At 36.5% G+C, this 72,089-nt stretch overlaps 2 protein-coding genes across 3 annotated transcripts; one reads left to right on the top strand and one right to left on the bottom strand.

Annotated features, from left to right (window-relative positions):
• Positions 1–8,894: 8,894 nt before the first annotated feature.
• On the top strand, positions 8,895–56,695 carry LOC123319331. Its single transcript, XM_044906243.1, has 6 exons — positions 8,895–9,185; positions 34,571–34,788; positions 39,979–40,111; positions 45,467–45,600; positions 50,569–50,767; positions 56,403–56,695. The coding sequence occupies exons 1-6, from the start codon at positions 9,128–9,130 to the stop codon at positions 56,492–56,494; spliced, it is 834 nt and encodes a 277-aa protein (XP_044762178.1). The 5' UTR covers positions 8,895–9,127; the 3' UTR covers positions 56,495–56,695.
• On the bottom strand, positions 25,731–27,303 carry LOC123319330 (isocitrate dehydrogenase [NAD] subunit gamma, mitochondrial-like). Of its 2 annotated transcripts, XM_044906242.1 has the most exons (3): positions 27,188–27,303; positions 26,445–27,128; positions 25,731–26,096 (listed from the first exon to the last, which is right to left on the bottom strand). In XM_044906242.1, the coding sequence occupies exons 2-3, from the start codon at positions 27,103–27,105 to the stop codon at positions 25,783–25,785; spliced, it is 975 nt and encodes a 324-aa protein (XP_044762177.1). In that variant the 5' UTR covers positions 27,106–27,128; positions 27,188–27,303; the 3' UTR covers positions 25,731–25,782. The 2 variants fall into 2 exon arrangements, with proteins under 2 accessions (XP_044762177.1, XP_044762176.1); XM_044906241.1 differs by having other exon boundaries at positions 26,445–27,299.
• Positions 56,696–72,089: the final 15,394 nt, after the last annotated feature.

Raw genomic sequence — 72,089 nt, forward strand, 5'->3', positions numbered from 1 at the left:
AAACAAAACACCAATGGATAGCTTTCCGCGTCTCTTCTCTCTCTCTTCAGAGTTGCTCTGTTTTTGGATCGTAGAAATGTACCCAAGTCTCATCCATAGTAACAATTCGGTCTAGTCTACATTTAATTCAAATCTAGCACAGATCGAACGCGATGCTTCTACCCTTGCACGCTTTTGGTCAACATTCAAACATTTGGGGATCCATTTTGCAGCAATTTTTCTCATGTCCAAATTCACGTGAACTATATGATGAACGCGTTTGTATGAAATATTCAGTGCTTCAGATATCCTCTTTAGCCGAATTAGACCGTTTGATAAAATCATGTCATGAACTGCATCGATATTTTCGGGGAATGACACAGAAACTGGCCTTCTCGATCGGTCATCATCTTCAATGGAAAATTTACCTCTGTTGAAGCTTGCACTCCAATTTTTCACGGTCGCATACGAAGGACATTGACCACCAAGGGTATTAAGCATATCTTCGTAAGTCTGCTTACCTCTTAACCCTTTCAAATGCAGGTACTTGATGATGTTCCGATACTCCAATTTTTCTATTTTCACAATTTCGGTGGACATTTTCTTTCTTTTAGTTTATTGCGTACCTCTGATTTACTTTTTGACCTCAAACTTCACACTGACACTTCTAATGAATAATTTTTCGTTGCCATGGTAACGCAATATTTTTTTATGCATCTGGTCTAGCCTAACTAGATATCAATACATCCTCGTAATTTGATAACATAACTGATGAGGGTTTAAACACAACGTCTACGTACCTGTTTGAAGCCGGCAACTTCAGTGTTGGCAGAGGTAAAAGTAGACAACCTTTATTTTTTCAGTTCTTTGAGGTTTATTGTCTCAACTTCTATTTTGGATCCAAATTGTCTTCGGTAGGCCATTTAGCCCTATGCAACCTATTTGCAATGTATCAATGTAATAATTATCTAGCATTTATTCGTTATTACCATTGAATAACAGTACATATTTCTAATACCGGATCTTAGACCATCAGCGGAGTAGGCGAAGAACAAAACTTCACTTGTGAGGCCTTGATCACAGTGTATTGAAGGCTTCTAACGACGTTTTTATAACAAAACCTTAGATGGTATGTACCAGAGATTAGAGGGAAATCTCCATAAGCAACAGTTATTTTTATTTGGAAGTTTTTTAATGGATTATTCGTCAACCATTCGTGGAGAATATGGAACTACCATTCATAACCCCCTAAACTCCATGTGTGAGTCTATCGATTAACTCAGCCGGAAATCCTTGATACCAAACAGGACTGATTAATATTCGACGATCGTTGAGATTATAATCGTATATCATATTTGGAGTATCTCCCGCTAATATAGGGCTGTTCAAACCCTCGCCACCCACACCCTTGGCGTCGTAAAATAAGGACGTGTCGATTTTCCAACCCTACTCTGTCTACATGCTATCTTGTTTCTGTTTAGCGCCGAACTGAACATTGGTATCGATGTTATGCTCTCGTAGTCGAGGATTATCGTGATCAGTTCACTAGTTCTGGAACTGATTGGGGTGTCAGAGTCACGGGGGTGCTCGCGTTGAGAGTAAATATTGCAGAAATTTGAGCCAATCAGATTGAGGGCGTGTGAAGTTTGCTCGTTTATCCATATCCTATTTTCATTACTCACTGGACCGGTTTATTACGCAGCTTTGATAAAATTCAATATTGTACCTACGTCGAAGAGTTTATTAGTGATTAGTAACAATGTAACGCCAGTCTTTAATCCAGAAATATGGTCATTGTAGTTCCGTGTTATTTTAGTTGTGTGTAATTTCTTGAATCACCACTGATGTACCAGAACTTCGAACGAAAAAAAGGGTAATGCTAACCAAAGCTTATGAATCTTTAGTGAGGCTAGAGGAGGAAGTTTAGCTCTGTGAGCTCATTTGTGTGCCACAATAGTCCGTTTTGGTTCGATTATCTTCAGGGCTTCTAGGAAATATATGATGAAAACTTCGGCAAGTTATTGAGAATTCTGTTTTCTCCCCATCCTTCCACCACAACCAATCGAATCAAAATATCATAACCAGGACACTAAAGATTGCAGATTTGAGATTATAAAATCGATGAAGAAAAAAGTTCAGAGTACAGGATCATGAGTCCATTGCTTGAGATATCTAATCAATCTAATGTAAGATGTTCTCGAACCTTTTCAGGAAAAATCGATAAAAACTCAAGAAGAGTCTGAGATAAAACAAATACTCTTTGATGGCCAAAAGTTGAATATCATAGCCAAAGTTTATATTGATTTCTATAATTTGATAAGTTTGTGTTGAAGCAACCAATCTTTTTTTATATTGAAACAGCTATTTGCATGATCCATATTTCAACTATTGATGTTGTTTGCAGAAAGGAAATGTGTTACTTGTTTGAGGTAGACATAAAAAGGTAGACATAAAAGTGTAGCTGCTCTATATTTGAGCTCTAAATGGTACATTTATGTAATAAAACAAACTTTATACCTATTCTGCAATATGGTTGATTTGGTATGAGTTTCACTACATTTTTGAGTGAGTTTTCCTCTACTATACAAGTTTCGAGATTATACATAAGAGCTCCTTCATATGGGTTAAGGTAATTCTGAAGCAGTATAATTGTGAAGTGAAAGACACTTTATATAAGAAATTGCTGTGGCCAAAACAACCCGAAAAAATGTCACTTATCAATTAATCTAAGAGTGCCTGGAGCGCTAGACATACAACAATTAATTTCAGTAACCCAAAACATGTTGCCTTGGAAGAAAATAAACGACTCGAAAAATGGGGGAGAGTTTCCACTCATTGTGTTATTTCAACTGAAGATCCCCTACCTCAGTTGATGGCAGAGGAGAAAGATGTGAAAAATTTAGTGTATATTCTGTACATCAGGTGTTGATTCGCCGAGCTACTCGGGGTACTTGGAGGTGACTCATTGATATATGAGCCTGAAGTGGTCAGAGAGACAACTGACAGCTAAAAATGCCTGAATATACAAGCCGGATCTTTTGGCATATATTCGCACAGGGTTTTCGAGTGGTGCTGCCAAGCCTCACTTACTTTATAGAATCCTACACCCATCAATGACTACCAGACATACAGAGTAAGTGAGGATTGGTTCAGTCTTGGTTTGACAGGTGGCGTGAAATTGAAAATATTTTTCACGCTCCGGTTTCGCTCCTTTGAGCGAAACCCCATCATCCGGTTGAAATGTTTATCACTGCACTGTACTGATGAGGGACAGTAATCCTGAAACCAGTCTACAGTTTGTGATAAGATATTTCAATTTATCTGGGTATTTCAACGCTGTTTCATGACTAGCTCGCATTAATGAAACGACAATACATCGAATGGAGAATTCTCTTCAATTTGGGTTATCACTGCATATGCAAGTTTAAACTGAATAATTATAAGTTCATGATTTTTTCAAATGCACCGTGGAAACTATTCGAAATTACTCTTCAACTATAGGGTTTCCAAATTTAAATTGCTTGGTTTCAAGTTAACGATTTGGCAACAGTGCCTACTAGAAAATAAAAAAAAACAATATCCGATCAGCTGGTTTATAAAACAACAGCTGTTGATTCACAGGCGTCTACTTAGTGGCGAGCCTCAACTGCAACCGGCCATAAAAATCCCATAAAATTTTACGACCTTCCTCGTTCGTCGCAGACTTCATAGACAGCCATCTTTGTCTATTTCATCAAGATAATGTATTTGTTGTCCTTTATTATCGAGGCATATTTCAGTCGATGTTGCCAACTTGTGCAATTGGAATGAAACGCTTTAAATTTTAAATACCCATTTTTATTTTTCATTTTTAAGTGCTTAAAATATTTATTTGGGAAACGGTTGGAATGGTTATTTCAAAATGTGACGTTTCAAAAATATTTCATAAAAAATACATAATTTTGCAAGCCTTTCCACAACTTTTCGTCACGCTTAAATTGTCAGATTGAGTGAATATATACTTTTCAACATATAATTAACCACATATCTCTTAATCTGACACGCTCGAGTATCTACAATGATAATTTTTTTTTTTTACTATTCCTGACAGGCTGTCCTATAGAAGTAGAGGTACTCTACAGGGTCCAAGGTATCACCTCTTATATTAATCTGACACACTCGAGCAAATCCCGAATTTCCCACTTGCCCTTCACAACTACAGGTACTAACTACAACATTCCAAAGATATCCTTATCTTACCAAAATGGTGAATCCCTTGGATATCCCCTGAAACTATTTAAAATCATTCTTCAAATATGGGGTTTCAAAATTCAAATCGCTTGATTTCAAGTTTACGATTTGGCAACAGTGCCTACTAGAAAATAAAAAGAACAATGTCCGATCAGCTTGTTTATAAAATATTAGCTGTTGATGTACAGGCGCCTACTCAGTGGCGAGCCTCAATTACAACCGGTCATAAAAATCCCATAAAATTTTACGACCTTCCTCGTTCGACGCAGACTTTATAGACAGCCATCTTTGTCTATCTCAGCAGGATAATATATTTGTTGTCCTTTATCATCAAGGCATATTTCAGTCGATGTTGCCAACTTGTTCAATTGAAATGAAACGCTTTAAATTTTAAATACCCATTTTTATTGTTCATGTTCAAGTGCTTAAAATAATTTTTTCGGTAAACGGTTGAAATGGTTATTTCGAAATGTGACGTTTCAAAGATATTTCATAAAAAATACATAATTTTGCAAGCCTTTCCACAACTTTTAGTCAAGCTTAAATTGTCAGATTGAGTGAATATATACTTTTCAACATATAATTAACCACATATCTCTTAATCTGACACGCTCGAGTATCTACAATGATAATTTTTTTTACTATTCCTTACAGGCTGTCCTATAAAATTTCCCCTAGATACAGGTCTATTTTTTAGTAGAGGTACTCTACAGGGTCCAAGGTATCACCTCTTATATTAATCTGACACACTCGAGTAAATCCCGATTTCCCACTTGGCCTTCACAACTACAGGTACTAACATTCCAAAGATATCCTTATCTTACCAAAATGGTGAATCCCTTGGATATCCCCTGAAACTATTTAAAATCATTCTTCAAATATGGGGTTTCAAAATTTAAATCGCTTGGTTTCGAGTTTACGATTTGGCAACAATGCCTACTAGAAAATAAAAAAAACAATGTCCGATTAGCTGGTTTATAAAATAACAGCTGTTGATTCACAGGCGTCTACTTAGAGGCGAGCCTCAACTGCAACCGGCCATGAAAATCCCATAAAATTTTACGACCTTCCTCGTTCGACGCAGACTTCATAGACAGCCATCTTTGTCTATCTCATCAGGATAATATATTTGTTGTCCTTTATTATCAAGGCATATTTCAGTCGATGTTGCCAACTTGTGCAATTGAAATGAAACGCTTTAAATTTAAAATACCCATTTTTATTCTTCATTTCTAAGTGCTTAAAATAATTTTTTTTTGGAAACGGTTGGGATGCTTATTTCAAAATGGGACGTTTCAAAGATATTTCATAAAAAATACATCATTTTCGTCAGAAGGAGTCGTCCCTATTGTCGTGCTTCAGTTCACTTATGATCTGTTTATTGTATTAATTTCCTTCACTGGTGTTAATTAGTGTTTTCAATTAAAATTTGGTTGACATGCATGTTCCGGGTTTCATCCCATTATCAATCAGTTTTGATAAGGGGATTATCAAAACTGATTGATAATGGGATTATCAAAACTGATTGATAATGGGATGAAAGCCGAAACATGCATGTCAACCAAATTTTAATTAAAACCTGTGAAACTAGTCAAGTGTTTAATTTTTCCTTTGTTAGAGAGTTTTTATGCAATAAAGTTATGATTTCCAATTAATCACTTCATTATTATTACACGTTTCCTCGAATTGTTCTGAGACACGAGCTCTTGAATTCTCATACAGATTTTAATGCTTAACAGTTTGTAACTCGGAACTGCTGTGGAGGAATAGACCGCCACTGTGGTGGATAAAGTGGAAACATATTCGAAGGAAGGTCCACATATGTGCCCGACTCTGAGTAGCATAGAATAAGCTATTTTCCAGCACCTATACCCCACTAGAAACCTATAGGCCTTTCAATGACACCCAGAAGCATATTCCAAAAACACATCCTCCTCCGTGCGTTGAATTTTAATGCAATCAGATCCCACTTCAAAGGACCTCGCATCCTTTCCTCTCCCCCTCTTATAATTCCCTATCATAACTGAAACGGGTAATTCAATGGCAACTTAACACCGTTCGTGCGGTGACGACAAGGCGCACTCTTTCAAATTTGCTGGAAATCCATTAAAATTCCAATTATCGAACTTCTCCATTCGGATTAATACTTTCGGGGCGATCGGAAGAAGAAGGCGGCTTCCTCTTTTCACGACAAAAGAGGCGGAAACACCACAATTATTTTGGCCGAGCGATAAAACGGTTTCCGAGGAACGGAAAGGTTGAGGAACTATGGCGGATTGATATTTAGGGGATGGATAAGTGGGCGCGAGAGGCGCAGCGGGGAATAGAGAAAAATTCAATTAAAACGGTAATTTTGACTACGAGAATTTATTCCGGGCACACGGCGATAAGAGTGCGATTTTTGTTCGTAATATCGGGAGACTTATAATTGAAGGGAAGTTTCGCCATTCCCAATGTTCGGGAATGAATTAATAATAAAGTTAAGCACTTGTTAATTTTTCTTATATCACCTCTGGACCAGACTTAGCAACATATCTCCCATATAAAAGAGGATTGCATGATTGTAAAGGCATTGTAATAATAGAAAATATCACAAAAAAAATCTCGATTGAGACCACAGAAGAAGGAACCTGTGACTACAACCCATTGAACTCTAAAAGAACTGGAAGGGCCTCTTAGGTACCGAAATACGACGAAGTGTGTGTCCAAGTGAGACGGAAGATGTAGAGCAACTCATCTCTTTCTAATGGTTCGGCAACCAATCGAATAACCGCATCAAAATGTGTGTCCAAGTGAGACGGAAGATGTAGAGCAACTCATCTCTTTCTAATGGTTCGGCAACCAATCGAATAACCGCATCAGACGTCGGACGTCTTTTTTCTTTTACTATTCCGGACAGGCTGTCCTATAGAATTTCCCCTAGATACAGGTCTATTTTCAGTAGAGGTACAGGGTCCAAGGCATCACCTCTTATATTAATCTGACACGCTCGAGTAAATCCCGAATTTCCCATTTGGCCTTCACAACTGCAGGTACTAACTACAACATCCCAAAGATATCCTTGTCTTACCAAAATGGTGAATCTCTTGGATATCCCCTGAATCCCCCAGGGAATGTTCCCAATATCAGAAGGACATTCGTGGGATGGCAGTCTTTTGGGTCTACGGACATCCCATTCCACACAATATCTCTCTTAGTAAGTGCTTCTGGAAGATTTTGAAAAACAAGAACCATATTTTGGGAGCTAAATCATTTCAAAGGTCTGGTCCCGTTGCTTCAGTGAAGACATAACTGGTTTCTTAAGAATTATTGTCGAAATAATTGAAAAACCAGTTAGCCAATAGTTTTATATTTTTGTTAGATTTACCTTTTGGGTGTATTCATCCTTATCTTTGGGGCTTGTTTTGCTTTTCAACCAGGCTTAAGCCTACGACCCTCGCACCAGATGCTACGAAAAGACAAAAAAAAAACGATGTGAGCAGACTTATAATTTCTTAGGGCTGATTGCGACTGTGTGCCCTCCTGTGACTGAAGAGACCCAACCGTGACCTACAGATCCTTCCACACTCCGGGCATGGATAATCACCAACTAGATCTGGCCGCCGCTGTATCTTTCTCGAGTCTCCATTATAATTGTATACCAAAAACTTCCTCTGTGACCTATCTAACGCTAGTTGTTTCCAGTTATGATTGGCATTAACTGATTTTAGGGATGGATGTAATAAATCCTCAAACCGCTTATACTGGCCTCCTGGTTTCCAAGCTCCCTCTGTGAATTCGCCATACAAAGCTATTTCGGGGACTCTTGTGTCTTGTAACCTCAGAATGTGTCCGCTCCATCTGAGTCTGGCCCTCGTTACTTGAGTCTCAATTGTTATACAACTCGCGCGTTGCAAGACATCTGCATTCGGAACTTTGTGGAACCATCTGATGTGCATTATTTGTCTTAAATGACGTTGTTGACTTTGTTCAAGCTGTTTAATATGTCGCCTATAGGGCGTCCAGCTTTCGCTTCCGTAAAGAAGCGTTGGGAGGACCACTGCTTCGTAAACAGCTGTCTTGGTCTTCAGATTGAGGTCGTGATTCTGGAACACTCTGTCCGTGAGCTTCCAGAATGCCCGTGTTACTAAGAACTAATACCTAAAGGAGAAATCCATTGAATTGGCAGATCTAGTGTTTGCCATATCTAGTGTTTGCCATCTGCCCGTAAGTTTGGTTCCTTTTCTAGGCCTTAGTTCCTAGTATCCAACCATAAGAAAAACCTACTTAGTTTTTTCTAGGAAACTAAAGTAAGCCATTATACAGGAATGGAACAAAAATCCATACGATCTGATTCTCATTATCAGAAAGCATAGATCTCAAAAGGTTCTCGAGTCAATGGTCAAAAAATGCAGCACAAACTTTCCGTCCAGTGCGAACCCAATGATACATGAATATTATGCGGTCCGGGGCTCTCGGAGGCAACTGACGACAAAAACAACATCGAAACGGAAGTCCGATACACCACCCCATTCCCGACAACACCCCTGTCACATCAAGTTATCAGTTAAGCCGCCCGATTAATTACCATCAATCCATATCAATGTAAAAACGAAGCACCCACTCTTGATCTCGCAACAGTCCACGTTTGCGCAATGCCCCTGTCCAAGATCTCTCCCGAAATTATCCAGTATTCTTCCCACGATACCCCGAAAGTTCGCAGCGCCTAGCTGAGCGCGACTCTACGAGCGCGCCCCGACGCCGTGACGTTGAAGAACGCGCCCCCCCGTTCAAATGTCGCGAATTTATCTGTTTCCCTGAACGCATCACGAGCCGCGATAGGGCTCGATGTGGAAAAGCATTCAGTCGTCGTTTATTTTCTATGCGAGCACGTTTTCACTGTAACGCACGTTTATGGAAGTGATGTGATACCGTTACCATGATTTGGATTCGATGGTCAGCTCGGATCTGTGTCTTTTTCTTCTTTTTATTGAAAGGTACTTAGAGATATTTTTTTAAATCGATTTATCGTTGAGGGTTGATTAAAGTTATGGGTGCTGCACTGGAGAATGAATATGGCAAACTGAATGAGTTGACCAGAACTACTTAATAAAATCGATAATTTTTGTCACACTTCCAACTGGACAAAAAAAGGGTACGGAAATTATATGCAAAAATCTCAGGAGATGCTCCAAGTTGAAGAGTAACTCTAGGATATCCTAGAATCCATTCATTTTCGATAATGATCCGGTGAAATCAGACAAGAAATTACCAACAATTTTGGATGAGCTAATGAAATCTTCCTCATAACCTATGTAAATGTTCAAAATTCGAGAACAACAATCAGAACTCATAAGTTTCAGTAATGAATCACACAAAACTCTTCAAAGCCTTACTGTAACAGTGATTTTTTTATTTGGACACATATCTATTGTGGAAAGCTGAGTTTTTCTAGTTCCAATTTAATGGCCAAGCAATTCATTTTCTCATTTATGCATATCAAATATATAATTTTTTGATTAAAAGCATACAAATTCTTAACATCACACAATAATTATAGCATCTGTATGAGATAGACATTTAGCCAAGGTTAGCTTGAAGGGGTACCATACAATTTGTATCTTAGATCTTAGGGAAAAACCCCAGAAAAAACTCATTCTTCCTGTGAGTGTAGCGGATTGTAAATACAGGAACAGAATTAAGAAATGAACTGAAATATTTGATATTGAAGGACATCTCGCACAACAAAAATTGGTCCTTTCCTCGAAACAAAGGAAATCAGTTAGTCTCCTCCAAGTTACAGTAAAGTTCATCTGAATTGATAGGAAAAAAGAAGGAATTGTAAAATCATAAAATTAAATTCAATACAACAGAATTACTTTAAATTCCCAAAGCGATTGTAAAAAGATTTGGGAACTGTATGGATAGCCCTCAAACCATCCTGGAATTTATGAATGAATGATTAACCAGATGATTTATGGTTTATTCTGCTTCCCCGCATTTACAACTAGGGCTTTCAACTTAATTTCATCTGAAAAGCATACTAGTGCATTGACCTGTTTTTATAGTATTTAGAATATATCGTATTTTTTTGAATTTTTTTTTATTAAGAATTGGTTGAGTACAATTTCATTTGGTCAACAAAAAATCAACAATTTGTAAAATTATTCCTATAATTATTTATTGCACCTAGATTACCTATTTACCAACGAAGATCAAAACTAGGACCTCTATTCGAAGAGTGCTCGTATTCTATTCAGACTGCCAAATGTCTTGGTCACATTCGAATTGAGAAAAGAGTTTCACCACAAAAAAAAATGCTACTTCAGTCATGGAACTGTTATACAAAGCATTCCAGACCATCCTTTTTTTAACTTGTATAAGTCCTCGAAATGAAAACATAAGATTCACGACTATTTTTTATCTAGTTTCTAGATTCTTCGGATCAGAAATATCTTTGGTTCAGATCTTTGACTCGAAGCAAATATTTTAATAGTAGATTTTGGAGGTCAAAAGACCTTTACCATTTTTTTGGAATCTGCTCGGTTTCAAATGATACAGGCTGTAGAGAAACCATAAGAAAAATTTATTTTTAGTTCTCATGAACGGTTTCATCGAATGAAATGAATTTCGGAATATAATTTTTCACGCATTTGACGAATCTTTTTCGAACACAAGATATCACCGACGTTTTTCAGATTTCCCATTATGGCCATTTCGCACTATAAAAATATACCCTCAATTCAAAGAACCCAACTCTTGAAACTAAGTTGGACGCTATCTAATGAATATTTGAGCGTTTTGTAAATAAAAGTATTTTTCATATTTTCTTGTATAATGCGCCGTTTTTGAAGTTATCTGTGAATTTCGAAAAATTTTGTACTTTGACAGAACTCAAACTAAAGGATCCACAGATGTGTAGTGTTACATATTCACCTAGTTACTCTGAAGGAAATTCTGTTTTTCAAGGGGTGGAACCTTAGAACATAGATACCGGGAATGGCCATTCAGTGCTACAATTGAATGTTTTGCAGTACAAACATTCGATGTTTCTCTGTCTAGCGCGACACTAAGACAATAGCGTTAAATTGGAAAATTCACATATTTCCTATTTATTCGTACTGAAAATTGATGTGACACTGATGTCCAAATCAACTGTCTCAAATGTGATTGGCGACACTATCTCACTCCAGTCTTTGGAATGTTTAATTTCCATTTCAAGTATTTATGTTCAAAGGGGGGAACAGCTCATAATGAAACCAAAAATGGCAATATCTTTTACTTTTGGCCAAATCGGAACAAACGATGTAGCTAAAAAGTATTTCTTTTGACCTCAAGATTCTACTGTTTAAATATTTGTAACAATCAAAGACTCACCCTGTATACTTATAAATTTCGACTAGAAATTAATCAATGCTACTTTGATTGTTTGAAGTAACAGGCACTGTCCAAATCAATTGGTAGGAAATGATTTTAGGAAATATCCATGTAGCTGTCAAGAGAACCCTATTTCCTCTTCATGACCAAACTCTATTTGAGAACACTGGTATCCAACGCATTTAATTGAGATCGAGAGGTCCCGCGGGAGGACCAAATGTGTTCTAGACAAATATTCAATTGAGACTGCAAACATCAGAGGACACAAGTTTTAAATTAATTTGTCTTGCATTTAATGGATTCCTTGCCGCTCATATTTGTCCACCTTTGTTGATTCATTTCTGATGTGTCAAATACGTGTTGAGTTGTTGAAGTTTCAAGGGAATAAACCCTTCTAACTAATGAAAGAAAGACGAATTACTCCCTAGTTATATTTGACACTGTTTTTTCTTGAAAATTAGAAAGAGAACTTTTCCAGTAACTCAAAATTTGTTGAATAGTATCTACAGACCAAATTCAAAATATTGAAACCTTCAAAAATGTCTAATTCAGCTGAGGAGCGATAGTCTAAAGCAAGACGAGCATATGATAACACCAACTGAGAAAAATCCATGTTTCTTTAACTTAAGAACCTATCTTAAGTTAACCTTACCTAACCTAACCTATCTTCAATAGAAATTACGAACAGAGTTCTTCATTGTCCTCTTCATCCACCTATAAAAATGTTGAATAAAACTTAGGGTAAACTTATATTCCATAAAAAGCTATTATTCAAAGCAAGACGCAATGAATGCATATGGAAACTGCGACTATTTCTGATTTCTAATGAGGACTGAATCTCAGAGAGGAAAAATTCCCAAAAATTACTATAACATTCTCTTCTCTTAGTTTTTCCCAACTAATCGTTATACTCTGCTGAAAAGAGATAGTCCAAAGCCAGGCGTGCAAAGACCAACTCGGCAACTCCAATTTTTCGTGGAAACTTGGAATTTAGGTGGAAGCAACGAATGAAATATTATATTGTGCTCATCTTCTTGCTTTTGGCATCCTCTGACTCGAAGAAGAATGATATTAAATTCCACAAAAACGTCTAAGAAGCGATAGACCAAAACCGAGCGTGCAATGAACGCCGATGAGAAAACTCGTCCACTGTTATTAGGACCACGAGACTCCTGGTAGAGACGATATACATGTATGTAATAATCTCGAATCCCGTTGAAAAGTCGAAATAAGATTAATAATACCAATGCAACGCGAAAACGAAGTGGAATTTCAATAATGGCATCTTCTGACGGAATTGCCATGAACACCTACAGCGGTTCATATAAGACGAAATGGAAATTCGGATACTTCCTGAAATTGAGACCGGAAACGTTTCGCGTGGATATTGGCTCGGCGTGGAAACGCAGGCATGGCCCTGACGTTCGTTGCGAGGAAAATATGGCATTTCCTCATCCCGTGACAGAGAAATAAGCGAATTCTAGCTGCCACACGGAGCAGTGCGCTATAGTTTCATTTTTTTGTTATTATTCTGCTCCGTCAAGAATTCCATGGAGTATGTTCGTGCGAATGTGAAATCTCGTTGAAATTCGGTACTTTATGGAAGGCACTTACGAAGATTATTCTTTGTGTAAACCGCTTCTGTCATATCACAAATGTAATATGAAAAAAAGATTAGGTCTCTGACTCTTCGTATATAATCGAAACGACTAACAGTCCTGACTGGAGTTCAAAGAACTGATCGATATACCAGAAGTTTGCCAAAATATGTCGTTTTCCATACGAATCTTTCAGTATTCGCTATCTCAACTCCTCCGGCTTATCTATCTCCAGATAACCTAATGTTTGTTTTCCGCTTATTATCCTGTCCTCAAATATACTTACGCACACTAATTATTTCTTCCATATTTATATTTCGTTCCAGGATCAGTTTATTTGTTTGTATTTTACTTCATCACTCTAAAATAGGAAAGAAGCTGACTTGAAAACAACCTCGAGGACGGGAAATTGAGGAATAGTTAACTTTGAGATGTGTTTACATATTATACCCAATTCAAACTTTGGGGTATATCTAAATGAAATTACTTTCAGAATAACTAGCTAAATCTGTGACACTACATATCTGTGGATGTTACAAACAAAGTTGTATTCAGCTGAAGTGCCCAATTCTTCAAATTTCACAGATACTTTTCAATGTTTAAACATCAAAACAATCGAAAACTTCGCATTTTGCGAGAAAATATAAGGAATACTTTTATTTCACAAAACGATCAAATATTCATTAGAGAGCGTTCGACTCAGTTTCAAGACTTGGGTTCTTTGAATTCTTGGTATTTTCACGGTACGTAATGGTCATAATGAGAAAACTGGAAGACTTGGCTGATATCTTGTATTCGAAAAAGATTCATCAAATAAATGAAAAACTATATTCCGAAATTCATTTCATTCGATAATACCAATGGTGAGATAGAACTCAAAATAACCCAATGGTTATTTTTGGTTATTTTTTGGTTGTTCAACAGCCTGTATCTTTCAAATCGAGCAGATTCGGGAAAAATGGTTTTCTTTTGACCTTAGGAATCTTTCTTTAAAATATTTGTACTAGACTAAACTCATCCTGAAGATACAGATTTCGATGTTTTCTACTAGATCTCCTAATGAAATTCCCAATTTTTAGACAATAGACAATAACTTCCCCAATCGAATAAACAGTCAACATCATAAGTGGTGGCATTTGCGTGAAACTGAAATCATCATTCAGAATTTTCCTACTCTCCAAGCTGAACATACCTGCGCAAAAAAATTAACGCACATTATGGAAATCTCAAATTTAATCTACAACTGAAGGTGTTCTCAATGATAATTATTTTTATCACAATTATGCATGCATATGTTATCCACTTTCAACGGTTTTCTTCGATACAGATGTTTTTCTCCAGCAGGAATGAAAAAATATGATATTATCAGATTTTGAATGTATTGGCTCCATTCTAAAATCAGTTGTTCTCGATCAATTCTAGTGATCAATAGTTTTTCTTTCGTTTGATTTTCTACACTCGATCGCTATGCAACGCGAAACACGCAATTTGACCCAAGAGGAATGTGTCCAAGCGGTAGTTTTGCGAGCAGAAGGGTGGACATACACAAGAATTGCAGAAAGGTTTGGAGTTTCCCATACAAGTGTTTCCAGAATGTTGCAGCGATTCAGGGAGACAGGTATGAATGTCCGAAGACCAGGACAGGGTAGACCACGGATAACAACTGCCATTCAAGAACGTTACTTGAGAGTTTCTTCGTTGAGACAACGGTTTGCAACTGCTCGCCTCCTTCAAATTCAGCTTGAGCAAACTCATGGGGTGCAACTTAGCACTCAGACAATAAGAAATCGCCTCAGAGAATATGATTTAAGGCCTCGTGTCGCGGCAAGAGGTCCAGCTCTTACCCCAGCCCATCGAAGGGCGCGTTTGGATTTTGCCAGAGAGCATATCCATTGGGAAGAGGCCGATTGGGAAAGAGTTCTCTTCACAGATGAGTCTAGATTCTGCCTCTACCATTGTGATAGACGTTCCCTTGTATACAGACGTCCACATGAAAGATATGCTCAGTGAAATTTCCTGAATACTACTGGTTTAGGGGGAGGATCGATTATGGTATGGGGTGGAATATCTTTGACTGCTCGCAAAGACCTAGTGGTCGTTGATAATGGAGCTATGAATGCTGATAAGTATATAAGGAACATTTTTGAAGAGCATGTAGTGCCATTTGCCCCATACATTGGTGAAAAATTCATTTTTATAGACGATAATGCCAGACCGCATCGTGCGCGCATCGTTCAAGAGTACCTTGAAGAGGTTGAAGTCTCTCGAATGGAATGGCCAGCAAGATGTCCAGATCTCAATCCGATTGAGCAGGTTTGGGACAACCTCAATAGAAGGCTGAGAAGTTCAGAAAATCATCCAGCTACTCTTAATGACTTAGGAATCCAAGTCGGAGAAATCTGGGAAGGATTAGATCAGAACATTTTAAGATCACTCATTTTGAGTATGAACCGTCGTTGCCGAGCTGTAATTAACGCAGGGGGTGGAAACACCAAGTATTTAATCGCTTATCAGCATTTCAGTATTTTGAAAATTGTTCATTTCTCTTCTTTCACATAAGATTCGGTAAAATCTTATGTGGCCTCCAGGCAAAGCTTTGAATATTATTGTCTTAAATAGGTACTTCACCTCGTAATTATTCAGAGTACCTATAGGGTTTGAATTGAAGGGTACTTTGACAAGACCTGGACCTTATTACTGGGAGAGAAGACCCATAATAAGTTCCACAAAACAAATGAATCTTCGTCTCTACTCATCAATGTTATTTAGACATGGGTACCATTACATTGTATACAGATAGTTCGAAAACCACGAAAGAACTGGCGCGAGTTGAAGGTAACCTAGTAAAAGCTATTCGAAATATTGAAATCCATTAGAACTGTGAAACTGTATGGACAGTAGACGACAAAGTGATGAAAACAAAGTAACCTCCCTTAAAATCTTCAATCTTACACAGCTACCTCCATTACTTATATGAGGAACATATAAAACCTCTCATGTTGTTTCAAAACTCAACAGCAAAGTTTCTTTCGTGAACTATAGCGAAGTCATGAAAAAATAATGTAAAATTTGTGTGGTTCTATATTGAAATGTTTTATAAGTGTTTACTGGCACCTCACAGTAGCAGATATCTTGCCGAAAAAGGGCATTTTAAAAAATTCGTACGAATATTTTGAAAGTGTGATAAAAAATTCGGTACAAAATAAGGACATTGACTTTTTTATAGGTTAGTCCAAAATTCTCTGGAAGAAATTCACTGGAGAAATTGCAATTTCTTTGGGATCAAATGTAGAGTAATCCAAAAATCTGAAGAAGATCTGAAAACTCGTCTATAATTCAATAAAAAAATCATACATTTATCTCGAATGGTTTTCAAGATATAATCTCCACCTTGTCAAAACCATCATAACCATGAAGTTTGTCGAAAAAAATGGCCTACTTCCAAAAGGGGTATTCGAAATCAAAATTCCAGAATATAATATAAAAACTGGGGATTCTCATTTGAAAAAGCAGTGTTGTAAGCGGGGGCCACCCTATAAAATGAAAAATAATTTTAGCTTATGCGCTAAGTAGAGTCGTTTCCGCCATAGTTTGAATCATTATCGACCGATCCAGCATTGTTGACCCACTCTGTATATTGATTTTCATATGGATGTCAATACATCTACATGTCTATGAATTACTGCCAGATTGCTTCCTCCTGAGTACGAATATGGTTTCAACTAGTAGATCCATCTCTAATTTATATTTAATTTCACGGAATAATGAACAAGAAAAGCCCTCCACTTCATGCCCCTTATAATTTTTCACCTTAAAAAGTTCCTAGTAATATCAATTTTCCTAAAGAATTACCCGTCGGTCGTAAACTCCGCAATTTCAATCCCCCCTTCTCTGCCTTTCGTTTCCAAATTAATATCCCGATAATGTCTCAATGCCAGATCCTCATTTTTCTCCCCCTCCCCCTATCCCGCTACCCGAGAGCAAGTCGAGGATGTCGGATACCTTATTCCGCCCACCCCAACTTTCTTCCTTATGAATCTCCCCCGGAAATTTATGACAAGCTGGAAGAAACTTCTCAACTTGGAACCAGTGGGTCAGACCTCGTCTCCGAATTCATAATCAGTTCTCGCTATTTGTCATCTCCGGATTTATGAGGCTTCCCGATTTGTCAATTTGCCTATATCACGGCTGGATGCTTGTTATTGACAGGGCGATGGGTTGGATATAGAGGAGTGGGTGGTAAGATGGAGTACATAAGGTTTTGAAGGTCGATAGAAGTAAAGTTCACCGACAAACGAAATCAAATTCATTTTGAAACTGAGTACCATTAATGTATTATCACAATATTTGGTGATATGAACGATTTAAAGTTGGTTCAAATGCAGTATTTCCTCATTAATAGAGTTCTCAGCTGGATGTGCTCGCTGATTCGATCGATTTTGTTCAGATAATGAAGTCTCTGTCCATCTCTCAATTCTATTTGGTGCTGATGTTGTTGGTATTGATTCCTGGTAATCTAACCTAGTATTATTATTACCAGTAAGAATGCTCTTCTAATGGGTTATCAACAACCTTACTCTAGTTAAAGTTGTACCATTAACAGCTGTTTGTGCAGTTAATATGTCCTTCTTAATGAACTTTTTAGGGTTTTCACTCCCAATCTCTGAAACAAAATCAATTTAAAATGAAATCAACGATTTGCTCCTGCGTAAATTCTTGCACTAATTTGTCAGGAGCAAATTAACTAGAAAAAATTGTTGTCTGACAATGAACTGAAAATAAATAACGTTGAAATTATAATTCTAAATGGTAACGTTTCGGAGTCTATATCAGACTCCTTCATCAGACGAAAAATCTATTTTCGAAAATCTTCTGAATTGTGGCTTTTGTTTGACATTAATTGTCAATACATAGAAACAGAGACTGCATAGAAACGTTGATTCATTTAATTTTGAAATTACTGGATGACAGTTCCTTCTTTAGTAAATTGATCCAAATATGATCTATTCCTACCGAACTCTATTTTCAATATTATTTTTATGTTCGCGTTTTCTTATTTCTAGAGGTCTGGAAGTTTCACCTGTATAAGTTTTACCACAAATACAGGGTTTGTTGTAAATACAATTTTTTGATTTTTGTTTTTCGTTCAAAGGTTTAGTTTTTGTTAATATAGATCTAAAATCATTTTTCGTTTTAAAAACAGTTCGTATGTTGAACTTCGAACCGATTCTTCTTATTTTTTCTGAAAGGCCATTAACATAAGGAATTACATTCAATAAATTTGGTTGTTCTTGACGGTTTGTTGGTTGTTCCTGATCATTTTGGTTAGTCATTTTTCCCTCTAAATTTAATATTGTTTTTTCAATGAATATTAACCTGGCGCCATGTCAACTTTAAGCAAAATTCCAAAAACTCAAGTAATTCAGAAAATGAGCGAAAATACAGTTCCATCTACTGAGTTCTTCGAGTTGTTCAGATATGGTGTAGATAACAGTTTCTTCGTTTACTATGGTGAATACTTCAGACAGGTATTTGGTTTGGGGATGGGTAATCGTTTGGCCTTTGTTATGGCCAAATTGCAGAAGTTTGCTCTCAATAGGGTACCTTTCAGAGTTCCTTTATTTAGTAGATATGTTGACGACATTTTTACATCCATTCCATCAGACGGAGGAGATGTTATGTTACAGGCTTTCATCCACGACTACATTTTACTGTTGAGGTGGAGGTTGATAACAAACTACCATTTTTAGACATATTAGTTATAAGATCAAACCAGGTTGATATTGCAAGTAATTATTCAGAATTGTTGTATGATTTATACTGCTTAATATTTTCTTTTTTAAGTATTTTTCGATTTTAAATTGTTTTCTCACCCTCAGACGTCACACAGATATGCTGTCTTTTTGTTGTCAGCTGAGATGTGTTGCTTTCTCTTGTTGTTTAATATTGTATTTTGTTTTTATTATTTAACCCAAGACGCATCAACATTAGCTCCTCATTTAATATGTTTCTCTCTTCCAGAGCCCTGAGTGAGGTTTTAAATAAACCGAAACGTCGGCATGATATAGTCCTTCTTTTTTGCCGATTCCCATCAACCTTACTTTGACTTCAAACGAATTCCCTAAGATTGTATCGTTCAAATTTTCGTGTTTACTAGGTTAATTTTATTCTTATTTTTGCGACCTGTTGTTTCAACTTTGTTTTGATTTTTGTGCGTATTAACTACCGGAAATGCTATCTTCTTCACCAATAATGCTAGCATCTCCATCTAATAGACGAGCAGTTTGATTGAATATTTTGTTATTCCGAATCCAAATGCATCCAAGCCTGACGTATGACATACAGTATACTTCCAAGCGAAAAACAAAGTTCTCTTTTGCCTAATTATTAAAAATCGTTTGAAGCAATTAAAGAGCTTGGCATATCCGATCATGTTTTGGCATTCCTGCTATACATTTCTGCAATTCAACATAGCTTCAAAGACCTGTTAGATAAAAAAATCATCCTCATATTCATATTCATTTTCAAACGAACGTCACGAAACAAAATTGCGGATGAACAGTCAAAGCTGGATCTTCATAATAAAATTTCCGAGGTTGAGTTATTTTTTTCACGTTGGGATTGAATATATGTAAGTTTGAATCTCGCGCCAAACTTCTGCTTCCGTTGATGTATGAACTGTCAAGGGGACAAAAGAGGAAAGGCGAAGTTTAATAACGGCTGCGATAATTGTGATCCAATATATAGTATAATATTATAAGATTAAGGCTATCGACAATTGTGTTGAATCAGGTTTGTTGATTTATTGTAAATATGTATGTAAATTAGAATAATGTTTTGTTTATTACAGTTTTCACTGCATCAACTGTGTCTGAATATAACCTTAAATATTCACTTTGCAACGTCTCTGATTTCGAGACCCTTACAATTCAACACAATGGAGAGCAAAGCTAAATTCCATTTTGCATCTGAGGCGGGTCCTGATGCCAAGAGCACTATAGTTAAGGTAAAAACTATACAGCTGATGGATCAACCAGAAATTTTTCGATTTCCAAACGATAAACAGAGCAGCTTGCACCATAAGCAACTTTTTGATACTAATGTGGTCAAAAATGTTGTAAAAAGTTTGAAAATTAGAAATAAATTTCGAAATGTGATGATCACTCTGGATGCTGAATTACAAGGTATTTACATGGACGAAGAAGGAAATGTCGCATTCAACGACGAATATTTAGAAGAGGTCTCACCGTTAGAAAATCCAACTAAAACAGGTATCCAAGGAAAATCTACAAGATCTTTAGCGAAAGATATGATCATAGAAAATTTTAATGGACAAAATTTCAAAGCGAGTACTTGGATTAGATTATTCGTTCAGGAATGTATTAGAGTGGGAATCACACAAGATAAATATGCAGAAACTTTGAGGTTATTTTTGACAGATTCTGCTGTAAACTGGTTTAATGTTTGTATGAAACAAAATAGTTTAAACAATTGGGAATTATGGAATAATTCTTTCATAGAAACCTTCTCAGTACAGTCGTGGACAGATATAGCATACGCATATAATTTTAAGTATTTAAATGGATCTTTATTAGATTTTGCACTTAAGAAAAGAAATCTATTGATGGAAGTGGACGATGAAATCTCCCTAAATTCTCAAATAAACTTAATTGTTATCAGTTTACCAAATCATATACAAAATAGAATAGACAGAAAAACAATAGGAACAATAGAGGACTTAATGTCAAAATTAAAACAATTTGGTCACTTGAATGATAGGAAAAAAGAAAACAACAAAACAGTACCTTCACATAAACAATGTTCAAATTGTGAAAAGTTGGGATTTCCTAACAGATTCCATCCTGAAAATATGTGCAGATTAAAAGAACAAAAATCAAGTTACAAAAAAAATAATAATATTAAAGTAGTAAATAATGTAGATTTTGAAAATGCTGTAGCAAACTCAGAGGAGGCAAAAAACGAATAGTTCCCCCACTTATTAGATTAAATGTATTGGTGAATGATGAACCAGCGGTGGGCCTGTATGACTCAGGGTCTAACATTTCACTAGTAAATTATAAATTTTTAAATAAAATTAATATGCTTAAAAATATGATAAGTGGGAAGGAAAATATAGAAGGAGTAGCAGGAATAGCTAAAGCTGAAGGCGCTGTTACACTCAAAGTAAAAATTTGTAATATAGAAACTAATTTTTCGTTTTTCATCATAAAAAGCGGGACTTTTAAGGAAGATTTATTATTAGGTCTGGATGTAATAAAGAAATTTAGACTATGTCAAAATGAAAATTTAAAAATTACACAAAAAGGTGAAATAAAGAAAGATAAACAAGAAAATATAAATTATAAAAAAGAACCCAACAATATACAAATAATTTTGCAAAATTTTGATGAGGTATTTGCAAAAACAAAATTTGATATTGGAATAATAAAAGGGTATGAAGCAACTATAAAATTAAAGGAGAATAAATACATATCTAGAAAACCATACAGATGCTCATTTCAAGATAAAATTGAAATTGAAAAGCAAACAAAAGAATTATTAGAAGCTGGTTTGATAGAAGAGTCGTGCAGTCCTTATGCAGCTCCAGTGACAATGGTCTATAAAAAAGAAGATGGAAAAAAATCTCGTTTGTGCATAGACTTTTCAGATTTAAACAAAATACTTGTTCCTGAAAGTCAACCATTCCCTAGGATTGACGATTTAAAAGTACGTGCTAGAAATTGTAAATATTTCACAAAACTAGATGTAAATTCGGCGTTTTGGTCGATACCTATACGAGAAAAGGACAGGTACAAATTGGCTTTTGTAACCCATCAAGGCCACTGGCAATGGAAATGCTTACCATTTGGTCTGAAAACCTCACCGGCAATTTTTCAAAGGACATTATCTAGTATTTTAAGAAAGAATAATCTTAGTGAATTTGCTGTAAACTATATAGATGATATTTTAATTCATTCAGAGAACTATGAGGATCATTTGAAACATGTTGAATTAACTCTACAAGCACTTCAAGACCAAGGTTTTAAATTAAATTTAGCAAAATGTGTATTTGCCAGTAACAAAGTGATTTACCTAGGTCATGAGATAAGTGGTAACTACATAAAACCAATGAATGATAACCTCATTGCCATAAAAGAGTTTCCGGTACCACAAACCAGAAAACATATCAGACAATTTTTGGGGAAAATAAATTTTTATGTGGAATATATACCGAACCATGCTATATTACTAGAACCTTTATATAATTTATTAAGGAAAAACATAGAGTTCAACTGGTCTGAAAAATGCCAGAGTAGTTTTCAAAAAGTAAGAGATTATTTGTGCACTGGTCCAGCTCTGGCTATATTTGATCCTGAAGCCCCAATCTATATTTTAACGGATGCGAGTATAGATGGAGTTGGGGCAGTGTTGAAACAACCTCAAGAAAATGAGGAATTAAAACCAGTATTTTTCTTCTCAAGAAAATTAAATAACTCACAAAAAACAAAAAAAGCAATATATATTGAATGTCTAGCTATCAAAGAAGCCATCTTATATTGGCAATATTATTTAATAGGAAAAAAATTTGTTATATTCACAGACCACAAACCCTTAGAAAATTTTAATGTTAAGAAAAGTAAAGATCCAGAACTAATTCACTTACTTAATTATATATCACAATTTGAATTTGACATAGTATATAATCCAGGAGCAGAGAATCTAGAAGCAGATTGCTTATCTAGGAATCCTGTACTAGAACCAAGAAGAGAATGTGATGAAAATTCAATAATAAAAATAGCAAATTTTTTACAATTAGAAGATATAAAAAATAACCAAAGAAATCTACAAGTAGATAACAAGTGCAATATTAAAAATGATATCATATATAAAACGCTAAATAACAGAGAAAAAATATGGTTAACAGAAGACTTTGGAATATCTTTGGTACAAAAGGTTCATAAAAATCAAGGACATATTGGAACCAAACAATTAATTCTGGTTATATGTCATAAGTTTTATTTTAAAAACATGTATAAACATATCAAGTTGACATGTCGTTCTTGTGAAGTTTGTAAGAAAAATAAAACCAGAATTGGCTGTTTCAAAGCACCTTTATCTCAATTAGGCCCGGCAAAGGAACCTTTTGAAATTGTCTCATTGGATACTATAGGAGGTTTAAAAGGAAAAAGCACTAAAAGATATATGCATTTAATAGTGGACCATTTTACGAGATTCGCTTTCATAAGCACATCAAAAACACAAGTTGCTAAGGATTTTATAAATTTAATTAAAAAAGTAGAACAACATGGGAAAATTAAAACAATACTAACAGACCAATACTCTGGCATAAATTCGACACAGTTTAAAAATTATGTTAATGGTCAAGAAATAAATTTGATATTTACAGCAAGCGACTGTGCATTTTCTAATGGTCTAAATGAAAGAACAAACCAAACATTAATTAATAGAATGAGATGCAAGATATTTGAAAATAAAAATAAATCATGGCCAGTAGTAGCCGAGGAGTGTATAAAAGATTATAATAACACAATTCATAGTTCTACCGGTTATACTCCGAATTACTTGTTAACCGGAAAAGAAAGTTCTATTTTACCTGAGACATTAGAATTAAACAATAAAGAGAATTGGGAAATTAATAAGGAAATAGCATTTGAAAATTCTAAGAAAATACATTTACAAAACAAAAAAATTTACGATGAAAATACGAAAAAAATAGAATATAAAGTAGGAGATTTAGTGTATGTTCAGAACAAAAACAAACTGAGCAGAGATAAACTGGATACTATCAGAGTAGGACCATTCAGAATCAAAGCAAAAATTTCAGATGTAATATATGGTATTGCTAGTAGATCTAGAAAGAGCGATAGCCTATTTCATGCTAGTAAATTAGTCCCATATACCGGGTGAATGACTTATTTGCCAAAAAGGGGGGATGTAAGTTTGAATCTCGCGCCAAACTTCTGCTTCCGTTGATGTATGAACTGTCAAGGGGACAAAAGAGGAAAGGCGAAGTTTAATAACGGCTGCGATAATTGTGATCCAATATATAGTATAATATTATAAGATTAAGGCTATCGACAATTGTGTTGAATCAGGTTTGTTGATTTATTGTAAATATGTATGTAAATTAGAATAATGTTTTGTTTATTACAGTTTTCACTGCATCAACTGTGTCTGAATATAACCTTAAATATTCACTTTGCAACGTCTCTGATTTCGAGACCCTTACATATAAAGAAGGATACTCTGTACTGAATAACAAGACTGTTGAGGAACATGAAAAAACTTTTCGACGATTCAATGTTTCTCCTCCAACATCTCAACAATTTTATTTGCAGCAGTAAGTTGAAGAGCAAACTACTCGACTCAGATTCTCTACGAAGCGAATAGAAAAATATGAAAGGGCCTTTAAACTTTCCGGAAGAGCTACCTTCACTTCGAGTGGAGAGTTTTCATCAAGTAATTATTTCTGAACTGCAGGTCACTTGCTTTTCTGAACCAGTAAATCGACCCCTTTGAACCCTCAATGTAGAAGCCGATGGCTTGTATGGAATTAGGTGCATAACTTAGTCAAATCGAACCTTGCTTTAGTCATTTGATTTTTGTGAGGCTGCAGTCACATCAAGTTATCGTAGGTTTGAAAAGGATCCAGTGATGGTGAGGCAAAAAATAATAATCGAAATTGATTGAGATAAATAATTACAACCACCATCACAAGCAGTATACACATGATCATCGCATCCGGGGATGGTAGCTGCTATCAATGGTTGCTGTCTTATTTGAACTCAACAAAAAACTTACACCTGGAAAGTACCTAACGTACTTTGATGTTGCTCCATGGGTATAATAAGGCCGAAACCATAGTCATCATTTACTATTCCTCGATGTGGTCTTTTTCCCAAAGAATGGAATGACTGCCGATGAGATAACCTGAGATATCGTCTTTCTTGATACGGAATAAAAAAAGTAATATTTCACCATCCTTTTATCTATAATTCAAATCGTGCCCCAACCTGCTCCCATCAAGAATAAATTGACAGTTGCCGCGTTCTACACATCCCCCATCTTATTTTCCATCCCGATTTACCTGCGTAGAAAAAATTGCGAATTTGCATATTCTCACCACACGCTGAACATCATTTGCGAAACATCTTTCATCGTAGGGTGCAAAATCCAATTCGAGCACAAGGCCAAAATTGCCGATTTCGTCTTGAAATTACGCACCTCCCAGAAATTCAGTTACAGATGGTAAATCGATCAATTTGCACTGATTAGTCTGGTGAATTTCGGCATATTACTTCAAGCAATGGAAATTCTTGATAGTGTCGTCAAATTCCCCAGAAAATTCAGTGAGGCGAATATGGAAATGAAAGGAATACTGGCGTGATGTCAGAAGGCCTTTTTATTTTTTATATTTTTCGAACGATACCATGTTCTGCTCTGAATATTCAGCGCTACACTGTACTGACGAGGGACCATGATCCCGAAACCGGTCTGCAGTTGCGTTCGGATGTTTCGACATCTCTGAAATTTCCTACGCTCAAAGAATTCTGATTTACCGTTTATTATTACATCAAAAATATAAATATCAATAATTCTATCTAGGTTGCGAGCAGAAAAAGTTCCTAATGTGAAATTTCACTCTTTCCATAAACTCGGAAGTTTTCCCATTTCCGCCAATGTCTGGCGTATGGATTTTGTCGACGCTGAGTGTTCTTCTGATAGCGCAATCGATGGCGGTTGCATCTTTCTCCATTTTCAGATAAGCCAGCATATCTCTAAGAGCATTCAGGGTCGCAACTGGATTTGCTAAGTCCTTTCCCTCCAGCTGTGTTGCCAAAGATCCAACTGCTGGCTCGAATACAGCGTAGTAATCGCTGTAGCTCTTCTTGGATAAGAGACCTGGGCCCCCTAAAACATTTTTCATCGTACTGAACGAATTTGGTGAACTGTTGCCTGAAACAGTGCTTTCATAAAGATTCTCGAGAAAATTAAAATATTTTACCATTCACTCAGGCACTGAACCTTATTTTTCTAATACTTCTATAGATGCAGAGTAGCATAAAATAGCTTCTCAGATGAGAATATTTCGTTGATTCTTTAAATTTTTCAATGATAGTTACAATCAACCTCAAGAGTTGTTGTTGAAGATGTCCTGAACTTAAGTCATTAGGAAGGATTCGTGAAGGTGAAGGTGAAAATACAGCTTTCTAAGACTAGCAAAAAGTCCACATTTCATTAAGATTCTCGAATCTTTACCTAACAATCCACATACAATGTTCGTAGCCACACAGCCATACAAATTAGGTATCATCACGAAGTCCAGTGTTTGAGGGCGTTTGATGAGCTGTTCAAGAAAATTGGTCAAGCTCATGGTATAGAAACGCAAATCTTTAAAGTCTCTGGCCTGCTCTTTTATAGTGTCAACGAACATTCCATCAGCCAATGCATATACATCCCTTTTATGCACTATTGTCACTTTGTTTCTATGGTGAGCCCTAGCGTAATGTAGAGCCCATTTAGCAAACTGTTCAGTCTTCTGTTTAGTGATCACTTTCATCGATTCAACGTTGCCTTTCACCGTTTCGTGTTCCAACATTAGGTACTCCCCTTCTGTGTTCTGCCGAGCTAGGATGATATCAATATTTGGATTCAAGCATCTCACACCCAAGTATGGCCTGCAATGCACTATGGAAATGTAGAGATCCAGCTCGGATTTTATATTCAAGTTGAACTGACTTTTCTCAGTTGCTTTATCCTTGGTCTCAATGCAACCTTTCAATGCCACCCTGTTTCTACGTATCGAAGTCTTTATGTGATGGAGATCTCTTTCAGCATTATGTGCGCTTTTTGGAGCGAAGATCTCCTCGAACTTTATGGGCGTGCGACCAACTTCGATGACTTCTCGCACGAATTGCATGAGTTCCTTGCCGACTCCACCGCCTACAAGAAGAGTGACCATGTATTTACCTCCATATAGAGGCAGAGGGAAGAAATCGTACTTTTGGGGTACGGGAGTTTTGTAGTGTTGGACTTCCGATATTACGTTCAGGAATTTGGACATGTAACGTGCATGTTGCTTGATGACGGAACGTTGGTTCAGTGCTTTCAACATGACAGAATGGTTGTCAGTGTTTCTTGGAGGTGTCACAATCATAAGGACTCTGATTTTGTGCTTATTCTTATTCTTGATACTCCATTCTTAGACCAGAGTAATTGGTAGATGTTTGTCCTGTGAATAGACAGTTCTGCATATTTTGTGTGCAACCACTGTATGTTTGATACTTCTGGTGTTCTGTAAGATAGTCTTGAATGTGATGTCTTAGGATATTGCAGTTTCTTGCTCTGGAGGAGGAACAGTTGCCTCTTCCAATTAGTTAGAGGAACTTCTATTAGGTCAAAGTAGTTCAATGTGTTAGTAAGAACCTTTGATTGATTCTCTTCTTTCATATTCACATTACAGCGTTTAAACTTGTCAATAATTTAATTCTACTTGTTAGGACGATGAAAGAGTTTTGCATTTCTTTTGGAAAACTGAATTAGTTATTCATATACCAATGACGAAAAAGTGTCTCTTTTATTTGAGCTAATTGCTCCAACAGGTGAGACAATAGACAGTTTTCTTAATTTGATAGCAACAAATGTTTTAATTACAGGGGTGCGTTCATTAAGATGACTCAATCGATGCTCTCGTACCTCACTGCATCATAGCAGTGCGGACGAAAAGTGTTTACGGACGAAAAGTGTCTGCCAACGAAAAACACTTGCCTCCAACAATTCTCGAATGTTCTTTGAGAAATTAGTACGAAAACTGTCATTTCTTGTTGAGGTCGACCAAAAATATTGGTTGAAGATCTTGGTGTTTTTGTGGACTGGTACTTCATCATTCTAAGTCTAATAGCTCATTGAGGTGACAAAACATGAAAGAAATAAACTAGAGGTATCAACAATAAAAGGTTATCGACAATACGAGGACTTTTTCCTCAGTTTTTTGTCACAAGCTAGAGTAATGAAGTACACATGTTTCAAGCATGTAATATTACGAATGAAAAGCAAGAGTATAATTCCCTACCCCCATAATCAGAAATTGCTGCTAACTATGAACATCTACGGCTGTTTTGATTGAAAAAAGAACAGTTTGAATAATGAGAAGCAGCACTGATGTCAAAAATATCACCATGGTCCATCGCCTCTACGAGCTTGTCGTTATCTACGCAGGTGTATTATAAGCGACAACTGTTCAGCTCAGATTGTTATTTTTGGCTCACTTTGAGATAATTTATACGCTTCCAGATGTACCGAGATACAAAGATGTCTACTAAGATCACACTGCTCCGTACATTAATACTATTCATGTTTTATAAATAAAGCACTTTGTCAAGTTCCGTTAATGACTTATGTTTCTCATAAACCCCTACATTTCTAATTAGGTTTCGAAGAACAGTAAGTGAGAAGGCATGCAAGCAATATGCCATGTGTAAGAAATTCCTTTAATCATCAATGGATATGTCTGCAAGTTATATAAAAAAAAAGAAAGCCACAAATAAGTAGGGAATAGAACCGGAAACAATTCGGAAGTTTCATGTGTGAGGTAGATCAGAAATGTCGACCAATATTTCTAGGAATGAAAGAAAATGAGTAGTCCTTCTTTAATGAAATCATATCCGTTCAAATATTGGGTATATCAGACAAGGGCAGTTCCATTTGGGAGGGGCTATGGCCATTTGAGAACTTGAGAGAATATTGCTTGACATTTCGTACTCACCTTGTAGATGAAATCTTCGTTTTACTTTCATTCAAGTCTGAACCTCAATTTCAGGAAAGAATTTCCAATTATAGAACACAAGAAAAAAATTCCCTCTCTCAAAATTTGATTTTCCCCAAAAATAAACCTGATGATTCTCCCAAGCGTACCAACCCCTGTGTTCAACATTTCTTACATAAATTGAAAAAAAATCTGAAAGTATTCCACCCTCTTTGGGGAACTGAAGAGCAACTTTCTAAAATCAGGTGGAACAGGGCTTGTTTAACAAGATTAAAAAAATGCGGAAAATTTCAGCGAAAATTAATTCACTTAATCAATTCAGCTTTCGCGTATTCGAATTTATGCGTTCAAGGTGCTCGGCGAGGTTCTAAACTCGAAGTGAAAATGGTGTCGCGTTTTTTGTCACGATGTTTTCGCTTTTTAATAGTTAAGAATGTTTGTCGTCAACTCCTTAAGAATGTAAACTGAAAAATCAATTTTGATTGAAGATATGTATGGGGAGTCCGGGAGAGTTGAACCCCTTTTCACTCTGAAGCCACTCAAGTTGTATCTGTTAATGGTAGCAACTCATTTTTTGCGTGAAGATATAGTGCCCAAATAGGTAACGATAGATAATACACTGCGCAGAAAAATTAACGCACATACTGAAAATCTCGATTTTAATGAAAGTTAACTCTACATTGACTTTATAACTTATTTTGTATGTTCTCTCGGAAAGGTTTTGAACGAAACAAGATGACAAGAAGAAAAATTCAGGATTTCAACGAATCTTATGTGAAAGAACAGAAATGAACAATTTTCAAAATACTGAAATGCTGATAAGTGATTTAACACTTGGTATTTCCACCCCTTGCGTTAATTACAGCTCGGCAACGACGGTTCATACTAAAAATGAGTGATCTTAAAATGTTCTGATCTAATCCTTCCCAGATTTCTCCGAGTTGGATTTCTAAGTCATTAAGAGTAGCTGGATGATTTTCTGAACTTATCAGCCTTCTATTGAGGTTGTCCCAAAGCTGCTCAATCGGATTGAGATCTGGACTTCTTGCTGGCCATTCCATTCGAGAGACTTCAACCTCTTCAAGGTACTCCTGAACGATGCGCGCCCGATGGGGTCTGGCATTATCGTCCATAAAAATGAAATTTTCACCAATGTATGGGGCAAATGGCACTACATGCTCTTCAAGAATGTTCCTTATATACTTATCAGCATTCATAGCTTCATTATCAACGTCCACTAGTTCTGTGCGAGCAGTCAAAGATATTCCTCCCCATACCATAATCGATCCTCCCCCGAAACCAGTAGTATTCAGGAAATTGCACTGAGCATATCTTTCATGTGGACGTCTGTATACAAGGGAACGTCGATCACAATGGTAGAGGCAGAATCTAGACTCATCTGTGAAGAGAACTCTTTCCCAATCGGCCTCTTCCCAATGGATATGCAAAATCCAAACGCGCCCTTCGATGGGCTGGGGTAAGAGCTGGGCCTCTTGCCGCGACACGAGGCCTTAAATCATATTCTCTGAGGCGATTTCTTATTGTCTGAGTGCTAATTCGCACCTCATGAGTTTGCTCAAGCTGAATTTGAAGGAGGTGAGCGGTTGCAAACCGTTGTCTCAACGAAGAAGAAACTCTCAAGAAGTAACGTTCTTGAATGGCAGTTGTTACCCGTGGTCTACCCTGTCCTTGTCTTCGGACATTCATACCTGTCTCCCTGAATCGCTGCAACATTCTGGACACACTTGTATGGGAAACTCCAAACCTTTCTGCAATTCTTGTGTATGTCCACCCTTCTTCTCGCAAAACTACCGCTTGGGCACATTCCTCTTGGGTCAAATTGCGTGTTTCGCGTAGCATAGCGATCGAGTGTAGAAAATCAAACGAAAGAAAAACTATTGATCACTAGAATTGATCGAGAACAACTGATTTTAGAATGGAGCCAATATATTCAAAATCTGATAATATCATCTTTTTTTATTTCTGCTGGGAAAAAACATCTGTATTGAAGAAAACCGTTGAAAGTGAATAACATTTGCATGCATAATTCTGATAAAAATAATTATCATTGAGAACACCTTCAGTTGTAGAATAAATTTGATTTTACATTTAATGTGCGTTAATTTTTTTGCGCAGTGTAGTAGAGTGATGGTGAGATACATTTTGAGTACAGCAATTCGTTTTTTAGGAACCGAAAATTGTCTCATGTCTCCCTAACCAATGGAAGAGTTGAACAGGGGGTGAGAGACTAGATCATAAGTTTGTTTATCAAGAAAAGCATTGAAAGAAAACAATTTCCAATGACCAACGATGGTCTATGTCTAGGTTTTCATCATCAGATGATTATGAAATACATATTTTTTATTTCAGAGTCACTCTCACTTATTCTTGGGTTGTTTTTACTTTAATGAACCTTTGTTTATTTTTTATATCTATTTCTATTATTCAATTTTCTTTTTTTGAAGCAGAATATTATCTAAGCTCGGTGCAGGAAACTTGGACCACTGATTATGTCTCCCGTCCATAGCATGGGTCAAGTCTCCCGCACCCCCTTTTAGTTTATTCAACACATGTTTTCTTGAAACTTTTACAACTATGATTAAAAAGTCTCATCGTTTGTAAAACAATATTAGTCAAGAGAAGCAATAAAACTAAATAAAACCAGGCACCTATCAAACTTTTAAGACAGTGTAACAAACAAATTTCTCAATTTCTCACTTTCCAACAACAAAATCACTTTCAATCCTCTCACTCCCGAACTGTTCTGATGGCGGCCAAAATGGAGCCTTCACTAGTTGTGCCTTGTTAGGAGTATGTCGCAAGCTATTTACGATACCACTAGCGCGAAATTTGAATGGACATATTTGAGGTGGTTCAAGTCTCCTAGCTGAGCAAGTCTCCTGGACTCCCCATAGATTTGGGCCCTTATGACACTTGATGTGTGAAATGATGGGTTTCTTTTTTCAAACAATAGAGTGGAAGTTTACAAGGCTTCGCGTTTTCATGCGTGATTTCTAACTATCATTGATAGAATAATAAATCTATAGGAAATTTCGCAAAATTTCAACTCCGGTTGTAACAAAGACACCGATTTCCATTCACTTTTCCCCCTTTCTCTTAACGGAATCATTCGTTGTGAGTGGGGAAGGCAAAAAATCCCCATGTGTCTACCCATTGTTTCACGTAGGAGTCGATCTAGAGTCCCTACATTAACAATGCGGTGAATGGGCCGGAGAAGACGAGATAAGTAGTCAGGAAGTGTTTGTCCGCTGCCAGCACTCTGCCATTCGGCAACCGAATGGATTGCAACAGCAACAAAAAGCCGCGGTCCTATTTATTTCGGAGACGAGAAAGTATATGTATCGAGAGTTTTGACAAAAAAGGAGATGCCGTACATAACTCGTGTTTCTTTGTTGGTAGGCGGGGACTTATGGGATTTATGTCTGGTCTGTGGAGTGCTTTTCAGGTTAATTTTGTTCCTTGTGAATGTTCGGAGAGGAAACAAGAAGAATCTCAGTGTTTCCTTTTTATGCTTCCCTGACGAAATACGATAATGGAAAGATTTTGTGTTTTCTGCTCTCTCCCTCTCTCTCATAAGTCGTCTGGGGGATTTCTTGCCAATAGGTTGCCAAAATTGTGGATCAAAATGTCAGCTGCAAGACATCGTGGCACTTTTCGTAATTGTAGGTTTTAATCGAGACAAAAAAACGTCAAAACAATCCTTATATGTAAGGAAATGTATTCAATTGGTTCTTCACTTTGTTACCTCAAATACCGATCGTCATTTGTGCATGGTATTTTGGTTTGGAATATAAATTGGGTACAGTATCATACTGCATGATATCGCCTATCGAATCATACGATGCATTCTCAATTATTCAACTGGACTAATGGAAGTTTGTCTAATCCGGAGAGACCACCATCTTCCTTCCTCACCACCATCGGCAGCCCATACGATTTAACCGAATTTGGATCTTCCATTATGAAGCAAAACCATCTGTGGGCCTTCAATACATTCGTGAAATGGGACTATTCTCTACTAGTTGGTGATTTCCTAGGACAGTTATTCTCATTATTCCTGAGGAAACAGCATGCAACGATCATGATTGAAATATAGCCATAGGACCAAATATGGCTTGAGAAGATGTTGCTGTGGTAAAAAACATACGAAGATATCTTAGTCTTAGTCTAGACCAGTTCCATGCATAAAAAAAAATAATGCGCTACCATAGCAACGAACAATAACTCATTAGAAGTGTCAGAGTGAAGCTTGAGGTCAAAAAAGTAAACCAAAGTTACGCAATAACTTGAAAAAAAGAAGATGTTCACCGAAATTGTGAAAATCGAAAAATTGGAGTATCGAGCCATCATCAAGTACCTGTATTCAAAAGGGTTAAGGGGTAAGCAGATTTACGAAGATATGCTTAATACTTTTGGTGATCAATGTCCTTCGTATGCGACCGTGAAAAATTGGACTGCAAGCTTCAAAAGAGGTGAATTTTCTATTGTTGATGATGATTGATCGGTAAGGCCAATTTCTGTGTCAGTTCAGGAAAAGTTTTTGCTTCAGTTTTTTGGGATTGCCATAGGGAAATCATGAATAATTTTTTCGATAAGGGTGGAACAATAACCGGAGAATACTACTGGACATTACTGACAACTCTACGGAAAAAAATTAAACAGAAAAGACGCGGAAAGCTATCCAAAGTTGTTTTGTTTTTGCAGAACAACGCCCCTGCAGACAAATCTCATGTTGCCATGAAAAAATTCGAGATTTAGGGTTTGAATTACTAGAACAATCCTTATTCACCAGATTTGGCTCCATCCGACTATCTTTTTCTTCAACTCAAAAAAAATGTTAAAATGGTCGTAAATTTTCTTCCAACGAAGAGGTAATAAAAGCTGTGGAGGTCTGGCTCGCAGACCAAGAAGAAACATTTTTTTCGAAAGGTCTAGAGACCTTGCAGGTTTGCTGTAATAAATGTATCCAATTAAGAGGAGATTATGTTGAGTAATAAAATATTGTTTGGTTCTATAGTAGGCTAAGAATTTTTCAAAATATCCTCCTACAGGGTACTTAAATTGAACGACAATAGATTAATATGTCACAGCAAAAATAATTCACCCTAAGAAATACCCTTTAGCAATTAATAAAGGACAACAAATACACCATCTGGATGGGATAGACGAAGATAGATGTCTATGAAGTCTGCGACGAACGAGGAAGGTCGTAAAATTTTATGGGATTTTTATGACCGGCTCTTGTTGAGGCCCGCCAGAGAGTACGCGCCTTATGATGACTGTAAATCAACAGCTGTTATTTTATAAACAAGCCATTGTTCTTTTCATTTTCTAGTAGGCGCTGTTGCCAAATCGTAAATTAGGAACGAAGTGATTTAAATTTTAAAACCTCATATTTGAAGAATGATTTCGAATAGTTTCCGCGGTGCTATTGACAAATTCATGAATGAAACTCATAATTATTCAGTTTAAACTTGCATACCTATGATGTGATGACCCAAATTGAGGAAAATTCCCCATTCAATATCCCGATACGATACATCGCAATCGTTACTCTCCTCCTCGGAACATATAAATGAATCCATATTTTCCTTTTCAGATGCGATGAGTGTTGTGAACGAGCACGGCGTGAAATTGACAATAGAGCCGAAAACGGTGGAACGGTTCCAGACCGCCACGCTACGTTGTGCTTACGATATAGATGAATCGACGCTATATGCAGTCAAGTGGTATAGGGGACTCTACGAGTTCTACAGGTTTGTGCCGAAAGAATCGCCGAAAACGAAGGTGTTTCCGTATACAGGGATAGTTGTAGACGTAAGTACCTATTTATCATTACCACAGTAGAAAAATATTCAAAGTTTCTCTAATCTTTATAAAATATCAGTTGTACTTTTAATATGAGTGAGGCGAGTTTCATCCTCCTCGCCACAGAATCAGTATCGCTAGATCCATCTTCAGTAGGTGTTTCTTGGGGTGAAAATGACTTGTAAGTTAGTGATACCCACAAACAACGAGACGAGACTTTACTAAACCCTCGTCTCCAATAGATATGAAGTCTCGTCTTGAGTCTCGTCTCGTGTCTCGTGCGAGAGTCTCGTAGTCTCGTCGTTCATGACGTTTTGTGAAAGCAGAATATTCAAATCTAATACGTCAATAAGGATAATGGGATATAGGAAAGCCTATGAAACACAACTTCTCAAACGAGCGACGTTTGATTTAGACTTCTTCACAGCCTTAGTCAATTGTTGTAGGCTAAAGGTGTAAAACATAAACCATTGAACACATAGGGTAAAGATAAAATCATCGTCAAATATTTACAATAAAAATAATAAATTAGAACGGACAGATATCTGTCTGAAGAATGAAGCTGTCATTCATGTTGTGTTCAATGGTTTATGTTTTACACCTTTAGCCTACAACAACTAACGCTGTAAAGAAGTCTAAAGGAACGAAACGTCGCTCGGTTGAGAAGATGTTTTTCTTAGGTTGTCCTATTTTCCATTATCCTTGTTGACGTATAGATATTGAAGGACGTGAAATTGTTGATATGATTCAAATCTAATGATTATAACGCATATTCAAGTTAACCTAGAGTATATTATATTAATTATTCGCCTTTGGATGTAAAATTATAATATCATGAGAAATTATATTCATTGATATTCGTGCTTGTTTCAAGACCTATAGAAATTAATGAAGCAAAAACTTGTTCATCGTCCAGTATCAGGAAACAAATAGTTAAATTACCGAGAATGATTCTTTGTTAAACGAATAGACTGCATTCTGTAAAAAAAATTTTGAATTTTCAAACGACTCATTCTGAAGTGAAAGTTATAAATTTTAGAATATGAAAATTGCAATTCGAAGTAGGTACCTCTATTATATGAAGTCTTCTATTCGCACAACCGAATTTTGATGTGTTCAGCTGCATTCGATTAATTCTAGTTATCAAATCTTTGTGATTTATCAACCGTATTACTTATACTAGGTGGGTACAAATATTTTTGAGATCAGAAGAAACACTTTTTTCCTATACCATTTTTTTCGATTCGGCCCTTATAAAAAGATATAGCCATTTGAAGTTTCCATTATGAGCTAGATATAGCCATTTGAAGGTTCCATCATGAGCTATGCCACTTCTGGATAAACAAAATTCTCTTCAAAATAATAAGCTAAATCAATGACACTACACATCTGTGAATCTTTTGAATTTTGAACAGAGTTGTATCCAGCCAAAGTACCCAATTTTTCAAATTTCACAGATACTTTTAAATTTTTGAACATCAAATTACTCGAAAACGGCGCCTTATACCAGAGAATATGAATTATACTTTTATTTTACAAAACGTACAAATATTCATTGGTTAGCGTCCAATTTAGTCTCAAGAACTTGGTTCTTTAAATTTTTGGTATTTTTATGCTACGTAACGGTCATAATGAGAGAACTGGAAGACGTGGGTGATATCTTGTGTTCGAAAAAGATTCATCAAATGAATGAAAAACTATATTACGAAATTCATTCCATTTGTTAAAACTGTTTGTGAGATAGAACTAAAAATAACAATTTTTATGGTTTTTCAACAGCATGCATCTTTTAAACCAAACCGATTCGGAAGAAAAAAGATAATGGAAAAAAGTGTTTTTTTGACCTCAAGAATCTACTGTTACAATATTTGTACAAATTCAAAATTCGCTCAGGTTATAAACTGTTTGTATGAATTAGGGAAATTCCAAGAAATTATTCGAAAAGGGCCTCCCTTTTTCTGCTTCTTTCTACTATTCTCTCAAATTTAGGGAAATTTGATAAACAGGCTGATTTTTTGGGTTGAACCTCACTCATCAATTTTTTCCAGGCCAGACCTGGAAAAAAGTACAGTTACTATGTCAGTATGAACTAGTAGTTGCGGATAATGAACGTAATGAATATCATCAAAATATATAGAGTGATTAGAAAGTTATGGGGGGTACTAGAAAGAATTGGCAAAATCAGTCAAACCCTCTGTATCTTGATAATTAATTGAAATAGACACTATAAAAATTGGTTATTCTGACTCGTCTCCCTGTTCTCCATCTACCCTTATCTTCCGCCTATTCACCAATGAATATATGGACAACAAGTTCTCATTTGGTTTAATTTTTTGTTGAAAAAAAAAGGATTATTCGATTTGTTAATCGGCTCCACCTACAGAGTAGTGATACCACATATGAAAAATCTAGATCAAACAAATAATTTCGTATTGCAACAATACATGATTTCAGTACATTTCGATTACAAATTTCACTCCACAAACAACTAATTAAACGTGAAATGAAAGCGAATAATTTTAATTAGCAATCAGGGTAACCATCGAAAATTTGGTGGATTGTTTCGGATACGCTTTGTGGCTCTAACAACAAAAACATCAGACTAGTATATTTGTTAAAACAGATTTTCCAACAGACCTCATCCGTCATGTAATTTTCATTCCAGATATTTATTTGTGAATATATTTTAATAACTTTGAAGTATCATTAAATGTACATGTTGATTTTGACGTATCTGATATGTAATTATTGTAATATTTTAGTTCGAATTTTCATGCAAACGAACTAGCAATTTTAATGGACATTAAATTTTCGATGACATTTTACAGTTTTTTTTGTTTCACCAATTCCCATATCACTTCTATCGACAAAATATAATACATTCATTACATTTCTCGAATGAATCAAATATAATATTTTTGGTTGTATTTATAATTGGCTGAAATTAACTGAAACGAATATCTATCAACCTCTCTCGATGTAGTCCCATCGTGAAAAAAAGTACAAATTTGAGGAATAATAGATTTTCAAGAGTTGGGAATGTTTTGGCGCTGAGTGCCCGATGAGAGAATACGTTCCATTACCTCAGCACCGTTTTATGACTTCCATAAAACAACAGGCCTTGAGCGAATTAATTAGCTACAAAATGGATTGTTGATCCTGAGAACGAAGAGTGGACTAATGAATTTTCAGCAGGGTATGTTTTTAGAATTATGCTCTATAACTTCGCAGAATTCATTATATTAATCTGAATAGCAGAATTGAAATTATTCCGAAACTGGGGACACGCTAAATGCAGAAATAATTGACTTGGGTCTGAGGGTTCTATAGAATTATGATTCAATCAAAAACACTCAATGGTAGACAAAAGTTCACAACCCTTATCGTATATATATACAAAGTGGTTTCCAAACAAAAAAAACAGTCTATTTGATGGATATTACGACCTAAAAGTGCAAAGACTTGAATATTTGAAGCATATAACCTAGTTAGGATGCAAAGATCCTAAATGAGGATAAATAAAGGCTATGAGATTAGGTAACTTGATATAAATTGAAACAAAATATAGCAAATGGGTGTGGCTTAATATTGTTTTACTTGAAGAAATTTCTGAACTTAGCTCTCATACATATTTTTATAAACAATAATAACGCTTGACAAAGGACTTACTTGAAAAAGTCATATCAAACAAGCAATCGACAAAACGAAAGCAGCGATGAATAGACTCTACCCTCTAATAGGAAGAAGAAGCCACATGTCGAAAGAGACAAAATTGAAGATAATCAAAGCCGTTGCTAGGCCTCAACTGACTTATGGATCAGTTGCCTGGGGTTTCGCGGCAAAGAGCCACATCAAAAGAATTCAGGCCACTGAAAATAAGCTGCTACGAAGTGCAATAGATGCACCTTGGTTTGTCAGGAATAGACAGATTCATAGGGACCTAAAATGGGAAACCATAACCGAATTCGTGAACAGAAAAGCAGAGAAATTATTCGAGACAGCGAAAAACCATACGAATCAAGAACTCAGGAGACTTGTGGACTACGACCCAGAGGAAGACAAAAGGAGAATGCGAATTTACCGAAGGAGACCAAGAGATCAATTAAGAAGAATTAAAATAAGAACATAAACTTATTGAAAAATACAATAAAGTGTTATCCATTATAGGATAAACACGTAAATCCCAGCACGATAGTGTGCGAGAAGAGATGAACGATTATAGGGCCGGAACCAATATTCAAGAAGCAGTTAAGGGATTTTAGTGGGTATCGAGCTCAGGAGAGTGAGAATCCCCATACTTGTTCCCCCTCAGGAGAGGGTGGTTCGTCTGATTTGCAGATTTTCCCCCTGCTACACCAAAAAAAAAATATAAACAAACCAATGAAATCATACTTGTTAAGTGAAACCTAATAAGAAAATAATCAAATTAGGATATGCTCCCAGAATTCTGGCATTCTTCAGAGATTTCGATAAATAATTATCTGAGACATAATTCCCTGAAGCTGTAGATTATGTTCTCTTCTTCTGCCGCTTCGACAAATGTCGTTCTGAATTATATATGATTTTTGGGACTTGGCTGACAGTTGTAGAGATATCATCTCCAAGAATAATGTCCCCATATCCACAATGCATTATTTATTCGAAAGGAACGCCGTTCCTATCAAATATTGAAGGTCTCATTCACTCGATGTGAAAATATCAATTTGATCATCGAGAAGGGACGAGTTTCTACACTGGTGTTTCTCGGGATAAATCCTCAGAGAAATGAAAAAATTGAAATTCTAAGAAGATGTGTCGAGTGAAAAAGCAGTATTTCCTTAAGGCGACAAATTTCAGTGAAAATTCGACGAGGGGAGGTTCTCCAAGAATATTTTGAGAATTATTGAAACATCGTTTCGTTGTTTTATACTTCCAGTATTTGCATGCTTTATTTACTTTTTGGAGGGTACAATTTCAGTCTTTCAATACCTTCCTTCATTTATAGCAGAAGATATAAAAGGAAGTATTTGATTCTTCGGCCGACAAATGGCCTTCAATTGAAGGACACAAAAAAATATTGCAACTCTTATCTGGTATTGCAATAGAATAGGGAAATGAAGAAGATTATTAAAAGTAAAAGAACTTTGCAGCGCAAAAATCTCCCCATAATTCATGAAACACTCCACATGCTTTTTGTCAATAATGCTTCTTTTGTTCCAGGAACATAAGTCCAATAGTACTCAAGTCGTTTTGAGGGATATCGACTTCAATCTTGCAGGAAACTTCACTTGCGAGATAACCAAAGATCTGACATTCGCAACGTTGTCCGACACACAAAAAATGACAGTTGTGAGTAAGTGAAATATTTTATACTTATTCTTGTTAATTCTCGTCATTGAATGCATGTTGGTATCAGAAATATGAAATTCAATTTTTCTGACTTTTTTATATATGTCGAACTAGAAATATGATAGTGCGTGGAAGCAAAAACTACAGATGTCGCACAAGATCGACTTATATGGTTAACTTCACGACAAATTCTCTATTTTTACAGCCTTGTTGACTGTGGTGATGTAGAACGTCTAACTTAACACATCAGTACATCTACAAAATCTTCGTTATTTTCCTGTATAGAGGTTCAGCAAAAATTGTCTAGGGGCAACAATTCAATGAGTGAAACAAAGATGTATGAACAAAACTAGGAGCGAAATGAAGACCAACATTTTTTCTCCTCACCTCCCACTATTACCTTACCACTTCTCCTTAGCAAATGACTTGACTGAATATGAGATATTCTCTCCACCCATTGCAACTGCAACTCTCTTTCATTTCAATTGGGTGAGGCTTAGAAAGTTCAAGCGGAGGAATAGAATTTATTCTTTATTTAACTCAGGGGTTCCCAACATCAACAAGAGATATAGAGGCTGGAGTACCCCAAGGGTCAGTACTTGGGCCACTTCTGTACAACATATACATTCACGATATTCCGAAGAATCCATGAACCATGCTAACGTTATATGCTGACGACACAGGCATAGCAACTCGACACCGCAACCCAGAAGTAATAGAACGAGTTCTATTAATTCAGAAATGATTGACGAAACAAATGACTGGTGCGTAAAATGGAAAATCAAGCTCAATGGACAAAAGAGCCAAGCAATATTACTACAGAAGAGAAGACTGCGACCCACAACGAATCTAGAAGTTACGGCGAAGAAATCGACTGGAAAAATGAAACCAAATATTTAGGAATAACGCTCCACAAAGGACTTACTTGGAAAAGTCATATCGAACAAGCAATCGACAAAACGAAAGCAGCGATGAATATGACCTACCCTCTAAAGGAAGAAGAAGCCACATGTCGAAAGAGACAAAATTGAAGATAATCAAAACCGTTGCTAGGCCTCAACTGACTTATGGATCAGTTGCCTGGGGTTTCGCGGCAAAGAGCCAAATAAAAAGAATTCAGGCCACTGAAAACAAGCTGCTGCTGTGCAATAGATGCACCTTGGTTTGTCAGGAATAGACAGCTTTATAGAGACCTAAAATGAGAAACCAAAACGGAATTCATGAACAGAAAAGAGAGAAATTATTCGAAACAGCGAAAAACCATCCGAATCAAGAATTCAGGAGACTAGTGGACTACGACCCAAAGGAAGACAAAAGGAGAATGCGAATTCACCGAAGGAGACCAAGAGATCAATTAAGAAGAGATTAAAATAAGAACATAAACAAGAACTTAGTTTTATGTTCTGAGTTCGCTGACCATGTTTTGGCTTCTGCGGACCACTGGTGGTCCAAGGACCACTAGTTGAGAACCACTGATTTAACTGATCCGATTTGCCTTTAATTTTCCTCTCTCTTCCTATCGTGGGATATTTCCTATCCCTTACCCCTTATCCCTTTACCTGACCTGTATATCATTACATGTTCGGCAAATTATCCACTTCTATTTTCCAGCAGTGTATATAAAACGAATATCCAGGTTAAATAATCAATTCGGGCAGCAAATTGCGAGCGAAAACGAATACTTTCGTGCACCGCAGTGGATATTATCTATCGCAAAGGATAAAATCTGTTTTCCTTCCATTTGTCCTCTGCACCGGACCCTTATGAATCAAAAATATACCCGCTGCAGCGAACGAAGAAAATCACATCCATACAATCCCTCAAAATAATCGCCAATATAAATCGCGCGGCGTTCCCGGATCGTTGTGGTTTATAAGCGATATATCATCGTTTTATTGGAGATAAATTTGAAATTTTTCACGCTCCGAATAATGTTATGGGTACTTACGGACAACTGACATCGTCTCTGGGCGTGCGATAAAGTCGAAAATGTGTAACGTATATCGCGTATCTTGGAGGTGACGAGAACTGAGCATTCGTTGACGATTGCCGAGGATACTTGGGTAGTCGAGTGCATTTTTATTGGTTTGTTCCCGGGGAATTATACGCCGTATCGAACGTTCGATTCAATTCGTTTCGGGTTTATTCTTTCGATAACTGTTACGGAATGTGCAGATAACAAAATGTTGTAAAAAAACTCCGGAGGAATTTTCATCATCTACAAATCCAATTATGCTGCAAGTGTATGAGTGATCCTTTGGCCACAGCCGTCTATATAGGATAGGTGCTTTTGCCCGAGTATGCTGTTCATTATCAGACCTACATCATTAGTCCAATACCCATATTCGAAATGATTTTAAGATCAAGGTAATGTACCTCATATTTTCATACAGCTAGGAATATGCATGTCCATTTGACATTTCCATTCAAAAGCTGATGCAGAATAAAACAAAGATTATAGAGTTAAAGGATAGGAAACTCTTTCATATTTCCAGTACTAAAAACCGACTATATTTTGGCTTGTGTTTGCCACATTTGGCAATGAGATGGCGCTGAAAACGAACTGTTTAGTAGCAGATTTCTATTCTATAATTGAAGGGTGCGAAATTTGAATTCTTTTCCTTGTATTGAATTTCAATATCGACTTTGTCGAGACCAGAAAACAAACATCACGAGCGACAAAACACAAGTATGGTTTTGTTTCGTGATCAAAATGTTAATTTTCATCTAAACATTGTTTGGAATCAATTGATATCAATGACAAACGCTGTCGGTTGTGCTATATTTTTATTTGTACTTCATAAAAGATTTACAGACATTTGAAATTATTGACAACAAATAAAGCTTTGAATAGGACACAAAAGACTATGGTAATTTGTTTTTATGTTTTATTGCATATAAATAAAACCTTTGTTTTGAATCGATAAACTTAGTTAAATTTGTACAATTCAATACACCATCATAGCAAACATACAGAATTTTCAAAACAACAATTGAAAAAACCTCACAGAGGTATACATGATCTGTATGTTAGCCCGTCAGTAAAGTTTCTTTATGCAATTTTTATGATTATTTTATGATACTTATATTCTCTTCGTGACACAATATTCTTAAAAATTAATTAATGAATGAACAAAATACGGGTACTCATAGCAGGTTTCATTAAACGAAATCAATAAAACATTTGCATTTCTGAATATGCAGGGTGTATATAAAGGTGAGATTTTTTTAACATGAGGAGAACTAGTCAAAATGAAGCGTTTCACTTAAAATCACCTATACAAAACTTTCAAAATGACAAAGTTGAACAAAAATTGAAAATGATTACTGAAATAGATGCTAATACGACCTGACCGTTTGTTAGCTGAATTATCGCAAAATAATGGAAAACACTTATCGATTCGATCATGTGGTTTCGTTTAGGATATTGCATTTCTGAATATGCAGGGTGTATATAAAGGTGAGGTTTTTTAACATAAGGAGAACTAGTCAAAATGAAGCGTTTCACTAAAAATCACCTATACAAAACTTTCAAAATGACAAAGTTGAAAAAAAAATTGAAAATGATTACTGAAATAGATGCTAATACGACCCTAACTGTTTGTTAGCTGAATTATCGCAAAACAATAGAAAACACTTATCGATTCGATCATGTGGTTTCGTTTAGGATATTGGCTCGTTCGATATTTACGTTGTAATGAAAATGGAAACTTAGGATTTCCGAATTTTCCTCATTTATGAAATGGCTCATTTCGATACCAACTGACAAAAGAGACTCATAACACAAGTGTGAAAAAAAAGAATATTACTTCAAAATCTCACGATAAAACTCGTCTAAACTATCCACGAATTTTTTCACAATGGGCATCACAATCTTCTTGTTCGAACATTCCAACAATGGTCGTAAAAATGGGATGAAATGGGAAAACATCACAGCACTTTTTCAACATAACTAACAAAGGCACTTTCAAGAAACTGCCTGGATTTTCTACATATTTCTTTCACCCTAAATTGCACGATATAACAATTTTTATTCTCTCAAAAGTGGCCTCTTGCATCTAATTCGATGAACTTGGTACTCAACTATTCATTTTCCAGCCATATGTTTATGTTTTGTTCCGTTTTTAAGATGCCATAAGTCCCGTACTTGAAATTCAATGAAATTTTGTCGAACGTCTAGGGGTTGTATCTCAGCCATCTTGGATATTTTATATAGACAATTTTTGGCGAAACGACTTATTATGATGAGTTCTACCTTCTGTCAAAAAAAAGCCTTACCTTTGAGAACACCCTGTATTTCAGCAATTGAGAATCATTGAATAGAAGTATAAAAGTCATAATTTCCCTTAAATGGGCCCTTCGTGAAGGGTTGCTTCCTGCATACAACAATTTACGTAGAGGAACAGTTCTCAATTGACTTGGAGTATAATGTTCACTGCATATGTTGCAGTCAGTACTGCTTACTCAAGTCATTGTCTTTATGCCCTGAAAATTGTATCCGCATTGAAAATAAAAATCAATGAGTGACCGAGTCATATGTTACGATTTTTTATACTTACAGTTCCATTTTTTTTCCATCCACAGTTTTTCACCATGCAGTAGTTTTCGAACTATATTTCGAGGTTTTTACCAAGAAATAAAAAATTCAATAATCAGCAACAGATAAACAAAAGGCAGTACGAGAAGCAAAACATTCAAAACCTCTTTGATCCAATTAGCCATCTGAAATCTTACAAAATTTCATATGTTTCTGCAAAGAGCCCTCAAATTAATATTTTTACCAGTCTTAGGGTCTTAGTAACACATTTGAAATACAGATGGTGCTCACATTACTTTAGTCGCTTCGTTTCTCATCTGTAGTCATATAAAGAAGGGTGCGCCATCTATCCCCAGGTGTGCAGAGGTGCTACTCAGGTTGCACTTAATGTGTGTAGATCCCTTCAAATGGGCTTAAGCGCTGCAATGAAGGGGTAATTTTGTGACGTAGTTTTTTATGATGGTAGAATCACTAATATAGCTGAATGTTGGATTCTTCTGACTGTTTTCTCGGGCACTTTGAAATAATCCACCCAACAAACAGAAACAAAAAATGTTAAAATGAAATTCGAAATCCCCTTCTGCTCCTTGTATATACCCCGAGGTTCGATAAGGATTAACAAGTTCCCTAATAAAAAAAAATTAGAAAACGTGTTGCTGCCGGAATTAGGTTCGAATGAATGCGATGCCGATGGCTTCTCCTCCGGAAACAAAGAAGTCTCAACTCCCTCCACACCCATTCCTGGATTGTGCTCATCACCTAAAACGATATTTCTCTCTCCAGCTACGACTGGCGGTCTTAATTCCTTACATTTTGTTCCAGAACTGCCTGAATTTCCGCCGACTATAAGTGTCGAGGGCGAGCCGCTGGATTGCGGGCATACCCTGAGGGCCAATTGTACCTCGCAGCCAGCCCGTCCGCCAGCCAGGCTCACTTTCCTCCTCAACGATATAGTGGTAAGTGTAATTCTGCTATCACCTTGTTCGCGGAAACTTTCCTCGCCCGGATATAAAGGTTATTGTTATGCGAGTTGGATGGGTATTTTGGCTATAATCGCACCTTAGGAGGACGCTTAAGTCAAAAACCTGAGGTGTCCAACTTCGGAATTGGTCTTGAATCATTTGGAGGGTCGAAGAAGAGAAGCGTCTTTCTGATGTCGCTCATTGAAGTTGGGTCAGACTTTTCTCTTGAACATTATTCGATCCAAATTAATGACAGTCCTTGTAGCTAGTGCTTTCGAAATGTTGTATTATTTCGCCAATAAAATTGTTACTGCACTTTCATATTATTGATGATCTAGGTGCCGATATATTCAACCTCTCTATAAACTGTTCGTTAACTTTGATTCGTTAAATTTAATGACTTCTTTGGGCATATTCATAACCATTTCATTAGCTAGCATCATAACTACCGTAAGTCAAATATCTGGGAATAATCCTAGACAGCAAGCATCTGTGGAATAAGCATGTTAGAAATTGCTGATGGCATGCAGAAATCTATCCAGTGAGTCTTGGGGCCGTAACATTAAAATACTGCGATGGGTGTACGTCATGATCGTGAGACCGTTAGTACCTAAGCTATGGGACAGTAATCACGTTTGCTGAAGCAGAGCAGAGGAGCACGAGAGCAATTCTCGTCAAGGTACAAAGGCTTGCCAGTGCCTCCATAACTGGAGCTATGAGAACTTGCCCAACAAGAGCACTTGAGGTCATCGAAGATCTCACTCTTCTACATCTACCTAGTAATAGATAGGGTACCTCATGAGGCCATCCTCAGAAGATCTAGGGAAGCTACATGTATCGATTGAAATTTATTCTGGGAGGATTCTGCATCTCTTCATAGAATTGAGAGTCAGAGAGCCTGGTTTTCTCTTTCGAAGCTACCTAGTAATGTTATGATTAAAGAGATAAGCATTGAAAAAAACTTTAACACGATGCTACGACAGACGATGTATTGATATCTAGTTAGCCTGGACCTGTTCCATGCATTAAAAAAATATTGCCTTACCATATCAACGAACAATATCTCATTAGAAGTGTCAGTGTGGAGTTTGAGGTCAAAAAAGTAAACCACAGTTACGCAATAAATTGAAAGAAAGAAGATGTCCACCGAAATTGTGGAAATAGAAAAATTGGAGTATCGAGCCATCATCAAGTACCTGTATTTAAAAGGGTTAAGAAGTGCGCAGATTTACGAAGATATGTTTAATACCCTTGGTGATCAATGTCCTTCGTATGCGACCAGGAAAACTTGGACTGCAAGCTTCAAAAGAGGTACATTTTCCATTGAAGATGATGACCGATCGGGAAGGCCAGTTTCTGTGTCAGCCCCCGAAAATATCGATGCAGTTCATGACATGATTTTATCAGACTATCGAATTGGGCTGAAATGGATATCTGAAGCACTGAATATTTCATACGAACGCGTTCATCATATAGTTCACGTCAATTTGAACATGAGAAAAATTGCTGCAAAATCTATTCCCAAATGTTTGAATTTTGACCAAAAGCGGCAAGGGTAGAAGCATCGCATTCGATCTGTGCTCGATTTGTGAACGATGTAGACTTCTTAAACAGAATCGATACTGGTTGGGTACATTTCTACGATTCAGAAACAAAGCAACAATCGATGGAATGGCGACACTTTGGTTCTCCAAGACCTAAGAAGTTTCGTGTCCAAAAATCTGCTGGAAAAGTTCTTGCTTCAGATTTTTGGTATTGACATGGAGTAATCATGATTGATTTTTTGTATAAATGTAGAACAATACCCGGGGATTACTATTCGACATTACTGACCACTCTACGGGAAGAAATTGAAGAGAAAAGACGCGGAAAGCTATCCAAAGGTGTTTTGTTTTTGCAGGACAACGCCCCTAGACACAAATCTCATGTTGCCATGCAAAAAATTCGTGATTTAGGGTTTGCATTACTAAAACAACCCCTTATTCACCAGATTTGGCTCCATTCGGCTATGATCTCTTTCCTCAACTGAAAAAAGTTCAAAAAGTTGTAAATTTTTTTCCAACGAGGAGGTAATAAAAGCTGTGGACGTCTCGTTTGCACAGCAAGAAGAAACATTTTTTTTTAAAGGTCTAGAGACGTTGCAGGTTCGCTGTAATAAATGTATCCAATTAAGAGGAGAATATGTTGAGTAAATAAATATTTTGACATTGAAATTTTGTTTGGTTCTGTAGTAGGCTACGAATTTTTCAATATATCCTCGTATATTCAAATATTGGGTTTTAATTTAGGACACCCACACAAGTTATTGACTTAGGATTCATTGGTTCATTGGATTAATTGAGGGTTATTTTCAAAGGATGGTTATTATTTTGCAATATGCTAAGGCACGTTCTCTAAATATGCTCTTTTGACTCTTGAGTGTGTCAAATAGATAACAAATAAGCTAAAACCAAAGAGAAGCAAAAATTTTCGCGATGACATAAATAATTATTCCTTAAGACTGAAAAATCTTCAACTCCGTACCGAATCGTCCCAATTTAGTGTGATCTATTGTATCGCATCTGAAAGGTCAAGGGCCGATTTTCCCCACCTTCCGCTTGACGAGGGTTGACATCACTAAAAACGTTCCCAGAATACCGATGGGTCCTGAGTAATCGTTGAAGATATACGTTCGAGATGAAAAAAAATGTCCATCCCCCTTTCCACAGTGCATTAGAATGTGAGAGCATATGTAAGGGATAAAGATCACTTACGGTTTGAAGCAGATCGCCTGACAAATTGGCGGTTAAGGTTTTTGTTCATTACCGGGAATTTATGAGCAGAAAAAAGGAAATAGGTATTTGTATGAGTGGAGCATTATTCACACAGAAGATATGAGATGCAAATCAATATTTTTTTTTCACATTGCTCTGCGTGAAGTGGCGTAAGGGATGATTTAATGCGTTTTTTTCTGATCGAACCAATATTGAGCTATATCGCCTTAGTTACCATGTGTCATAACACACTCATATTTCCCTAGGGAAATATGAAACGTCAAATCATATTTCTTTCAAAACGTCAAATCATATTTTATTTCTTTATTTAGTAACAAAATGGAAACTGCAATTGTTGAAATTTCCACTGAAAGTTTTTCCACCAGATACAAAGGAAGAAGAAATATCTTGTTCCTAATTATTCGTCGACGAGACTACAGTTTTCTTGAGAACATTCCGTGCAGCAGCAGTCTCGGACGATTCTCCCAAAACGGTCTTCAAAGACTGTGATGCTGCAGATGGCTCTCCCTCCACACCTGCTATCATCTTCGCTACCTTATTTTTGTGCAGCATACTGTCAGCCAGATAGCCTTCTGCAACAGACGAACTTTTCCAACCACCATGTCTCTTGAGTGTTGTCATTGAGGCTCCCGCATCGGCAACCAAAGTCGCGGATGTTCGTCTTCCACAATGGCCTGTATACATTTTCGGATTATCTAATCCCAACCATTCAGCAACCTTACTCGGAATTTTTCCGAAGGTATTTTTGCCGACAGGCTGAAGAGTACACTTCTTATCTCTTTAAGCTACGAAGAACCTAAGAACGCCTTGCGGACGCAACGCCGAATACTCCCGCACCAAACGAGCAGCACCCAGATCTTCTTCATCAATTATAGTGAATATTCTGTTTATATCATTCTTAGTTTTTGAGACTTTAATTATGATTACCGACCCACGATCTTCGATATCTGAAGATAGCATATTCACCAGCTCTTGTGTTCTGCAGGCGCCAAAGATTTCCATTATTAAAACAACCTTCAAAATTGTGAATGTAAAAATCTTATAAACAGAGGAAATCAAAATTAAACTTTTACCTCATACATCAAAAAAACGTCATTAGGAGCTTCACTCAAGAATGTCTTGAGCTGCTCCCGGGACAACACTGCTGATTTTTTAGGAACGTATCCTTTATTTTTGTTCTTAACAAATGCTTCGACTTCATCGAATAATTTGACATCAGTTTTTTCCTTCAAATGTAGCATTGATCTTAACATCGATAGTTTCGGCCATAACGTGTTTGGTGAATATTTCTGCGACTGGGGATCGAATGAATTAATCATACATCAAGAATAACAAGAATCAGAGCAACATACCAAATCTTGGAAATATGCTAACAAAATATTATCGCTCACACCGTCCACCAAATTTTTTCTTTTCCACTCCTGAAAGCAATCGTACTCTCTACTGTAGGCAGCTTGAGATTTGGCCGGAACCAAAGATTCACGGGCTTTTGCCGATTGAGTTTCGACGTAGTTCGACATTATTTCAATAATTTTATTTCTGACAAGACGTCAAAATGAAACCAGTCAACCATGATTTTCAGAAACATGGCCCATAGCAACGTTAAAAATTTAATTATTACAAAAATATACAATCTAACAATGATTTCCCCATAACAGATTATTTCAATCAGAAAAAAACTATTGATTACACCACGGGAAATATGAATATATTTCCCTAGTTGTAATAATAGCTATTTATAACCAATTAAAAATGGTTTCATGATCTTAACCTCCCCTAAGGAGAGCAGTTTCACTTTGTTATAGAGCTTATTAGAAATTACAAACGTTGAACTTGGGAGCCATGAACTGTTATAGGAGTCTGCAGAGAAAGTGAGGTTTGGTTCAGTCTTTGCGTGACAGGTGGCGCATCGTAATGAGAATATCTCAGAGCGGCGTCCCAAGATCGCATAAGACTACCATCCTCCGCTCGGAAGATTCAGTGCCATACTGTACTGACGAGGGAAAATGATCCCGAAACCGGTCTACAGTTGCACTTGAATGTTTCGACTTCTGTGGGACCGCCTCTTATAGTTCATGACTAACTCACATTATTGGAACGATAATTCCTTCGGAATTGTTGTTTCCATTAATATATATTTTATTAGAAATTGTTTTACGCTTTTTCATTTCTTTTAATTTATTTTCAGGTTGCGAGAAGTGACCCATTGACATTTCGGCAAACACAAGAGATGGCCTGGAGTGATCTTTCCCTGGAAATCATCCTGTCGGATATCCACTTTTCCAACGGCAGGTTGATACTTCAGTGCCAGGCAAAAATAGATGACATATACGAAGAAAATGCAAGGTTGGAATTGAACACAGTGAAGAGTCCCGTCCATGAGAGAGGTAAATTGAAATATTGAAATCCATTATTGAAACTAAAAACAGATCATATTATTTCCACAACAATGTTTCGTTGAACCACGACACGTGTTTCGCTATCAAAATAGCATCCACAGATAGGTGAACAGGTGTAGGTAAACTGAGTTTATCTTCTATTTTCAGTAACCTGAAATGATAACGAATAGTTTTGAGTGAGGTGCAGTGCGAAGATTGGTAAAGAGTTTCTTGACGATTACATCAAAAGAAATCGACAAAAATAATAAATGTACAGGGTGGTGATATACCCTGTATGTCGTGTGTTAGTCGAAATATGGCACCAAAATACTTTGTATGAAATTTGATTCCAATATGGAATGAATATATTTCAAGATTTCTATTTACAAATAAAATCTCAGAAACAGTTCTTCATCTAAGGAACAAGTCGTCAAATTACCGTAACTCCAATTCTGCTACAACCTTCAGAATACTTTTTTATAGTTTTCAATTAATTCAACGAATTCAGTTCTGGATGGGTGACTGCTCTGGGTAGAAATGAACTAAAATATCCAAATTCTATCTCTGTTTATATACTCCATTCATTTTTATTTTAGCACTCGGTTTGCCATGAAATAATTGTCTCCTAAGTTTTTGTTACTAGAACGGAGTAAGGTTGGCACTCATGAAATGTCGTTAAGGTCATAACGCCGTTGCCACAACTAATATCAATTAATATTACGAAAATGCCGAAAGTGATTGACAAAGGCGGAAGACAGGGTTTATGAAAGTGCTATTTCGAATTCAGGTCTGCTCATTCAAATAGTAGGTAACCCTGATATTCTAATATCTACAATAAATCAGACAGTAGCGAACATATATTCAGTGTATCTAAGTGAATTTAAAAAATGTTTCATCTGAATCTAAACGACTCATATTTCAGCTGAATGTTTCCACAATCAGAAGGATTGCGAATGAAGAGGATGACAAAGAATTTCCTTTTATTGGGAGACCCAAAAAAGTGGTGGGTTTGAGAATTTCATTTTAGAGTGAATGAATGCGAAAAGTTACTACAGGAATTTCGATGAATATCATCGTAGAATAAGTTCCAGAAAATAAATTTTTTATTTTTCATTTGACTCGTCCTATACATATAGTAGGTAAATGTCTTAAGAGATCAGTATATATATAATTCATGTCAGTGTCAGTAATTCAATTTTCTCCGATAGCAAGAAAAAATATATTTAAAAACTGATCTCTTGTATTTTCCATGCAAATAACTAGATTTGGTATGCCTTCAATCAGTTTGTATAAACGTCAATTATGTTGGTCACATATTTACGACTTCTTATTTTCCGAAGTGATTCGACATTGTGATAAAATACGTAATTACTGAGTGTTTTACGTAAAACCGACAACATAGCGCTGCTTTAAAACCCAAAAATGTTTTGACAAGCGTCCTAACCCCATATTTTCGTACTATAGAGAACGAAATACATATGTCACATTTCCATGGCCAACCGAGTGCTTAAATAAAAGTAATGGAGTAAAGTTTTTAACTAGGGGGAAGAATTTTCTTGATATAATTTTATTTTAATACACCTCCTTCTCCAGAATGCCATAGAGCAGTCATCAAATTTCCGGAATTTGTATGTATGGAGAGTAGAGAGAAGGAAAACGATCGCTGCTTTGAGACCATAGATTTATTTGTCCCCTAAAATATGTACCAATAGGGTAGTTCATGCTTTTGCCGAGAGGCGCGCTGGCCATCACGGGATGGCGAAATTTTGATTTAAACTTATTGTAGTTGGCTGAGTGATATTGTTATCAATTTTTGATAAGAGAACAACCATGGTGAAAATGTTGAAGAGTGCGCTAGTGTAAGAGTGTTTTGGCATCGGAAAAAAAAAGAGAATAAAATTTCCGACAGCATTTTTGAGAGAAAATTGGTAAAAACCTCACCTCGAGAATCGACTCGGAATCAATTTGTGTGTCAAGAGCACTTTTGCGATGAAGATATCAAAAAGATGATGAATTCATTATGAACGAAATCGAAATTGTCATCCCTCGTGAAAAGTTGACTCTTCTGAATAAGAATATCTAACCAATAAAACTACATGGTTCAGAAGTAGATATTCTTGAAGAATTTGGTTGGCATAACATAATATATCGTTTATAACGGTTCTCAGCTGAGTATTGGAAACAGAATCTACTCTTATACCTATTTTTAAATCTGAGATTGCTAGCTTCTGTTGTCTTGATGTGTACTACTTCTCACTGCGAATGTGCGAATTTTTATAATTTTGAAGATTATAGTGAACCAACTAACATACCTGTTTTCAATAAACAATGATAAACAATCATAGGTAAAATTTTTTTGATCAGTGATTTCTTTTGAATTTCATTGATGTCGTCATTTATTATGAATGAATCAAGCTCATAACATAGTTCCCTTTATAATATGACTTTTTTATTTCATATAGTTCAGAGAACTCATATTTAATATAGATTTGAAGGAAGGTATTTGAAAAATTTTATCAGAAAAACCGCCATGACACATAACCTAAAATAAAATGAAGGCTGTTCATTTAAAATTGACGCTAAAATCTCCACCCCCTATAGATAAACGTAGCGATCGCAGCGACTCCTAGCCTACGTTCCCCGTTTTCGGGGACACATTTTTAGTACGGCGATCGTTCTCCTTCTCTCTACTCTCTATATTTGTGTGTTATACCGCCGTATTCATAGAGTTCACAAATCTCCAATTCTACCCGACAAATCCTTACTCCCTCCTTGACCGAAATCGCGATGAAAACGATCGCCAATACCGCCCATATTTTCACGCATCGCCGAACCCTTTGGGAACACATATTTTCAATGGAAAATATCATTCCATCGCAAGTCATCCAGATAAACGCACAGCTCAACTGACCCGAAAAATCGTCGAAACTCGATAAAAATTTCCCGCCATCGATAGAACCTTCGCGGAATCAGGGCGGATTTCACCCCGGCCCCATTGATGCAAAAGACCCATCGGGAATCGTTTCTGTAACGTCAGCCGAAAGAGGTGAGGTCCCTTTTCAAACACGGAGCGGTGAATTGGCATAACGCTGCCGCGGACCCCCGCCACGGGTCCTGTTTCCTGCGATAAAACCCCGGCAAGGGCAGCGCCAAGCGTTGCGTTTGTGTGTTAACGTTTTGCCGCACGCTTAAGTGCGTCATATTTCCTAATTTAGCCGGCTCCGGAGCTCATATAGGGGCCGGAAGAGCATTATTTTTTTTTTATTCAATATTGCCGCTTTATTTGAATGTTCCTTACCTTTCTAGTGAGATTCACGTGGGCCTAAGCCCGGTTTTGTTTTATTAAGCTGTGCTTCTGTTTTTCCGCTTCATGCTATTGCTTTTTATTTAGGGCCGCATCCGTTTTCATTACGGTAATGATAACTGTTATTTCGTGTTATGTGCCTTTTTATGTGGACTAATTGTTTGTGTTTCTTCTTCAAGCTCGGCGGTTTTGTTTAAGTCATTAGTTGTGAACCTGCATTCTTTTATGATCGAAGATATCACGGCTCCTTGTTCATAATTCTACTTTTTTTTCCTTGAACGCAGAGCCAAGCTCAGCGTGGTTAACAGAAAAGTGAGCCAGTCAAGTAAGTACATACTAGGGTTCCAAATAGCCTGGCTGTGCACTCCAAAGCTCATACGCATGACTAGTATGTCCTAAAAAGGCTCAGTAAAAACCCTAAAGAGTTCAGAAGGAGGAACCTGACAACATTAATTTGTTGACCAAAAGCTCTCTCGGAGCTCTTGGATCGTGATTAGTTAGGGTCAGAGAGGTATTTCCCTGTGCCATCATAAAAACGTATAGACTTAAACCTGCACTGAATAATTGATAATAAGTGAGAACTACTTTTCGATATCAATATCCACTTTTAGAGAAAAAGGTGACCTATTACGGAGAGAGAGATGCAAAGAAGCATGTGTGCCCCTACACACATAAGGCAATCAAGCAATTCGTAATTACCTGTAATTCGCCTGATCTGGCTACGTTCAACTATACTCCATTCACTTTTATTTTAGCACTCGGTTGACCATGGAAATTTGACACATTTCACTATGTATAGTACGGAAATGTGGGGTTATGAAGCTTGTCAAAACATTTTTGGGTTTTAAATCAACGCTATGTTGCCCGTTCTACGGAAAAGTTTCTGTTATTACGTATTTTATAATGTCGAATCTCTTCGGAAAATATGTGACGAACATAACTGAAGTTTATACAAACTGATTGAAGTCATACCAAATACAGTTATTTGCATGGAAAATACAAGAGATCAGTAGGTAAAATATCATAATATGCACTAGCTTGAGACGAGTTAATGTTGGTATTCTTCTTTGGCTAAAGTTTGAATACGTTACATCAGTTGTAGATTTCAAAAATATTAACCCGAAGATGAAATGCATATGATGCAGTGGTTGGGAATGGGTATCTCCCGAAGGAATAAACAGATAATTACAATAATGTTAAATTGTTCAACAAAAATAATCTTGCATCAATGGAAGTAAAAGGTATTGAAAGAAGTTTAAAGTCAAGATGAACTTCACCTTTGAACAAAAATTTCACATGAATAAACAATTAACAATGTATAGAACAAGTCAAATGAAAAATAGAAAAGTAAATTTTCGGGAACTTGTTCTACGATGACATTCATCGGAAATCCTGTAGTAAACTTTTCGCATTCATTCATTCAAACATAAAATTGTCAAATGCCACCTCTGTTTTTGGGTCCCCCAATAGAAGGAAATTCTTTGTCATCCTCTTCATTCACAATCTTTCTGATTGTTTAAATATTCAGCTAAAATATAAATCGTTTAGATCCAGATGAAACATTATATGAATTCTCTTACATTGAATATGTTCGCTACCGTCTGACGTATTGTGGATTTTAGAATATCAGGGTATAACTATATAACTATGAGCGGACCTGAATTCTAAATAGCACTTCCTGAAACCCTGTCTCTTTTTTCAATCACTTTCGGCATTTTCGTAATAAAAATTGATATTAGTTGAGACAACTGCGTTATGACATTAACGACATTTCATGAGTGTCAACCTTACTCCGTTCTAGTTACAAAAACTTGAGAAAATTATTTCATGGCCAACCAACTGCTAAAATAAATTTGAATGGAGTATATCTTCTCTTTCCGCAATTATATTCTAAAAGGAGATAATGAATGCTATGGAGGTCAGATTTGCAGAGCAAAATAAGTATAAAAGGTTTAGATAAGTTTCACGTTTTTTGCAAAGAATGTATTCATATCAAAGAAGTGTACCCTTAAATAAAATATTTCGACTTGTTTCCATTATAACAATTTTTCAATGCATCCTCGAGAACTGAAACAGATCATTCTCACTATTCTCAAGATCCAGACAGATAATATTCTGATAAATATGCAGAATACATCGTCCTACGTTTTATCCTGTTCCCAAAATAATCCACCTAATAGATCCAACCTCGTTTCCCCTAACTATTCTAATATGGCATTCAGGACATTGAAAAATAAGCTGTTAGGCGCCGCGGTGCTAGCCCAAGGCGTCCACTTAATCGCAACTGTTACAATTCGATTACATCTACCGAGTATTCTGAATATAAGTTTTTTGTTTCAGTGAGCGCTATGGATTCGTCTGCAGAGATAGGAGACAAAAAGTTTGTACTTAGATTTTTTACCATAGTTTTAATCCTGAAAGTTTTGAGTTAGATTAGACGATAGTGATCTACTTGATGACGAGCGCACTCGTAAATTTATCGAATTCAGTGATATTTTCATGTTCCAGTATATTTCCCATTTACTAGTTCTATACAGTTGTTTTACTATATTCTGAAATAAGCAAAAAATATTTACGATATGTAATATTCAGTTTTATTAGGCAAAAAAGCTATCCTAACTAACCCAGGGCTTAAAAGCTATACCGGGTGTCCCAGAGCTTTTAGGCCAGCAAATATCTCAGTTACCTGCGGAAAAAAAAAATTGAAAAAAATACTTGTCGTAGGAGACCATACGCTCTTTCATGCAGCATAGCAAAATCCACCCCCTGACAAACAACCCTCGAGAAACCACCCCTAACTTTTGTTTTTCAAATGGCACCCCCATGTTTGTTGTGCATCAACTTACAGTTTTTTTCATTTCTCATTCAATGATGTATCATGGTAGCTAGAATGGCATGCAGAATAATTGAAAATAAAAATACAAATGAAATACGAATTTATACGCTCAGCTGTATTGTTACTGCAACATTATACTAAAGAAAATGTTTTATAACATAAATTATAATAAACAAAAAGTTCTAACATTTTATTGACTCTTTTTTTTCAACATCCACTTTTTCTTGTCTCTACAATATGGACTAATTCGATCAGTCCAATTAACAGTACCCACTAACGAATTCAATTTTATCGAGTGACTATCTTAACAACTACATATTATGATATATCATTGATTGAGAATTAAAAAGAGCTGTCAGTTGAAGCCAAACAAACATGGGGGTGCCATTTGAAAAACAAAAGTTAGGGGTGGTTTCTCGGGGGTTGTTTGTCAGGGGGTGGATTTTGCTATGCTGCATGAAAGAGCGTATGGTCTCCTACGACAAGTATTTTTTTCAATTTTTTTTTTCCGCAGGTAACTGAGATATCTGCTGGCCTAAAAGCTCTGGGACACCCGGTATACATAATGATTCTTGGACGTTTTTTTACCAAAGGTGTAAATGAACTTGAACGAAATATTTTGCTCCATTCACTTATTCGTGTTTAGTGTTATTTTTTTTAATTTTTAATAATTGAAGGTATTTTTGTCACTGAGCCTTGATATTTTTCGGTTCAATCGTTATTTCAATTGAGAAAATTAAGTTCATAAATGACATAATAAGCGATACAGTTTTCTATACAGGGTGTCTGTAAACAAATGCGGAGGAAGACAGATTATTCCTTGATGAAAATAAGCAGGGGTAGTTCCTATAACTACCTCCTTTTATCTAGAATTGAATGGACAACCATAAGGGAATTTTATTTTTCCTATATATATCCCACGAAAACAATTTTTGAAAGGGTTGTTATTTTCAACCTCTAATAATGAAGTGGTGAGGTCTAAAAAAATTGTGTGAGTAACATCTACTCAATGCTTCATGTTATGTATAGTTTTATGACTCAGTGTTTTTTAGAACCCGTAAAAATATTAATTTGCCATCGCCTTCCAGTGGTTGTATCTTGGAAGGGTGGTCGATTTCGAAAAAAATTTACAGGAACTGCCCCTGCTTATTTTCATCGAGGAATCATCTCCCTTCGCATACACAACTCTGTATAAGAATTCTCATCAATGTGACTGATAAAAAAGCAAAATTTCAAGACAGTGTATACAGAAAGAAACAGTAATTTTTGTCAAAATTTGATTTCTATTTATTGATTATTGACTGTTTGATATCTGACGGCTCCTCCAATAACAGGTTGTTCACACAACCCTACCACCCGCTGAGAACCCAGAAAACCCATTTCCTCGAAGTCATAAAATTTAACGACCGGAGAATTTCAAGTGCCATCACACTCTCGGCTAGATGAAGTCAATAATTCTTCGAGAAATTTATTACCGCATCATTTTTATAAATCAATCATTCACGATGGCTCCTCCATATAAAACACGCCTTTTGGGGTTGTGTAGGTGAAAACCCTGAGAGAGATTGGATCCTGCCTGTATCCTTGAATTTCAGTGGGAATTCACTCGCGAAGTGGATGTATAAGAATGGGACTTTGACGAGAAAACTTGTATATTATGAAAATTCATTTCGTCATCCAGGATTCAGAGAGATGGTTGCTCTCTTGCTTGGCGACAGCGCTGAAGCATCAGTCATGCCGAGTGTGGAGTTATTTATTATGGTTTATAAAGCCCCTTTTGGCGATGAGATAGTGTTGATAAATGAATATTTGTCAACGTTCGTCATGTCACCCTGGATGACGTACAAAATGATGAGTGTATGGGATGCTTCGATGCGCAGAATAAGATTGATATTGTTGTGAGTCAAGTTTTTCATGATATTAGTTGTGAGGGATGAAAAACGTCATTAGATTCTTACCAAAGAGCTGTACTCCCATATTGGCGGTTTCCAATCGTTTAATCACTTGTTTTTGATAATGATTCCATAAAGATACTCCACATTGAGCATTCAGCCCAGTACAATATATCGGAATAACTTTTTTTACCATTAGCAGTCATTAAACGTCTTTTCATATTTTTTCTATTTCAATTATTTTTATATTTTTATTATTCTCTACACATTTATTTATATCTGAGTTGCGATTTGTTTTATTTTCAAAATTTGCTATATTTTGCATTATCAATATATTTCATTTTTCTCATCTCTTATAATGTCTATTATCGCAGAGATGATTGTCCATAATGTAAATAAGCATATTGTTCACTCGTCATCAAGTGTTTCACTCGAAAAAATAAAAAGGATCATAGATTACGGACATATAATTTTATACATTTATGTAAAGATTAGATTTTTATGTGGAAAACTGATATGTATGTAATATATTCGAAATACTCACAAATTTATACAAACTAACCACTATATACTTATATAATTTATAGAGACAATCACTTATAGCTTGATCATAGCAAATTCTTAATTTTCTGATGATTTTCAACACAGACATGAAAAGAGCTTAATCTGTTTTTCGAATAATGTAAATAGATAAAACTTATGGAGGATGTTTCGAAGTGTGAGCATGCAAGTGATTGGAAAAGTGTCAATTCTCAACTACATATTCAAGGATTGAAATGTTACAAAAGCTTATTTATTATCGAGATTTAATTTTAGGAATACTGAACAGAAAAGGTGGAGAATGCATTTTATTTATTTTTCCACGTAGGCAACTCAAATTATTCAGGTTAGGAAATGTTTTCGAATGTATCTATTTTCCACATGTTGCCATTGGTGAATGAATTGGTGGTCTGCTGCGAGAATGAGATGAAGATCTTGGCATGAAGTCTGGTAACATGATAATTGTTAAAAATTCAATTTTCGAGAAAATTACCTCAGCAACTTCATCACTGTTGATTAATTTGGCGTCAGTTACGATGTTCAAAAAAGACAAAAGTGCGAAACATCGCTCCAATTCGCCAACCATTAATGTGTTTCGAATTGACATATGACAATTGTCAAGTTGCCAGCTGCCAATTACATGTATCGAATGTAAAAATTCCGTAAAATGCTATGAAAAAATCACATAGTTGTACGGAGTATTCTGTGATAATAAAATGAATTACCGTTGAATTTCCTTTTCATTTTCAAACCCGACTATCTCACTAACCCTACAAGGGATGGCTCGTTGTGTTTTCGCCTTCGTTGGATTCAGATAACGAACAAAATAAACCCATAAAGTTGAAATGGGGTGTTGCCAAAGAAGTAAGCGGAGTGTACTGGATTGCCGAGCCTCTTATATTTCCGGCATAATTCAGTTGGAGTGCATTCTTTGAGTAAATAAGCTAGTTTTGCTATGAGGATCAAAGTCTGAGGAATTCTGCGGGAGAATTTCATGGGGAGGTGAGTTCGCATTGGATGGTGCTTCACGTAAAAATTCATGCAAACAGAAATCGTCGAGTATAATTCATAAACTATGATTTTTTCCAGGAGAGTGTATACAAGGTAAGTGTTTGGTTTATGTATTTAATCCATCGGTAGAGTTTTGGTATATACCGTTATTCGGCAAGATATAAATTCTTTTTGATACATGAAAACGAGTAGAATAGTTAAAAGATTTTTGGTTCACATTACGCAATTGGAAACTATCAACCTTGATAACGAGTAGAATCTAGCAATGATGCCCACGAGACCAACAAGACGAGATTTCATTAAAGTGTCGTCTCGCCGATAAGACATCAAGTCTCATCTTGAGTCTCGTCTTGTCTAGCTGATAAGAAATAAAGTCTCATCTGTAGTCTCGTCTCCTGGGCTCTATAGTCTTGTCTCGTCACCTTTTGTGAAAGCGGATTATTTAAATCTATCAATAATAAGAACGCATACACTATTTGGTCTACCGGGTAATTTTTTTCAATTATTTGCCTTTGGAATTATATTTATAATAATTATCATATGCAACTTTATTCAGTTTCAAGACCTATAGAAAATAATGAAGCAAAAATTTCCGTTTACCGTCCAGTATCAGGAATAGAGGTAATTCTTTCGAATTTGTTGAATGAATAGAGTGCTTCTCGACAAAGAGTCCTTTTCAATATGAAAACAACATGTTTTTTAGTACTTTTCAAATCTTGTATATAAATAAAATAGGAAGAAATGATACGAATACGTAGAAATGGTTCCAAAGTATTCAAATTCGGAACCAACACACCTTTGTTTTTCACAAGATTCACGAGATTACGAGACATATAGGACGAGACTAGAGATAAGACCGAAAAAAGTCTCGTCTCGTCTAGTCGATGAAATATCAAGTCTCGTCTCAAAAACCAGACGCTCATTCATTCATTGCATTGTCGAGAATAAATCTGCAAAAATACTCAAAAAAAAAACTATCGGTGCGATCGAACCTATAATTTCTTAGGGCTAATTGCGACTGTGTGCCCTCCTGTGACTGCAGAGACCCAACCGTGACCTACACATCCTTCCATACTCCGGGCATGGATAGTCACCAACCTGATCTGGCCGCCGCTGTATTCTTCTCGAGTCTCCATTATAACTGTGCACCATAGACCTCCACTGTGATCGGTCTAACGCTAGTTGTCCCCAGTTATGATTGGCATTAACTGATTTTAACGATTGATGCAGTATTTCCTTAAACCGCTTATACTGGCCTCCTGGTTTCCGAGCTCCCTCTGTGAATTCGCCATACAGAGCTATGTTGAGGAGTCTTGTGTCTTGCATCCTAAGAATGTGACCGTTCCATCTGAGTCGGGCCCTCGTTACTTGAATCTCAATTGTTTATACAACTCGCGCGTTGCAAGACTTCTGCATTTGAAACTATGTGCAACCATCTGATGTGCATTATTTGTCTTAGATTACGTTGTTGAGTTTGTTCAAGCTGGTTAATATGTCGCCTGTAGGGCGTCCAGCTTTCGTAAAGAAGCGTTGGGAAGACCATTGCTTTGTAAACAGCTGTCTTGTTCTTCAGACTGCGGTCGTGATTTTGAAACACTCTGTCCTTAAGCTTCCAGAATTTCCGTGATGCCTTATTGATACGGCTGTGTACAAAAAACACTAGAATCTATCTGAGAGAGTCTCTGAGGAGAGTACAACGCTATAACTTCTGTCAGTATAGAAAGTTATGTATCTATCCAAACATCTTTAGGACAATAATAACATAAAGCCACCGAGTCTGCTAATTTGACAATAAAAATTCATACACAAATTGATTATTTTTCTTATTCGAAAATTAATTGAAGTAACTACATTCAAAGCTCTAGAAACCAACCGAAAATTATAAGAAATGCCTTAGCCAAACCTTCATCATCCATCATAACTTTAGTAGATGTAAATACGAAAACAGTGATGTACTTTTATAACGGTGAAACTGATGCATGCAAGGAAGTAATTTGTTACATGCAATTAAGATCTTAGATCATGTTTGGCTGAGTCATAACGTATATTGATAATGAAGAGGTGTGGCTAGTTGGGAAATGAATGCAGGAAAATGAAACTCGTATCGCATTGTGTTAATTTTCAGAAAAGTGCCTTGCAGGGCTAGCTATGTCAAAAATATTTTATGTTCCTTTTAATTTCCAAATCTGTTTTTTAGAAATAAGTTTGTCTGTCCTAATTTGGCAGTGATAAACGAAATTTAGACTTGCTGTGCCACAGCTTTGTTTCCGTAGAAGTGAACTTCAGCTCATTGGCTGGTTTCAAAGACACCAGCCTGTTAGAAATACAATCATAGTGAAAAACTATGTTGTGCAGTGACAAAGGTCGATACTAGGGGTGTAACAAAACAGAATCTTCCCAAACAAGATTGACGATATGAAGATTTTTCTACACATCAAGGCCCGGTTGTAGTTCGGAATTAGGCCCAGATTTAAGTTGATCCTAGATTAACGTGACAGAATTGAACGGAAATGTCAAAATTGATCTAGGATTAACTTTAATCACGAACTGAACAACCGGACCCTAGAGTCAAGCAGAACGTTCTCTAGAAAGGTAGGAAGCTGAAGAAGTTCTGTATGTTCATTCATAATATCATGAAAACTCGGAGAGTCCACAAATTATATTTATAGATATAATGAAAAGGTATTTTCTCAACAAATGCCGAAAGTGATACTTCCACATATCAACATGCAGGACTAAAAATTATTTTCTCAAATAGAAAATTCTCAAATCGAATAAGCCTTTGGCACAGAAAATTGCCAAAACGCTCGGATATCCAGCCAATCCACATCCACATTCGACTGATTTCAAACGAAATAATTATAAATTCCAGCATGTTCGTTACATCGCCCTGTAAATTCGGATACAGGGACAGATGGCTAGCATTGATTTGCAATTTCATTAGTCATTATGCCGAACAGACTGATGCTAAATGCGTATCAGTATTTGGATAATTCGAAAATCGCGTTAAAAACACGCCATAGATTTGCAAAGCGGCCCGACTGTCCGATAGGATGGCCAAGGCTTACTGGTATTCCGAAAATGAATACCCCGTCGTCACATGTCAAAGATAATTGGTTTATAGATGCCGCCTCCCTTGGGATTTTCGGATCATGATGAGCTGGATATGTGTTCAGGGGTGGATCCTGCGAGTAAAAATGATGTTTTCATGACGAACTTCATTGATATGTCGTCAGTAAGCCACAAATTTTTACAGTTGAGGTTTAGTTTTCGAATTAATCCTCAGGGTTTATTGGAGTGCACAGAGGTACGTCATAGTAGGCAGAATGACTGGTAGTTCAGTCAACTCAGCTGTCACAAGAAGCAATGCCAAAATTTTCGAGGCAATTGCATCAAACGAAAAATTTAAATTTTTTTAATTCGTACGCAAAAAGAGGCTGAAATATGGATGAACCTTCTCAATGTTATTTTAGGCCCAAGTACTAATTTTTACCCTCGTTTGTCGATCTATACATTGCTAGTCCTTGACTCGTACAAATATTTCAAAAGTAGATTTTCGAAGTCAAAAGAAACAATTCTTTATAAATCATTCGGCACAATTATGAACTCAAGATAAAGAAAATGCAGAAAAAATCCCGCAAATATTGTCGGTTTCTCAAAGAGTTTGTAGAGTACATATATGTTGGATCATATAATATGGGTTTGTCTCGAAGGGATGGTTTATGGATTTGATATTGGGACCGTCATATGTATAGACAAATGCAGTATGATTTATTTTCCGCAGATGCTACCTCGTCAAATACGAATGGAGAATCAGAATTGACCAGGAGAGGTCCATATTGATTGGCTCAAAAACATGACGTCCGTAGGGATAGGATATTGGATGCTGAAGAAATATTCCTTTCAAAGGAGCCTCGGATAGAACTGTTGATCTGGGATTAGAATCCCGCCTCGTGTTGGCCCACTCACACAAAATACCTACACGGAAGGATTTTTTCTATCAGCTGTGCTATCGAAAAAACTTTAATTTCAGTATACTGAGAGAGTAAATGCGCCGATTTTGCAAAAAGACAAGAGCGTTCCTCTTTTTATGTTTATTTCAGATAGTTGTTGAATTTATTCACCATATTCAATGGTTGTTTTTCTGGTAATATACAGGGTGTCTGTAAACGAATGCGAAGGAGTTAGGGAGATGATTCCTCGATGAAAATAAGCAAGGGTAGTTCCTATAAATTTTTTTCCCCATTTCTTGAGCATCCTGTATGAAAAGCAAATTCTGGGAATTTCTTGCATGGATTTCTCGTGAGATACTCAATCTGATACGAATTTCAAGAAAATTATATGGTGTAACATATAATTATACCGGGTGTCAAAGGAGTTTGTCATACAAATTTTGTGTTGAGCAGCCCTTGGTAAGTACAACTGCCTGAGGACGGCACCTGAAATGCAATTTTAAATTCTTGTCTTCGAAACCAGAAAACTGAGAGAAACCAATTTCTTCCTCGTAAATACGAGAGATTTGTATCTAATGTCCTTCCAAATCGAGGGCCAATACAGTCCATCATCCTTCGTTTTCAAACTCAAATCTGAAGCGAAAATAAATAGCTGCCCATCTCCGAGTATTGAAGAACTCTCCCGAAATGACGAAATAACAGGATCGTAAATTCTTTCAACTTCATTAGAAAACCCCGTCGCGCCCAAGCCTTTTTGCGCTTTTTAACGGAGGAAAAAAGATACTGCGTTCATATAAAAGTAAATAAAAAGCAGAAAAACCCATTAATCTTTCCGGTCCCTTCCTTCCTGAAATCTGAACCCAATAATGTCTGATACCCCTCCCTCCTTCGAGTGGAAAAAAACGCATCTGAACTCTTTTGTTTTTCCCTTGTAAATTACAGCATAATAAATAAAAGGCAGCCTAAACATATCTGGATATGGCATCAAGGGTTGCAAGAGTTATGGCAGCGTGAGGATGTTTACTGATGTTGGAACGCACGAGTTTGGGCGTTGGTTTATATTTCACGCCCATACAGGAAGACTTGAAAGAGCGTTAGACACTCAAGAGATGATACTCGAGTGTAAAGGTCAGCTAAGAAGTATACAGACAATTTATATAACGACAAGGACTCTTCTTATAACTGACGTAGGGTTATCATAGAATCTCCTCACTCTTCGCTCATACATCCAGTTAGACAGTTTCAATTTTGCGCGATTATTCCTTGAAATAATAGCGTTAAAGTTCTTCCAAATGTCTGTTATTTTGGAATTTGTTCCGCAAATGTTTCGCCTGTCCATTAGGCGATGAACACTCTTACTTCAATGCCGTTGCAAATCTACTTGTGACATATTATTACCTACTGTGATGCAAAATTTTTGTTCGGCCTTCAATGCTTTGATTTTTATCTTGACCAAACCTTTCATTACTATCGAATCGAAGTCGTTGAGGCTTACCAAGCCTTCCAGAGCAGTCATCACTGGTTCCTTTGTTTCACCACTTACTTATTCGATCCCAAGGAGACCGTCAATAGTATTGAAAAATCCGATGCAGCCTAAGGAAGCTTTTAGCTTCTTTATTTGTATAGTTCATAGTAATGTCCTGTAAGAAAACCACTGATGAGGCGTAACTTATTCTCATTGACATACAAACACTTCTTGTATCTTAAAGTTTTGAAATTCCGAAAAAACTTTTTGGAGCGAGAGTTTGTCTCTTTCGGTTTCCTCCTTCTCCAGAAACTCTTTCTTATAGGCGCATCCTCCCATACCACAGAAAGCTTCTGGACCAGTAAGTAGTGTTTGTGTTCCCTTTTTATTCTTCACTAGTTCGTAGGCTCACATGACAGGCAAGCTGACTTGCAAAGGTGAGACATGAGATATTGTCCCACCCTTACCTGAAGCTCAGCTAGTGGTAGCGTTAGGAGTTTTTTGGTGTAGACAATATTTTTTCTGTACATTGACATTTACAGGCATATACTATTGCCAGTTGTCAAGAAGGATTATCTATAATATGTTTATTTCCTGTTGGTGGAGCGCTGCTTCCCAATAGTCTTTCCTATGTCCACTGATTCAAGTCCAACAGCTCCACGCTCTTTTCACAATTGCTTTGACTTTTTCATTTCTTCCTTAACCAAAATGCTCACCGAAATTGTGAAAATCGAAAAATTGGAGTATCGATACATCATCAAGTACCTGTGTTTAAAAGGGTTAAGAGGTTAGCAGATTTACGAAGATATGTACCCTTGGTGATCCATGTCCTTCGTATGCGACAGTGAAAAATTGGACTGGAGTTTCAAAACAGGTAGATTTTTCATTGAAGATGATGACCGATTGGGAGGCAAGTTTCTGTGTCAGTCCCCGAAAATATCGATGCAGTTCATGACATGATTTTATCAGACCGTCGTATTGGGCTAAAACGGATATCTAAAGCACTGAATACTTCATACAAACACGTTCATCATATACTTCACGTCAATTTGGACATGAGAAAAATTGCTGCAAAATGGATCCCCAAATGTTTGAATGTTGACCAAAAGCGTGCAAAGGTAGAAGCATCCCGTTCGATCTGTGCTCGATTTGACAACGATCTAAACTTCTTAAACCGAATTGTTACTATGGATTAGACCTGGGTACATTTCTACGATCCAGAAACAAAGCAGCAATCGATGGAATGGCGACACTCTGGTTCTCCAAGACCTAAGAACTTGCGTCTCCAAAAATCTGCTGAAAAAGTTCTTGCTTCATTTTTTTGGAATTGTCATGGAGTAATCATGATTGCTTTCTTGTATAGGGGAAGAACAATAACCAGAGATTACTATTCGACATTACTGACCACTCTACGGGAAAAAATTGAAGAGAAAACACACGGAAAGCTATCCAAAGCTGTTTTGTTTTTGCAGGATAACGCCCCTGCACACAAATCTCATGTTGCCATGCAAAAATTCGGGATTTAGGGTTTGAATGACTAGAACACTTCCCTTATACACTAGATTTGGCTCCATCATCTCTTTCCTCAACTGAAAAAAGGTTGAAAGGTGGTAAATTTTCTTCCAACGAGGAGGTAATAAAAGCTGTGGAGGTCTGGTTTGCAGAGCAAGAAGAAACATTTTTTGTGAAAGGCTACAGACGTTGCAGGTTCGCTGTAATGAATGCATCCAAATAAGAGGAGAATATGTTGAGTAATAAAATATTTTAACATTGTAATTTTGTTTGTTACTGTAGTAGGCTAAGAATTTTTCAATATATCCTCGTATATTGTTTATTGTCCAAATGACTGTCGTTAATGACAGTTGTAAAAATGTTTCTAAATAAAATGTTGTGCATTAATCTAACCCTGCTACCAAAGGAGCATTTGCGGTAGACGATACGATGAGGAGAAGTTATAACTAAGTATCCGTTTCACTTATAGTTCAATCAGTGGCATCATTCTGCTGAACTTACCTATAGACAGTAAATATATAATAGTGGTAAAACGTGCTATAGATCTTTTTTTGAGTTGATTTGTTACACTCGAATTTTGCTCTTTTAATGGGCTAGCAAGCAATGGGAAATTTTCTCGAAATTTCCACCTCTCTATGCTATACCATCGCAGGGGATAGGGAAGGGGATTTTATATTTGCAAGGATTTTCCAATTTTCTAACCTAGTCGAATAATCCTCAATGACTATTTGGCGCTTAAAATTATTTTTCACTTGAGATGAACAAGTAATCAACATCTCATGATCTCATCTAGTTTCCCGATATGATCGATTATTGGCCCGCAGTTCTGGTGAATGTTTTGATTGACAACATAGTTCAATTGCTTGACCAAATTCCAGCCCCTCCGACGTATTATAATTTCCGGAATGACAGCAACTGAATGGAAATTTGATTTAATTGCGAGCTTATCTAGTCCGACAAAGCATAATATGACGTGGACAGTCATGCCCTCCCTTGGAATCCAGTTAAAACAAGTCGTGTTTGGCCACTTTCGGAAATGATAATGTACAACGGAGTAATCTGCATAACGGCGTTTCGCATTAGCCAAATTGGATTTGGAAAATTTATTATGAGCTTTTGGAGAATATCAAAATGAATTATTTATAATATTTTGTAATTATACACCATGAGATAAATTCCGGATTATAACTTCATTTTGTAGGATGACGGGTGTAGAATTCTCTGATCTCATCTATTTCGCCGTTCCCTGAATTCGATTCGGTGAATAATGACCTAGTGGGTTGCTCCGTCTATAGCCGTATTTCGGAAGCATTAACTTTTGATTCGTTTCATCATGAAATGAATGATAATTCTCTGGTATCTGGGAGATCTCCCCAAAGTTTGTTTTTTCATTCCAATTCTTTCCACGTACTTAGTTATAGCAACGACTGAATTATACAGGGTGAGTCTTTAACTCGTACAAATATTCTAACAGTAGATTCTTGGGGTCGAAAGAAACACTTTCATCCAATACCATTATTTCCGATTCTGCCCTAATCAAAAGATATAGCCATTCAAAATTGACCCCTTGAAAAACAAAGTTACCTTCAGAATAACTAGAATCTGTGGATCTTTTAAACAGAGTTATATTCAGCCAAAGAACCCATTTTTCAAATTTCACAGATACTTTTTAATATTTGAACAATAAATTACCTGAAAAAAAATATGAAGAATACTTTAATTTTACAAGACAACAAATATTCTGTAACGTGGTCACCTTGGAGAAAACTTATCTCGAGCGCCAGCTATTCTTTTCACTAGGAAGAACAGCAAACCTACCAGAGTAGCTGCTAGTCGGAGACAGAGTTCGCTGTTATCTAGAGTGGTAGCGATAACGAAGTAGTCAAAATTAAATTATGTACTAGTTTATTCATACCTTCGGAAACTGATTATATGTACAACGGAGATATGTGTAGGTATGAAATATGAGCGAATCTATAAGCGAACATACATTCGGGAAATTCTATCCGGTCACGAGCACTTTATAAAGTTTATACCGGGTGCAGTGAAAAATCAAAGGTTCAATAAAATGCGCCAACCAGAACTGACGGAATGAATACTAAGGATGACCTCGCGAAGTGAAATGACTTGCTATACGGTATCGGGATGTAATTGTATCTCTCCAGAAATGAAACACAAGCAGGGCGGATCTACTCGAGACTTTTATTCGCCACCCCAAGGGCTATAACGCGCCATGACTGAGAAAAGAAGAGATTTCGGATTCAACACTTATGACGCGGACAGGGGGGTTGACGGGACTTTCTCTTCAGTACCCCAAGGGCTTCCGCACCATGACTGATAGCGAAGGGAAAAGTCAGACTCGCGAAACAGGGTAAAGAACGATAAAATATAACAGAAAGCGATACAGTACAGCAGTGTCAAAGTCAAAGAAGTAACCGGTGTAGGTCTAACAAAGAAACTGAACGGTAAAGACGGGAACCTACCTGCTTTGTTTCAGGCACTCGCGAAAATCAAAGGAAAAAAAACTAAAGATCAATTCTTTTGGGTCGTATACATAAAGAAGGGTATTTGCTTTTACTATAATGTTATCTTTGTCAGTTGCTTATAAAATGTATAAGTTCGTTTCAATAAACTGAAGTAAAAGCATTTACTATTTCTTTATGCATATGGTCCATTATCACTGATGCTAGCAACACAAAATTACTCTTAAACGTCAAATCGCAGAAAGTACAGAACATAAAACTAACTGAAGTAAAAGAGCAGTAAAAAAAACGACTGAAGTAACAGAATCAAAAGTCAAAAGTAGAAGTCACCAAGTGAAAGACTGAAGTAAAAGAGCAAAAGTGACCGTCGCGGGGGAAAATTTGCTTTTATAGGCAAATCCCCCACACGCTAAAAATCTGAAAATTCCAGAATGCGACAAGAATGAAAAACGTCGTCAGCTCCGGTTTATCGCATATCAACATCAGAAAAACGGCATGCAAGAAAAACAACGTTAAACACAGATAAACGATTTTTTATATTTACTCTGCCTATCGGAATGAACGTACTGAATATTTGAGAATTAAATATTTTCAAAGGCGGAAATATAAAAACGAAAGGAATGCACTAAAATGAACTCCAATTTTCCTCAGAAAACTGGGATTCATTACAATTCATTAGATGGCAAGTTAGTTTCAAGTGTTGGGTTCTTTAAATTTTTGGTATTTTTATGGTACGTAATGGTCATAATGAGAAAAGTGCAAGACGTGGGCGATATCTTGTGTTCGAAAAAGATTCATCAAATAAATGAAAAACTTTAATCGGAAATCCATTTCATTAGATAGAACGGTTTGTGAGATGAAACCCAAAATATCATTTTTTCATGAGTTTTCAACATCCTGTATTTACTGTATCGAGAAAAAAATGGTGCAGGAAAAAAGTGTCTTTAGAAAAAAGTTATATTCCTAACAAGTGTGAAAAGGGATACTTTTTCGCACAATATTTCAGTCCAGTGCTTAAAATGGACTTTCCACATAAGTTAGGACCATTGTTTTTCCTGCTAGAGTAAACAAAACACTAACACTAACACGGAGAATTTTCATCTTCATACTGATATTAGCAAAAATTTCGGGCATCGGTGCATGAAGTTTTATTCTCCTACTAGGGTGTAGAGAATTAGGGCGTACAGAACTTGGGTGTACAGAATTACCACCTAAATCTCATTGAAACTTCAATTTAATTAAACTACTTAATATATAGTGGATTTAAGGAAACTGCTGATATCCATGCTGTTCACTACACCAATTCCAGCAATCAAGCCTTGGAACTAAGGATTGAACAAACATCTTCTTGTTATCGAATATGACATGAAGATCCCTCATTTTCTTTCAGGGGTAAGATAACTTCCCTATCTGAACTATAATTAATTGAATTGTAATTTCGACTTAAGATGATCAAAAATCCAATTTTTCAAATTGTAAATTCGCCTAACAATAAACTGAGATCATTCTGAAACATCAGAGAATCGCCCATATCTTTAATTCCGGCAAATCTCTTGAAGTCCTGAGCCAAAACTCACAAAATCTCATTCTGGCTTCTAAACAACTGCGAGAATCAAAAACAATATAGGTCCTAGATGATATCCTTGAGGCACTCCTGAAGTTGCCGCATACGGCGTAGATCTATGAACATAAACGCAATCACGACACGTGTTTCGGTATCACAATAGCATTCGGGTGCGTGAAGATGCTATTGTAATAACGAAACTTGTGTCGTGATTTGAAAACTGATTTTTGTGAAAATCGTATAATCTGTTTCAAAGTCAATTATAGATTCCATCAAGTATCGGCCACATCAACCCAATAAAGTAAGGGACCCCAAACCTACACCAGAAAACTGCTAAAGCCGGCACGAGCTGAGCTTCGGGTGATGGTGGGACTGCTGATAGGGCACTGTCGCTGTCGGTACAAATTTGTTTTGCACCGTGTGGGTAAGTCAGCAGACTCTGTGGATCAGAAGCAGAAACAGCTGAACACATGGTATGCAAGTGTCCAGAGCTGGCTGACCTAAGAACCACTCATATGGGGAAACCGGTCCTGGATACGCACAAGGTAACGGCTAAGGCCTCTAAGGATGTTGTCGGTTTTATCAACATCATTGACGACCTCCTTGGGTTCCTGTGGATGGGTAGGGTAGAGAACAAAAGATCTACGTGGTCGCAGTTCTAGAAAGGCTAATAGTGCTGCAACGACCCCAGTTCAAATACTATTAATAATAATAATAAAAGGGACCCCAAAATTTCTCTATTTCGAATTGATGAAGCCTGATAATAAATAT

This window comes from Coccinella septempunctata, chromosome 8 (genome assembly GCF_907165205.1).
Source record: "Coccinella septempunctata chromosome 8, icCocSept1.1, whole genome shotgun sequence".
Taxonomy (NCBI): domain Eukaryota; kingdom Metazoa; phylum Arthropoda; class Insecta; order Coleoptera; family Coccinellidae; genus Coccinella; species Coccinella septempunctata.

Excerpts from the sequence above, each read along its gene's own strand:
- LOC123319331 (XM_044906243.1), top strand. The coding sequence starts at position 9,128 with ATGATTTGGATTCGATGGTCAGCTCGGATCTGTGTCTTTTTCTTCTTT. Across the intron at positions 34,789-39,978 it reads ATACAGGGATAGTTGTAGAC|GAACATAAGTCCAATAGTAC; the intron begins GTAAGTACCTAT and ends CTTTTGTTCCAG. Across the intron at positions 45,601-50,568 it reads TCCTCCTCAACGATATAGTG|GTTGCGAGAAGTGACCCATT; the intron begins GTAAGTGTAATT and ends ATTTATTTTCAG.
- LOC123319330 (XM_044906241.1), bottom strand. The coding sequence starts at position 27,249 with ATGTCCAAATTCCTGAACGTAATATCGGAAGTCCAACACTACAAAACT. Across the intron at positions 26,097-26,444 it reads CATTGTATGTGGATTGTTAG|GGGGCCCAGGTCTCTTATCC; the intron begins GTAAAGATTCGA and ends AAAATGTTTTAG.